This window comes from Tauraco erythrolophus, chromosome 3 (genome assembly GCF_009769465.1).
Source record: "Tauraco erythrolophus isolate bTauEry1 chromosome 3, bTauEry1.pri, whole genome shotgun sequence".
In the NCBI taxonomy this organism is placed as follows: Eukaryota; Metazoa; Chordata; class Aves; order Musophagiformes; family Musophagidae; genus Tauraco; species Tauraco erythrolophus.
This window is the reverse complement of record NC_141467.1, coordinates 70,074,756-70,146,844: the sequence shown is the minus strand read 5'-3', so window position 1 is coordinate 70,146,844 and position 72,089 is coordinate 70,074,756. Positions and strand designations below refer to the sequence as shown.

At 40.5% G+C, this 72,089-nt stretch overlaps 1 protein-coding gene across 1 annotated transcript; it reads right to left on the bottom strand.

The window, feature by feature from the left end:
- Positions 1–19,248: 19,248 nt before the first annotated feature.
- PI15 (peptidase inhibitor 15) lies at positions 19,249–43,701 on the bottom strand. Its single transcript, XM_009989151.2, has 5 exons — positions 43,429–43,701; positions 23,124–23,242; positions 22,711–22,843; positions 22,446–22,561; positions 19,249–19,384 (listed from the first exon to the last, which is right to left on the bottom strand). The coding sequence occupies exons 1-5, from the start codon at positions 43,699–43,701 to the stop codon at positions 19,249–19,251; spliced, it is 777 nt and encodes a 258-aa protein (XP_009987453.1).
- Between the last annotated feature and the right edge of the window lie 28,388 nt (positions 43,702–72,089).

The window sequence follows — 72,089 nt, the reverse complement described above, 5'->3', positions numbered from 1 at the left end:
CCTAGATCCTCCAGTTTCCCTCTACTACAGGTGTGGAAAACAGGGTCCTCTGTGCTGAAATGAATAGAGTAAAGCTCAGTGGTATAAAACTGGTGTAAGATGGTGAAACCCGAAAATGAGAATGCTAAAATTCTCCTACATTCCTTTTAATAGGAGTTGATTTTAGGTGAAGGAAGAAAGCCATCTGCCCAGAAAAGATGTTAGATATCTTAAAGATGAAACTAAGCAACAATGCATGTTGTCCAACATGTATGTTGGAGGAAAGAGAAGCTATGCTTTATCCTTTGCCCTTCTGGGGGACACCTTTCAGTCTAACACCTTCATTTTTACCTTTAGTTTTTGTCTTTATTTGCTCACAGTCAGAAGAGCTATTATACAGTAGAAGTTAGAGCTGGAAAAGAGCCATTAGATCATTAAACCGTATCCTAGTAAAGGCAGGACTGATCTCAACAATATATCACCTTCTTCTGTTCAGTACCGTCTTGTGCTTCATGTGACTGACTTATCTTGTACCTTCACTGCATTTGGAAAAAGTGGTGTGTATTGGAACTACTCTGCTGAACTTTTCTTCTGTAAACTTTGGCTTCTAAGGCCATTTTCTTTTTAAAGAGATAAAATAATCTTCTGTCCCTGACTGGCTATTAGAGGGCTGAATGTCTTTAAAAACAAAAAGTTGAAATAACAGTCCTAATGATAGAGTGATACAGAATGTGGGAGAAAGTTTATTTTGGTATGTAAAAGGGGGCCATAGAATTACAAATTACAGGGATTAAAAATGATTTTACCAAAAACTATCTTTGCCAGCAGATAATCTAAACTAGAGATTTATCTTAACTGTCACACCAGTTAAATCTAATGGGCATGTTTCTATCATCTTTATGTTTATTCTGCCTCCTACCTTTTATGCAATTCCTTTTCCTCACTTTCTCACATTTCTGCCTTCTCTTGGCTTCCAGGCTGTGTCTGCTTCATTCTCATCCTTCTTTGTTAATCAAATCCTGCAGTTGTATCCTTACTTCTTACTCCTCCTAACTCTTGCTGATCTACCAGTTTAATTTTTAATGCAAAATATATCAGCAAGATTTTCTACATGCAAACAGTTCCCAAACTATTTTTTTTTTTTCTTCAAGCTCTAATCCATATATTCAGTCAGATTTATGTCTTTAACATCAACTTCTGGTTCAGGGAGCAAATGAGAGAAATCACAGTAGGATTTTACTTTCCTGTAGAGTCTAAATGCTCAGTTCGGATGTATGCAAATCTTAAACTTCTGAAATATAAGGGAAAGCTACTTGCTGAAGGAAGTGACAGGTGAGTTTTTGAAATATATCTGAGCCTGCACATGTGGAGTCTCAGAACTGATTAAAAAAAAAATATCAATAGAGTCCTTCTAATAGCTGAATTAGTTTCTCTTCTCAAAAAACATGTCTCAAAAAACCATTTTTATCTTACTGAAGGAGAAAAAAACTATTCAGGAAAAAAAGGGATCTGAATGTTATTTGATATAGATTTGTCTATTTAATTTTCAGTGGACCATGTCAAGAATGAGACTGACCAGATGCTAGGATCTGTAATCTCTTTGCTCTTTATCTACGTAAACTATTTATCCAGCTGTATTTAAGCAAGTTTTTTTCTGACACTTTCTTATTGAACATGCATCTTTGCAAAGTATTTCAGCTGCTAATATTGACATCATGTCGTTGACTATGCTCACAGTCAGTGTACCTCCTAATTCAAAGTGACATAGCTGCTACAGACTTGTTCAGCCTGGAGAAGAGAAGGCTCCGGAGTAATCTTATAGCAGCCTTCCAGTACCTAAAGGGAGCCTACAGGAAAGCTGGAGAGGGACTTTTTTAAGGGTGTGTAGCGACAGAACAAGGGGCAATGGATTTAAACTGAAATAGGGGAGATTTCGATTAGATATAAGGAAGAAATTTTTTACAATGAGGGTGGTGAGGCACTGGAACAGGTCGCCCAGAGAAGTTGTGGATGCCCCATCCCTGGAAGTGTTCAAGGACAGGTTGGATGAGGCTTTGAGCAACCTGATGTAGTGGAAGATGTCCCTGCTTGTGACAGGGGAGTTGCAACTAGATGATCTTTAAGGTCCCTTCCAATCCAAACCGTTCTATGATTCTGTGATTCTACCAGCCCGTAATGTGTCTGGAAGGAACAGAGAGTCCAAGACAGAGAACTGAGTCTGAGTCCCATCTCCTAGACCGTGTCTCTGCCTCCCACGGTTCAGACAGAGAAACTGTTTCTTTCTTCGTTACCCTCTTAATAAAATTGCTTCCTGATGGTTTAGACTCTCTGACTTTTTGCACAATATAGTTTTAAAAAACTTTGATTCCGCCTAGTGATTAATTTCAGTGGCCTGCAGTTGGTTTTAATGTTGGAGATAAACTGACACATTTTTCATCTTCACAATGTCAGGAAAAGCCAGGTTGGTGGAGGACTTAGACCTGAATGCTTGTCATTTCTGCAGGAACAATGCCACTGTCATTCCAAGTGGCATCTTGTACAGAAAAATAGGAGATCCAAGTACCAGGAGCAAAAGAGTACTGGGATCTTACTTGTGGACCTTAAACCTAAAGATGCACAAGTATTGAGGTGTTGCTTTGTGAGGTCCTTATTCCACTACCTTTTCTGCAGAAGAGGAGGAGAGTCAGGGTGTTAGAGACTGTGGGAAAGCTACTTTGTGATCACACGGTAGAAGCACTGTAGTCTTGCTCTGGACCTCCTCAGACACCACAAGTGTTTTCTTACTGAAGTTGGGGCCTTCTCCATCCATAGTCCTCCTGATCGGCTCTCAGAGACCCTAGCCATGGTTGAATGGCATGACAGAAACCTGCAGTGCCGTTCCCATGACGCACACAGCTGGGCAGAGCTGAACCAGCTTCCACTGGAGTCACTGGCAACCTTTGCTGTCTGGGCTAGTGCCAGATCAGATCGATGGAGTTGCGCCTGATAGAAAACTTTTTAACTTAAGGGATGAGATAGAACAACACCACCTCTGGTGATTAAATCATCTGCATGAACAGGAGAAAGCTTAGTTGGTGTTATAAATCAAGTGGCAAATAATGAGAAATAGTAAGTTAACTGCAGGAAAACTAAAATCCTCCTGTTGCAATAGTTGCTTTAATAACAACACTGACAGCACTTGCACTTAGATTTTCCGCAGGTAGATTCTTTTCACTCTAAACTCTCTTCATGGACCCACAGCTTTCATAAACCTAAGTGCCAAGAGTAGCAGTGGAACAAGCATCAGTGCTTTCATTGCACAGTTTATGGATAGGTAGAGCCAGACAGGACAATTTTCTTCAGTTTTATCAGACCATGCTTTCATTTGGCATAATTTACAGAAATGGTTCTCCAAGTGTAGCTTGCAGAACACTCGCTTGTGGTCCATGAAGAATTAGCTCATCACATAGCACATATTTCACTGCCTTTCTCCTCTTCTCTAAAAAGACAGCTAAACCTGCATTCAGCGCCTTCCTAGCTCTCCTTCTCAAGGCAAGAGAATGCTCTACTACTTGCAGGAATGTTACAGGTTTCTGAATGCATTGGTTAAAAAAAGTCTATCAGTCCTTCTACTGGCATCTCCTGAAAGCTAACAGCTGGCCCTCCTTAACTATCTGGCAGGCACCTGGTGCACAGCAATAAGAAATTATAATACTTGTGTTCTTTTTTTAAAACATGACAAGGAGGCAATACAAAAACAAATCACAGTAATGCATGATTGTTCCAGCCTTGGTTTGTGCACAGTCAGCATGCTGAGATATTCCAAGCCAAGAGGATTTTTTCCTTGCTTTTAAAGAAAGATTTATTCATAAGGGTGAAGAGGGCAAATTCCCAGCATTTCAGCCCTCAGCTGGCTTTTGTCAGGGGTTTCTAATGCACACACATGTTGAGGCTTGGCTAAGGCGCAGGGGAAAAAAGTTATGAAATAAATTCTATGGATTGATATATACTCTGCAGTAGTGTTAAGATTTGCCAAACTTCTCATGGATGAGGAATGCAAAAGCTTAGGAATATATGCAGATCTGCATATACTTTTACACGCACAGATAAATAGCACAGTCTTTGTTTTGCCAACGTGACTTTACCATTGTATTATCTTACTTTGCCATTAATTCCATTAAGCACAGTTAGTAACCCTTTGAACTACACAGCTGGGATAAAAGTAACAAAATCCGGCCTTCAGAGACCAGAGAGCTCACTTCCCTCCCACCCCCACCTTGTATGTTGAGTAAAACCTATGCTTATCTGATGAGGCATTCCTTCATTTTAAATTTATAAAATGCCCAGGAGAGCATACTCATCATAATATTTAACAAGCATTTGGGTTTATTTCTACATCCTTTTTTGATTTTTTCTGTATGAATGAGTAAGGTGAACACACACTTCCAAGCTAGCTTCTACCTAGCTCTTTTGGAGGTCTGTCCAGCCTATGTAAGGGTTAGAGAGAAAGTGATATCCCTCTTCTCAGGTGAGACGCATATAGTTCCATAGCAGCTGGTGGGTTCTAGTCTGTGTTCATGGGAATGCTGGATTTTATGTTCTGTGTTTAAAAATAAATGCATCATGTTATACATTTTGCATGCCAAAATCACTGTCTACAGCAGCCACAGTCCTGAGAGCAGGGGCTGGGATTTGCAGCTCTTCTAGTTAGGTGTCCAAACCACCACTTTTGTTTTCCCTTGGGCCACTTACATACTTGGCTGTGCAGCAGTGGCTTTTTATTGCTTGCCTACCTGCCTTTTAACAAAGCTCTTCTGCATATGTAAGTAATTTTATTTGGGAGTCTACTGAAGGTGTGAGAGAGGGGTTGAATCCCCTCAGGATGAGGAAGAAACTACCTCTAAGGCTCTTGCTTCAAGTGTGGGTTATCTAACATATAAACAATATGGTAAAAACCAAACATTTATAGAAGCAGCACTTGGTGCCACTATTTTAGCTTCTTCTTCCTGGCCAACAGAAGGAGCAAACACCATGCTCCACAGCTCTCTGAGCTCTCTATTTCTTCCTGGAAAGAAGGCTCCAGCTTTTCATGCCTGGGATGTCTAAGTTTGTGTTTGCTTTCACCATTGAAAGAAGTGAACAGGCTCTGCATCCTCACTAGAATATGCAGACATTGTTGGTAGGAAGAAAGGATTATTTATCACTTTCTTGGATTTAGGAACTCATCTTCTGTGTAAGTAGCTCTTTAAATAAACAAGTGACCTTTTGGGATCTTGCCTTTTTTACCCTGTTGCTCTACCATGTGGTATATGGACTATTATTTTAATACCTCTCACTCTTTGTGAGGAGGAATAAGATTTTCATTAATATAACGGTGAGCAATTTTGAAAATACATATCATAGAAATAACATTTTCAACTACCTGTTGAAACTAATTAAATTTATATTGTTTTGAAAAACATAATTTGTATGACAATAAATAGTAAAATGTGTTGCAGTTTTAAAAACCAGTATTTTCCGATTGTTAAAGATTGTTTTAACATTGACAAGGATACCATTGCCAATGATATATCATAACACTAGAAAAGGTGCAAGGATATATTTTCAAAGTGATAAAAGTTGAAATGTGCTTGGAGAAAATATGTTGAACAAATAAAATATGAGTGTAGGAATTTAGAGTAGAAACTCATTTCTGATACCACCAGTCAGGAGCAAAATGTTTTTAGTACATAAACTGCGTTGTTAACCTTTAGAAAATAAGGACCTTTAATACCCGAATAAGATGGTTTACTTATTTTGTCCTTTTCAGTTTAAAAACTTTTATTGGGTGTGTTTCTTTGGTAAACGCAGCTGTCAGACATAAAAGTCTTTATATTTAAAATGAACTCCATGTTATGCTGTCATTGAACAAAATCTTGAATAAACAGCATGTGCTAAAGTAGAAATTTCCAAAGACTCAAAGTTAAAATTGTATTTTCTACTTGCTTAGTTTCATTCAGCTGGAATTTTTTTTGTTCTGATGGATTTTCTTCTTTTTGTAACTCCTCTCTATATGCTTATATACCTTTCGAACAAGTGGAAAGAGCTTGTAGGTATCTTTAAAGATCTTTCTCTATTTATCTGAGGTAAAGTGATACTACTTAAAAAGATCTGGAAAAGCAGAAGTCCTCAGCTTAACGGAGGAGAAATTCCAGCTCCAATGGAATGAATAAAACTTTGATTGACTTAGAAGGGTTGCTATTTGACTTCATAGCTATATGTCTATATAGCAATACACGTACCTAAATGGCAATATTTAACAGGAGAGTTTCCCAGACAGTACCACTATGTGCGGCTCTGTGAAGCCGTTATTAGCATCCACAGACACTAAGATATCAATCCAGGAGAAGAAAAAGAAGAAGAAATAAAAACAAAGTGATCTCTTGCAAGCAGCAGGGACAAAGTTATGAAATCCGAAGATGATTCAATGACATCTGCATCCACAGAGCATGTGTGACAGGCTGTAAAGATGACGCAAAAGATAGATGAAGTCTGAGGGCAAGTAGATAATCTGGTTGGGAAAGAAGGACATTATCTGCGTCAAAAGCTGTATTGACTACCATAAACCTCTGGCAAACACCAGAAGAAAAAAGTGGTATAAAGACAAAAAGAAATTAAAATACCTTGTATGGAGGAATAAAAATCTGTAAAGAGACAGCAAAGGTGAAAATCTATGTATATACCAAAGATTGCAGGCGTTTTTTGACACAGAAAGATAATAAATGGATATAAATAAAAGGAAAGATAGTAGAAAAGTTAGTTTCGATTTTTCCTGAAACATTCCTCACAAATTTGTCAGAGAAGGTATGAGTAATAGAAGATATGTAGATACAATTCAGATTGAGCTTATTCCCACAAGGGAGTAGATGAATGGCGTGCCTGAGTGCATAAATAATGGGAATTATAGAAACTTTAATAGAACCTGGGTAAAGACCATCTATTTTTTTTATTAAAGCATGTCACTCCATTGGTCTTACGAAGTTCATGTTTTCAAAAGAAGAGAAGCAAAACAAGTGAGGAATTTGACAGTGTTTTCAGGGAGTGGAGGCTCTTCCACTGCTGTGTATCATCCAACCAGACTGTGCCACAATCTGTGTACCCATTACAAGTGCCTTCACCACAAACTAGTCCAAAGGTACTAGATAGGGTCCCAGCAACGAAACAGATGTCTCTTGAATTGCGATAGTTTGAAAGGTATTATGTTCAGACTTTTTTCTGGAGCTTTGTCATACAACCATCAAGGCTACTTTGGTGTGAAGATTTCATGATATGGCTGTGGAAGGAAGTGAACCAGACTCTGGAGATGTAAACATCACAATATCATCATGAGGTCCAGTTGCAGGGCCCAACTGTCAAAGACATCTTCTGTTTCTGAACTATTCTTGGAGCATCCTTTGCCCCAGCTTACTGAGCTATACTGTTCCAAGGCATTACATCTTGGTATACAGTTCTGGGTGTCTACACTGAGGTTAGAATAATGGATCAAATAGATATACTCACTAAAAAACAGTGTGCTTATTTTTGCTTATGGACATACTCAAAATAATCAAACAGATATGTAAAAGAGGAATATTTTCCACTACCGGCAAGGGGAAAAATCCTTCAGGAGATGGCCAACGCCAAATATTTTTCCATGTCTGATATATCAGCAGGATTCTGGCATTGCCCATAGGAAAAAAGACCACATGTCTGTGCACGTTCAACACACCCATAGGGAGACACTGTTTTTTTGCAGACTGCCATCTCAGTTATGTTTGGCACATAAGTTTTTTGCTGGAAAAGAGAAAATGTTGGTGATATACAGCATATTAAACAGACAGTACACTCTCTACTAGGGGAGAGTGAAGAAGAGGATGACTGGAAACTCATGCAGAAATGGAGAGGGCTAGAGATTCTGAGAAAAGCTAAAAGAGTATAAACACCAATTCTGTGTAATGAAACAGCGAACGTAGGGACAAGTTTATATGGCAATATCTGCAGGTAGATCACAGCAAGTATGAAGAATTTATCAACACATCTGATCCAGCAAACAAGGAGGAAATACAAAGACTCTTTGAAAAATGATGCAGAAAAAATGGTGCCAGAATTAAATCCAACTTAAAGCAGCAAGCCAAGGGTCCTACAGTGCCTAAACGGATGCAGGGATATTAAAAGTGAAGACAAAACTGCACTTAGATAATGGAATTACACTTCACCTCCTACATGGATATTAACACATGCCTCTCTGCGCCCTGTTCCGCATTGTAGTACAACAGTATGGTCAAGTGTAGACTCATTGGCACAGCTGCTAATAAAAGTGAATTGCAAAACATTCAGTTACAGAGGAGACTTTGAATGTGATCTGGGTGTAAAAATCTTCCACATTATGCAAGATCCTTGTTGGTTGAAACTACCGTTACCTCACTGTTGCCAATGTCTGCAAAAGACCACAAAATCGCACTCTAAGGCTCTATCTGCAGATGTATAGACTGCAAATTGAGCAAAACCTCAGAGAGTTTTGGGCTTACAGACATACTTTCAACCTTTTTGCGCAAAAATTGCAGTGGACCAAGTCCAGTGCTAGATTTCACAGACAAAATCAAATAAACCTTTCTTGCCTCAGATGAAAAGGGGATTCAAAACGATGGAAGTAGAGCACAGGATGAAATCCTGCAGAAAGTAAAAAAGCTACAAGCACTGCCAAGTTGAGAAAATACATACTCAATCTCTATTATCTGTTAAAGAGAACTCCTTATGTTATTTTCCATTCCATATTTTCCTGATGTTGCTGTAAAGTCCTGTCATATGTGTAAGGAATCCAACTACTACAATGGTCCCCCCGGTCAAAAATAAGGAACTGTGTTGATGACACAAAAAAATAATTGCCTGGATGACTGAGTAATTTTCAGGTTATTGTTTTATTATCAGGAAAGAAAAGAAACAGAAAAAAAAAAAGCAGTTAAAGAATAGCCAATTAATGTCTCTGATGTCAAAGTCACTGAGGACTTGGAGAATTAAAGATTAAGACAAACCCAAAAGCTTGATATAACTGGGCTGTCAGGTCCTGTGTGATTTCATGAGAAGGAAGCTGTCTACCTCTTTCCTAGGTTGCCTATCTGTGGATATATGGGGTTGTCACCCTGTGGACATATACCTTGTTGGCATGGTAGACATTTTCTCAAAAAAATAATGAAAACCGAGTCTCCTAGTTTACAGGAGAGGGTCTCAGGCTGACAATAACCACTGTGCAATAATGGAAAGGCACTCCAAACCATGGTACTACTATAACATGTGGACTTGCTGCCTTCTGACAACAGTTCCTCCTGTCAAAGTCACAGTTTAGAGCACCTCATGCTACTTCTGAACTGTGGACTGCTAGACTGATTTCAGATTCCCACACCTGAGATCATACACCCCAACTACATCCACTCTCCATATCAGAGTGAGTTACATACACATCATCTCCTCCATGTCTTGGTTTGCATAGGTTAAAAATCAAGGTGTGAAGGCCTAATGGAAACCATGACTAGAAAACTAGGAGAGTGAGACAGGGAACAAGTGGGAATCTTCAGTGGTCAGTTCTGTTTCAGTCTCAGATACAGATAAAAGGGCAGAAGAGAGAAAATGAAAAAGAATATAGTGGATTGATGTACTTACCACTATCTTTCCAGAAACTGAAGACCAATTCATAGGTCAAGAGAAGCAAGATGGGAAGAGAGGAAAAGAAACCAAATCAAGGTCCATTCAGAAGTAAGAAATTAGACAAAACCATTGTTCTTTTTGTTGTAGTCCGAACAGTACTGGGCTCAGACTAGGGACGGATGAGCACCAACACTGAATATTGTTGGCCAGCAACTGACACGACATAATCCTATTCCAACTGCCCAGAGACTGCCATCATCTTGGGCTGTATTATTCGTAATTACACATAACTTCAACCACCCTGACATCTGTTGGAGAGACAATACAGCAGGGCACAGGCAGTCCAGGAGGTTCCTGGAATGCGTGGACAACAACTTCCTCCTGCAGATGATAGAGGAGCCAACAAGGAGGGGTGCCATGCTTGACCTTGTGCTCACCAACAGGGAGGGACTGGTGGGCGATGTGAAACTTAAGGACAGCCTTGGCTGCAGTGACCACGACACGGTGGAGTTCAAGATCCATGGGGCAGCAAGGAAACCATTCAGCAAGCTCTGTACCCTAGACTTCAAGAAGGCGGACTTTGACCTCTTCAAGGACCTGATGGGCAAAGTGCCGTGGGAGGCGGCCCTGGAGGGACGAGGGGCCCAGGAAAGTTGGTCCACATTCAAGGAGCACCTCCTCCAAGCTCAGCAGAGGTGCATCCCGATGAAGAACAAGTCGGGCAAAAAGACCAGGAGGCCTGCGTGGATGAGCAAGGAGCTCCTGGACCAACTGAAAATGAAGAGGTTAGCCTATAGAGGGTGGAAGCGGAGACAGATAGCCTGGGAGGAATACAGAGAAGCTGTACGAGTGACCAGGGATCAAGTAAGGAAGGCTAAAGCCCTGAAGGAATTGAATTTGGCAAGGGATATAAAAAGCAACAAGAAATGCTTCTATAGGTATGTAGGGGACAAAAGGAAGTCCAAAGAGAATGTAGGCCCCCTCCGGAAGGATACTGGTGCTCTGGTTACCGGCGACATAGAGAAGGCTGAGGTACTCAATGAATTTTTTGCCTCAGTCTTCACTGGTAAAGCCTCTTGTCTTACCACCCAAGCTGTGGAAAGAACTAGCAGGGACTGTGAGGATGAACCACCGCCCACTGTACTTGAAGAGCAGGTTCGAGAACATCTGAGGAACTTGAAGGTGCACAAGTCCATGGGACCTGATGAGATCCATCCGCGGGTCCTGAAGGAACTGGCGGATGAAGTTGCCAAGCCACTGGCTATTGTATTCGAGAAGTCGTGGCGGTCTGGCGAGGTCCCCGATGACTGGAAGAGAGGGAACATAACCCCCGTATTTAAAAAGGGGAACAAGGAGGACCTGGGCAACTACAGGCCGGTCAGCCTCACCTCTGTGCCTGGCAAGGTCATGGAGCAGATTCTCCTGGGAACCATGCTAAGGCACATGGAGAGCAAGGAGGTGGTGGGTGACAGCCAACATGGCTTCACCAAAGGCAGATCGTGCCTGATCAACTTGGTAGCCTTTTACGATGGGGTGACAGCATCGGTGGACAAGGGTCGACCAACGGATGTCATCTACCTGGACTTGTGCAAAGCTTTTGACACTGTCCCGCACGACATTCTTCTCTCTAAAGTAGAGAGGCATGGGTTTGATGGATGGACCACTCGGTGGATAAGGAATTGGCTCAATGGCCGCACTCAGAGAGTAGTGGTCAACGGCTCGATGTCCAAGTGGAGACCGGTCACGAGTGGCGTCCCTCAGGGGTCCGTGTTGGGCCCGGCCCTCTTCAACATCTTTGTCGGTGACGTGGACAGTGGCATGGAGTGCACCCTCAGCAAGTTCGCCGATGACACCAAGCTGTGTGGTGCCGTCGACACGCTGGAAGGGAGGGATGCCATCCAGAGGGACCTCGACAGGCTGGAGAGGTGGGCCCGTACCAACCTCATGAAGTTTAACCAGGCCAAATGCAAGGTCCTACATCTGGGTCATGGCAATCCCAGGCACAAATACAGACTGGGCGGAGAATGGATTGAGAGCAGCCCTGAGGAGAAGGACTTGGGAGTACTGGTGGACGAGAAGCTCAATATGAGCCGGCAATGTGCTCTTGCGGCCCAGAAGGCCAACCGCGTCCTGGGCTGCATCAAGAGGAGTGTGGTCAGCAGGTCGAGGGAGGTGATTCTCCCCCTCTACTCTGCCCTTGTGAGACCTCACTTGGAGTATTGTGTCCAGTTCTGGAGTCCCCAACATAAGAAGGACATGGACCAGTTGGAGAGGGTCCAGAGGAGGGCCATGAAGATGATAAGAGGGCTGGAGCACCTTTCCTATGAGGACAGGCTGAAAGAGTTGGGGCTGTTCAGCCTGGAGAAGAGGAGGCTCCGGGGTGACCTTATAGCGGTCTTCCAGTACCTCAAGGGGGCCTACAAGAAAGATGGGGAGAGGCTGTTCAGGAGGGCCAGTTGTGATAGGACAAGGGGTAATGGTTTTAAAATAGAGGGAGGTAGGTTCAGGTTGGATATTAGGAAAAAATTTTTTACCATGAGAGTGGTAGAACACTGGAACAGGTTGCCCAGAGAGGTGGTGGATGCTCCATCCCTGGAGACGTTCAAGGCCAGGTTGGACGAGGCCCTGAGCAACCTGATCTAGTTGGAGATGTCCCTGTTCCTTGCAGGGGGGTTGGACTAGATGACCTTTGAAGGTCCCTTCCAGCCCTAACCATTCTATGATTCTATGATTCTATGATAATATTAATCTCAGATTTCAGTGAACTTCTATATCACAAACAACTGTGATGAAAAGCATACAATGTCATTAAAAAAAAAAGAGCATACTAGAGAAAATGCATTGTGGTATTCTGAAAGAATCTGCTCTTCCTTCTATTCTTTCCCATTTTCTGTGAGATTGTGTTCTCCCAAATGAATCTCTAAATTAATGATGTATAAAATAACCTTGCGTCATGCTGAATTGTAAGAAAAGTGGGTTTTGTTGTGTTCAGCTTGTGAGGGATGAATCAAAGAGAACCAAGGATTTTCACAGTTTGAGTAACTTTTGTAATGCCAACTCTTAATATTTTAAAATTGCCTTCTCTTCCTCCCTCTGTTCTCTCTTGTCCTCATGATATAGCTTCCTTTTTTCTTTTAAACACGTATTTCTGGCTTTTTGTTCTCAAATGTAGCTTTTACAGCTTTGGTACCATCAGGGGAGGAAGAAGAATTCCTCAGGTTCTGAAGAATTATTCTTTTTCTGACTGCATCGTGGTTCCCTCCATGGAAGAGAACTTGGCCAAATTGACAATGGAACCTCTCTGATTTTCTGTGGGTATCTCCTTTGGTCACAGTTCAGATTTCTCTTCTTGGCCAGAGAAGTGGTCCCCTAACCACTAATTCTGATTAAGAGTTCAGGCTCTCAGTACCAAAAGATAAGCTCCTCTCCATACAGGTGGATACATAAAGAGAGATTTCAAGTATATAATGAAGCTCAAGTGTAAAGCATGTGCACTTAATTTAAATTCAGTTTAGCTATGTCCTTTACTATGTCCCTGAAAACTTGTCTTCTTCAAGGAACAAATCAACAAAAGAAACAAAAGATGCCTCAAAAGAACATAAAGTGTAAATATTGGTAATTTTATTTATTTATTTAAATGCATAGATGTTACAAAATAGATCAAAATGATGTACATTTCTTTATAGTTTCATAGCATTAGAAGTTGAAACAGGGATATAAATTTATGTCTCAGGTATAACATGTATATAACATCATATGACAATATGAAAGAAATGTTTTATTAAGTTCACTGCAAGACGTGTTACACAACAGGCTTACTTCTCTGAAAAACCAGATACAACCCCATCCACACAATTATCAAAAAAATCTAAACAAGAAATGATGAAAATATATAATGAGAGGGGGGAAGGAACATTTCACTGTATAAACACTGAACCTATTTTTGGCTTGAGTTCAGATAGAAAGCATAGAAATGTCATCATTTTCCAATCCTCAACATCTTCAATCTTCGGAAAAAACTTTCCTTATTGCATATGAAAAAAAGCAACTATAGATAGTCTGCTTCTTAAATGAACCCTGCCTTTAAGCACCGTTTCAATTGTATAAGAGCACCCTACATGAAAGAAAGACCTGTAACTCCACAGAGCTATTAGATTCCAATATTACCATAGACTCTTAAGGAACAAGTTTATTACCTTAGATATTGCATCTAAGATACTTCCTGACTTACATGATGATGCATTGAAGCTGTAGCAAGTTTGCAGCATGATGAACAGCCCAGTGATTTGAATAACGATTGCTATTCTGAGCTAAACATATAACCTGAGGGATATTCACTCTCTTCTCCTGCTGGCCAATAAATCTCTGAGCATAATTTTTATGGATTGTCAGTATAAGGGATTTTTAGAGAATTTACAACCTGATTGCCAAATGATAAGGTGCCAAAAGCTGAAGGGATCATAAAATCTTTTTCCACTCTGAATTTTGTGTTTTGGCAGAAGACAAGGAGATAATGCTGAGTTGCAACTATTTCAGCCTGGTTTTCTCACACTTCACACTCAGGGGAGCTCAGCAGAGTTGGGGTAACTATCAGAAGTTTATGTCTGTTCCATTAACTTGTGTGAATTTAAAAATTCATTGCCTTGTACTATGAGAAAAAGCTCCTTCTTGAAAAGAAAATAACTATATCCTGAGAGAAACTCGATAAATGAAGGTCAAGCAGCAAGAAGGTCTCGAAATTATCATTAGTAATGGCTGTGTCTTATTTCTTTTCTTGAATTAACCAGATGGGCTGATGCCCATCTGTTGAATTAACTAGATGGATTGTCGCTATTTTTTTTGTTGATTTTCAATTTATTTTCTATTGAAAGAAAGCAGTTTGAGAAAGTTCTGGTTATCTCAGGTTACTATTGAAAGAAGTTTAATGTTCTCCTTTTGAATCCATGCGGGAAGGTTTGTGCGCTTTCAGATCAACAGACCAATTTTGATCTGACAACCAGAGCACGCAAATTTTTTATTTCGCACAATTTTAAAAAGCACTATAAAAATGCTGTGTGCTTGAATTCTATGAGATCATTTCATTCCAGATGAGGAAAGCAAAAGTTTTATCTTGAAAACTGAGCAATAACGGGTAAATTTCAACAGCAATTTGGGCCTCTAAAACTCTTATTTTATTAGAGATTGTTAGAATTTAGTATCTGAGTAATGAGGCTTCCCACCCCCTGCTTTTTAATAACTATATCTGATTTAATGCCCCTAAAAATTCTTCTGACATCTGAAGAGCTCTGCTTTACCTCATACTCATAAAACTTTGTGATATGCAAATATCACAAAGCCAATACAATTGTGATTGAGTTCTGTGCTTACAAATCACATAAATTAAGAAATGGTGGAATTTATGCAATGGACCTCATTTCTGAAAGAAAACAGACAAAGTCAGGTGTCTTTAAAATCAAGGCCAAAAACTTTAAAGGAAATAAACTAAATTTGCATGTGCTCATTTTAAAAAAAATCCTGAAACCTTTTGGATTTCTATGAAACCAAACCAATATATTGGCATTCTCAACCACAAGAGGGCATTCATGCTTCCAACCTGATCCTTGAAGATGATACATAAGCAGATAGATCTATCTATCTGTCTATCCATCTATCTATAAACACAGACATGGATATAGATACAGATATATTTCTTTCTGTTAGGTCCTAGCTGTGGTATAGAACAAACTTGCTCTGAGAAGTCTCCTCTTTCAGGGTCCTGTGGTATTTCCCAGTGTTGGTAGGGGATAGCACATGAAGTCTAATTTTGCTGTTTGTAAAACTCTCTTGGAATTTAACTATTTCACTACTGCAAAAGTTATGTTAAACCTCCCATGGTTTTCACTGAAGCCTGATCCAACTCATCTCAGATTCAGAGGGGAATAAACTGATCTCAGAGAAAAGAAACACACAGCTTCCCAAGGATAAGTGTGCAAGGTCAAGCCTAGATTTTCTGAAGTCATTTATTACCTCATGGAGAGGATTTGGGATCACTAAAACCTGCTCAGCATTAATCTGAAGTCATGACTATCAGAGGTTCTTACTCTCTCCATAATTTATTCCACAGGCTCTTCACTGTTGTGATGAGGGGAGGGTGCTGTTTGTTTTGGTTTTGAACAGGAATACATTTTCCAAACTGATGCACATAAAACTCTCATTAGAGCCTGAAACAACCATTAAAAGGAACTTTGAAAGCAAATCTGGCCTGGTGGTAGTAAATGATATACTTAGCTGAAAAAGATCTCACAAACACTGCAGTGTATATGGTAATATTGGAAGTAAACTTCATCTTCCACAAAAATAATGTATAACTTCAGCACCAGAATGTATAGGTTAGCACCAAAAGGTATCAACTGCTACCCATCATCTTAGATGTTTAAATGAGGCAAAAAATCACAAGCAGATATTATAAACAGCTGCACTCAACAATTAATGGTATCAATTACTTCAATTTTTACTCTTATGCCTCTCACAGTATTTTGACCCAAAATCTTTTTAGTCTTATTTCATGAGTGTATACTTTCATCATTTTATTTTTAGAACAGAACAAAAGTCTGAGCTAATTTCTCTGTCTTTAAAGGCACACCACTCTGCCCGGAAGGAATTAGTACAAATCTTCAAGGCTACCAGAATAGCAATGGGGTAGTTCGCTTCAGCATAGCCTTGAACTCAACAACGATTTTCCACAGCGTGTATCAGAGTAGATATACTGCTGAAGACATCTGAAGCACGTTTCAGTACTTTTGTTCTAGCAGAACTTGATGTCAGGTAATCAATCAGGCAGCATGGACACTGGCAATCAAAGAAGAGCTTTACTGGCATTGTCATTACCCAACCCAAGAGAAAGAAGATGATAGATATTGGAAAGATTCAGATAGGTAATACAGAAAGGCCTTGAGTAAACTACTTATTAAATAAATTGGAAGGGCAAATTTTGTGTGGTAATCAAATATCTGATGAGCCGTATTCCTCTCTGTTCAATGAAAAATACTCAGCTAATTGTTGAGTGCTTGTGGCTGGTTTTATCAGGAGCTACTCGTATGAAATAGCTTATATCCAGATCATTTTTTGCTGTTGTTAATTACAGTGTGATTACAATAATTAATCCCTAGCACCATTATGGGATGATGTGAAAAAACCCTGCATACCTGTTTGTTAAAAGCAAAGTTTTTTATATCCACAGAAAACAAAATATTCCACAAAATCAAGGTATTTGTATCAACTTAAAAAGTAACAGATACGATAACATATATACCCGTTATAATAATTTCAGCTGAATTAAAGAATTATAAATTAATTTATAATGCCTAGTCCTGTTTGGAAAGTGTACCGTACAACATACTAGTTGCAAGTTCCAAAGTGCAGTCATTTATTGTTAGACCTACTGTTGTAGGCTCCATGGCTTAACCTGAACTTTTGCTTATGCTCTGCTTCCCATCTTGCATTTAAAATAAAAATACGAAAAATGGCTAGATGCATTGTTTTAACTGTACTATCTTTACCTCTAGAGAAGATTTCTTATGCAGAACAAAAATGCATTTGTCCCATGAACCTTTGTCAAAAACTGGGCTGGCTGAGGGCTAGTGACCCTCCTAGTAGCTTTGTCTCACTGAATTCCTTCAATGTGTACATAGATGATGCAAAGACGTTGTGTTTCATTCCCAAAACAGGACTGGATTCTACTCAGCCAAAGAGTTCGACTGATTAAGCACTGTCCAAGCCTAAGCCCCTCTGAAACCAAAAGGAAATGATTTATGTTGTAACTGTTAGAATAAAAGTTAGTAGTATATTACAAGTGATGTTCTTTTAAAACATGGACACATTTGAAGACAATATACTTGTCTAGTTATTTTCCTGTCAGATACCGAATTGTCACTAACCAGAAACATCCGAAGAGCCACAGATCAGTTGCTGGCTCTCTATGAGGGATCAGATTGTGGGCAGATGGAGAACGGCTGTTGCATTTCATACACTGTAGAGCCCATTCCCCACCCCTAGCTATCTCGTTGGAGAAAAAGAATAACTAACATGAAGAATTCAAACTCTGATGTTTCTTTTTATATCACCAATGTGATATTTCATATTCTGGTGACAGGCTTTCTCAAACATCCTCGAAAGGACTGAATTAGTGACTTAAAGACATCTATACATGTAGCACTGGTGAAATTATTCTCTTGTTCTGCTTGTTCTACTCAGCATTGCTTTTCAAAGTTGATAGATTTCAGAGGTTTCAATGGAGTAGTGCAAGCAGACTAAACATGTATATTTAAAGTGGAGTACATTCTGCCCTATAAAATAAAGCCAAAACTCGAGGCTATTTCAATGACATAGTTGTAGCAGACATTCGATTTCCTCCCTTTTATAACCCGCTTTTCAAGAAAACTACTTGTATAATATTCAAGCTTAAAGTGTAGGTCCTCTTTATAAATGTTGTAGTAAGCACCCATAAGGCATTCAGGTTTTGGCAGAAAAGGTAAGAATAAACAGATTTGGTTTTCATTAATTTATACAGATATTTTCAGGAAATAGTACAATATATTTTAAAGCACACTGCCAATTGCTTTAGAAATTTGAAATTTTTGTCACAAAACTGTATGAAGTTTTAAAGTTGCCTGATGTCTTTTATTTGCAAATCCTCTTAACTACTTTTAAGTCTGGCCTCTCCTCGAAAGTTTCACCTGGCTGAGTTTCAGTCAGGGGGATAATACATATACTGGTAAACTTATAATGTAAAAGACAGTACAGATGCCATGTGTTGATATATGTTGCTGTGTAGTAATATATTTCTCTATCTGCCTGTACAAGAATAAATGTACTGCTGCAAAGCACCATTATACCATTATGACTGTGTTCAGGAACACAGGAAGGTAGACTTAGGCTGTGTTATTATACCAGTATATTTACAGTGATGTAGTTTTCTATCTAGATAAGACTTTAGGCATGTGAGTTAACAGCCACTGCATCTTGGCCAGTGTGGTTCCTTATTCTCCCTAATTTTCCTGTCTGCACACAGGCATCGTTGATGAGAGAAGCAGCCTTGTGCTGAACTCTTGAAATGCCATAAACTAATTGATGTTGCGAATGAGGTAGGTAATATCCTGCAGTTTCTCTTGCACTAATGTTTTCCTCTGCTCAGAGTCCCATTGACATCATAGGTGAAAGCACAGGTGTAAACGGGAGGAACCGTTGGGAGCGTGAGGTCAATTTGTTGCTTTGCACGTTACACTCCATTTTTATGGCACAGTATTAAACAATGACCCTTCTCTTTCTGGAGCTATTATTTTTAAAAGGATGTTGTATTCTATCTTTTAATGTGCTTTTAACAAAACTTAATCTTCAGGAAGCTACACTGCTAAGATGAAAATTAGTTTGCTTTCCGTTAACAAAATGTTAATCTCAAAGGGTTAATGTGAGTCTCAAATCCCAAAGTTTAAAACTAAATTATAGTATATTTTGAAAGCTAATTATACAAAAGCATACAAAATGAAAACATCAGAGTATTATTACGATATCTCTCTCTATATAATATGTGCAAAATTCAATATACTAGCTTTTTATTACTCATCCGTTTTTAAAAAAATAAATGTAAACATCTTATTTAAACCAGTATAAGTAGTTTGATGTTACTCCTGGGAAACAAAGATTGTCAGTACAAGAACCTCCATAGCTTGGAGGACAAGCCAAGCACGGGACTCCTACTTTATATGGTGCTTCCCCAATCCAATTCCCCCTGAAATTAAAAACAGAAAAAGAATGCTTAGTAATCTCAGAGAGGATGAAAAAAAAAAATCATTAAATCATAGCTGTTCTGAGTGAGTAAAGTTAATGTCTTCAGTGATACACTGAAAACGCCATTACTGAAAACGCATATTAATATATTTCTGCAGGTTACTGACAAACATTGATCTACCGATTCCCAAAAACCAGCAGGAGAATGCCCATGTCACCCCAGGCCAGTGGTCCATTCCATATCCTTTAATGTCTATGGTGAAGTCCCAGTCTTCTCGCTTTTGCTACAGTCAAGTGATTTTTAACTCTCTGAGCCTGGGACAGAGTATTTTTTACTGGAGGGCTATATTTATGAGAAATTAGCAACATAAGCATTGGTTCAAGGTTTTCCTTGAGTGCTTTTTTTTGTCTGGCAGTTATCTTAAAAGCTTAGTTTTGGAAGCTGGAAAAACAAACTGAGAGAAATCTTACTCTCAGGTTGCACTGCCCTGGGACCACATTGTGAAGCTCAGAGGTTAAATTCGTGGTTAGAGAAAAAGGAATATGAAAACTATTCGCACCAGTGACCTATTAATAAGAATCGCATTTGGGCATTTGTAGGGATCTCATAGGTGTTAATGGGAGGAGGAGGAAGGCTTCCATCTGGTGAATACAGCTGCATGAAAAAAACTGGGAGGAAAGGGGTACAAGTCTGGAGAGCGATCCTGTGAAAAGAGGTAATTCTGAAAGATCTAGGAACATCTGAAAAATGCATCCAGACTTTTAGGTGTTTATATAAACCTCAGGCTTTAAGAGATTCATGTAACACTCATGATGTAGGCAGAAAGACAGTTAAAATTAGATTTTTATTTAAATGTTATGTCTCACAGAGCAGAGAACTTTCCTCTAGTTTGCATGTGATGTGGTATAGCAGTGAGTAATGCAATTATTTATGAAACATTTTCTCATCCCCCACCTCCCAGCCAATAACTTTGGATCAAAAGCCCTGGTCTGGGTTGTTCCTTGGAAGAAAGTAGGAATCTCTCAAATAATTTGCTCATTCTTACTTCTCTTCCAAATGAGCACAGCAAACTGAGTGCTCAGGAAATATATTTAGTTTGATAATAGATATGGAAATCCAGAAAGAGTTTGCTGAAAGCTGATTTCTGCTTCATTCTCTATGCAGTGCACGGCTGATTCGTGTGAGTCCATTAGATAACCAGGGGCAGGGCCTTTCTAAACTTTGTAATTATCCTCCTGAACTTTTTTTTTTCCTGATTTCATAAGCATAGATATTTTTTCAGCATTATGGCATAGCATCAGTGAAAATTATTTGAGTTCTAAATCCTATATCTTTGCCAAGTTCTGATCATAATAACTTGGGTTGGAGTTGTAACATTCACCTTTCTTCTTTAGAGGAGTTTCTGATGTGCTGGTTAGTCAGAAGGACACAGCCTTTATTGACTGGCAAAGAGATTTTTGCATGTGTGCCCAAGAACATTAAGGCAATGTCCTTAACTCAATTAATTCTTAGGAATATAAAATTAAGCCATGCAAGACCACTCAATATCTTTTTTGTGACTGTGCAAGTAGAAGTGAAAATCCCGATTCCATTATCTATGAATCAAAGGTCTACTCAAACTCTCATCCAGAGAAGAAGCTTGTAACTCCAAGCTTTGGTTTGCTGTTTGAGAGACAGTGGTATTTTTAGATTGAGAAAATAGAAAATGTCATGAATTCATTGTTAACTGATAAACAATGCGTCAGTTTTCAATAATGCTTAATGTATAAAATCATTCTTTTTCTATATATAAACATAAGAGATATATTCTAGGAAGTTTGAAATTTTTAAATTTTTTTTTTTTTTTTAAATTGAGATACATAAAAAATAATATTTGGGTTTCTTTTATAAACTTTGATTTCACCATGTCCGTGTGGTGGAGCTAAAAGTCAGATACAGCTTTTGCTGCCTGATCTTTGTTCCCTCCATTCATTTCTTACCACCCTTTTCTAGTAGATATTAAAGGCAAAAGGACAGAGAAATCTCCTTGATTTCCAAAGGTGGTTTTTTTCAAGTTATTTTTCTTACTAAATCCTATCTTTTTTTAAGTTGCAAAATCTTTAAAAATTCTTTTACTCATGTAACAGTTAGAATAATGACATATTCTTGCATATTTTTTACCACAAATGGACCTGTGCCACTGAGAGTTTATGGAAAACATGTTCAATTAATTATACTTAGATTCCTATACAGAACTATGGCTTTGCCTAATATTATACAGTCAGAGAAACCAGCCATTTACACTGTTCATGCTGCTTTTGAAGCACTGGTCCAAACCAGACCTCAAATTGAAGCTCTCCCAGAGCCACGCTTTATAGATTCATTCTGCACACAGATGCAGATGGGTCTTAGGATGATGTCTAGAAAACACTGGGAGAAAATTCATTTCTTCATTTCAACCTAACACAGATCCCTGCACAGCTACCTGATATAGAGCCATCTATGGGTGTCTATGATCTACTATTTGAAGGACCCTAATATGGAAGGTAAAATGAGATTTGTAGACACTGAGATTAGGTAGATGGACTTTGTAGGAAACCTATGCTATCGTTGTCCTGATGCAGCACGGTCATCAGCAAAGGTATCTTGTGGGCAACAGTATGTGTTCACAGTAAATCAAGGGCCCGATTTACTTTCTTTCAGTATTGCTTACCGGAGGAAGTCTAGCTCACCATCAGTATATATAGCAGAGTGCAGAAACAAGGAATTGAAAGTAAAGTGGAGTCAGCCCAAAGGAGGAAGACAAAATGAATTCTAATAATAATGCTAATAACAATAATAACAGAAAACAAGTTTTGGGCTTTTTTCCATACATATCAAGTTATTTCCTTTTCTTCCTTCTGTACCAAAGTCAGTCATGCATTTTATGTATGTTCCGATGTAAAGTTAGAATGAAGGAGCAGCCAGCAGATAAAGAACAAATAGGGGCCAAGCTGCAGAAAAATGAGTAAGCAGTCCTATGAGAGGACCAAAACATGCATTGAGTAAAAAAAATAAACAATATTAAAAGAAAGCAACTCACTTTGGGGCATAGTTGCATACCAAGTAAACAGCTTGTCGCCAAACAGATCCCCAGACGTTCATATTGTGGCATGTGTGGATTGCGCAGCCTATACGATTGGAAGTGGCCCAAACCATCTGAATAAATATTTATTATTGGTGAAGTCCAAGTTGAAAAGAAATATATATATATATATACATTTATTTGAGAGAGAGCTATAAATACATCACAGAAAAGTCCAGCTTTGGACAGTAGATTTTGAATAGAAGAATGTAATTTATATAACCTGTGTGTAATGGGTGCACACGGGTCCATAACATCGCATGGGGCACCTGGGGTTGCAATCCTGAGGATAAGGGAAAGCATAATCCTTCACCTCATCGTACCATGGCTTTACCAGCTGGAGAATGGATCGATACCTGGATTTGTTTAAAATACAGAAAGAAAAACATGTCATTTTAGATTTAGGTATTTTGGAACTTTCTGCTGCTAATCCCTCTGATGCAAGTCATTTAAACACACATTTCTCCATGCATCATTAGGGACACACTATTAAGAAATAGTACTCTTAAGTCAAATGAACATAGGTGGATATCAATTATTGCCGCAATACTGATGACGCTTGCATCAGTCTAAGATCTGATCTCAAAGTTTGTTCGAAAGGTGACAAAATGACTGTTTTGTAGGGTATCTGCCTACCTTCCAGTTCTTACAGACAGGTTCTGGCCCAAAAATCTCAGTAGGTAGGAAGGTCCATGGTCCCAGATGCATGTAGCAGCCCAGGCCTCTGCAGATTTGGCAAGAGTTTCATCCCAAACCTGACAAAATAAAATACCCTTAGCAGCAGAACAGAAAAACAAACAGCTATCACACAAGAACACAAGAAACAAGTATCTTAAGTCACAAATATACTGTCATAACATGTCAGATCTGTCGCTATGAAGAGAGCTCTTGAATTCAGAAAACTGTGGGGCAGCTCATACAAGATCTAGCAGGATTTGCCCTATCGCTGGACAGAATTCCTGCCCACATATACAGAGGAAGCCAAGTATTCAGATCTCTCTCTTTATTCTGGAAAAAACCGTCACTGAATAGGCATTCCTTAACCATTTTCCCTTCTGTGTTGATGAGATCCATGTGTGGAGAGGAGTGAAACATTGGATGGGATCCAGATGGAAGGTTAAAGTAAAGGTGAGGGAAACAGGGAAGAACAATTCAGCACAGGTATTACACACCCCACAAAACCCCAACACATTTGAAACAGGATCTCAGGAGTATCTATAGCCAGAGAACGTGTGTGGCAGCTTTTCATATTTGAAGTCACAAGGTCAAGAAAAGGGATTCCACCAAGGCAAAGATTATGAAGAGTTTCCAGGTGCAGTATGAGTTTCACCACCTTATTCGGCATGGGAGCTGACATTGCTCACTGCCTGGAATTAAAAGAAAACAGCTCTGTAAGAAAAGACAATTTGACTTCTTAAGTTCTCCTCCAATGAAAGGAACATGACATGTCTCTTTTATATGCTTAGCCTGATGACTTACATGTTTGATTTGTAAGTCTGCTGTTTTCTCCACAGCAAATAGGCTTGCCTCAGCAATAACAAAGATGACAGATGGACCACTTGATGGATAAGGAATTGGCTGGATGGTCGCACTCAAAGAGTTGCAGTCAACGACTTGCTGTCCAAGTGGAGGCCAGTGACGAGTGGTGTTCGTCAGGGGTCAGTACTGGGGCCACTGCTGTTTAACATCTTTGTTGGTGACATGGACAGTGGGATCGAGTGCACCCTCAGCAAGTTTGCAGATGACACCAAGTTGTGCAGTGTTGTGGACATGCTGGAGGGAAGGGATGCCATGCAGAGGGACCTTGACAGGCAGGAGAGGTGGGCCTGTGAGAACCTCATGAAGTTCAACAAGGTCAAGTGCAAGGTCCTGCATGTGGGTCGGGGCAATCCCAAGCACAAGGACAGGCTGGGCGGATTGAGAGCAGCCCTGAGGAAAAGGACTTGGCAGTGCTGGTGGATGAGAAGCTCAACAGGCACTGGCAAAGTGCACTGGCAGCCCAGAAAGTAAATTGTATCCTGGGCTGCATCAAAAGAAGCATGGCCAGGAGGTCAAAGGAGGTGATTCTGCCCCTCTACTCTGCTCTCGTGAGACCCCACCTGGAATACTGCATTCAGCTCTGGAGCCCCCAACACAAGAAGGACATGGAGCTGCTGGAGCGAGTCCAGAGGAGGGCCATGAAGATGATCCGAGGGCTGGAGCACCTCTGCTATGAAGACAGGCTGAGAGAGTTGGGGCTGTTCAGCCTGGAGAAGAAAAGGCTCCAGGGTGATCTTATAGCAGCTTTCCAGTACTTAAAGGGAGCCTACAAGAAAGCTGGAGAGGGACTTTTAAAAAGGGTATGTAGTGATACGATAAGGGGCAATGGATTTAAACCGAAAAAGAGTAGATTTAGATTAGATCTAAGGAAGAAATTCTTCACTCTGTGTGTGGTGAGGTACTGGAACAGGTTGCCCAGAGAAGTTGTGGATACCCCATCCCTGGAAGCATTCAAGGCCAGTTTGGATGAGGCTTTGAACAACCTTATCTAGGGGAAGGCATCTCTGCCCGTGGCAGGGGAGATTGGAAGTAGATGATATTTAAGGTCTCTACCAACCCAACCCATTCCATGATTCTATGATTCTGTATCAGGAATAGAACCTGCTGCAACTACTGCTTCTTTATCTGGAGCTCCAGATCAAGAATTTCTTACCATTATATTACAAGTATGCACAAATCCTAGTATATTTTAATATTTAAGTGACACTCAAGTAGGCTGTAGATTCTGGAATTAAATTAACATTTTTAATACCTCGAGTGGAGTGTTTTGGTGCAGGACACTTTTAGCGAACTGCAGGTAGAAAGGCAAGAACAGAATGTGGTAAAATTGTCTGCCCAGCCCATTGCAGCTTTTTAAACACAAACCCAAGCTCATAAATCTTAAGTGGCTATGAAATAAGGAGTATGCTCTCTGAGGTATGAAATAAGAGGCAAAGTCAGAAATAAACTTATCAAAGGATAAGGTGGCCCCCATCACAAATATTTTCTTCAAGAGCTAATAATATACAAGCTAATAATTCTAACACTGAATTCAGAGTTTTAATTTTGCAAACTTGCAGAGTGAAAAGACTGACCACAGATCATGGACTAGGACACTAATTCATGCCCTGACTCTGTCTAGTAGTTTGTGAAATTTCTCTGAGTGAAAAGGACAAAATTTAGTAAATTTTATGACATTGCTATATCATTGAATCAAGCTTTTGCTAATACGGAGTGGCTGAGGTAACTCCTAGATTAAAGCTAAAGACGTGCAACAGAGATCAATATGAACCCTTAACACAAATGATCTTCCATTCAAGTGGAACCACCTTAGGGAAAGTAAGATGGATGGTGCTTAAAGCAAAGCAGATTTACTTTACACCTGTTCGTAAAGCAAATTGCCAGTAAAAGGACAAAACAGAGAAGTGTTAGTAAGAAGCATACTAAGAAGGAATGGTCTCCAAGCCAGAGAATACTTTGACTTCAGCTCTGAAAAACACAGTGAGTTTCTTAAAGGAGTTAAAGATAAAAGTCTATAACTTGGGAAGAGAAGGGTAAGCTGGAGCAGTAGTGTACAAGAGAGGGGACCCTGGGCTGGTTGAGCATCATCCAAAACCCACGAAATGCTCCAGGGAAGAAAACTGTGCACAGATATTTGTGCTGCATTGTATCTCTGACATTAAGTCAATTAGCTGCATTTGGCCAGCATACAAATAACCCTTTAAAATCTCTGTGGTACATCAGTGGTCCCAAAAAGAGGGTTTAAAGAGGGGGTAACAGTAGATACAAGCATTAAAGTGTGCCTGGGAAGCGTGCCTGAGAGACTGGGGACACAGCTGGTGTTTGGAGCCTGCCCAGGCCCAGGGGAACGGAGTACATGGATCCAGCACATGGGTCCAAACACAGCTGCCTGGTGTGCATCCATAAAGGACAGCTCCGCCAGGACTGTGACACCCCATAAACACCCTCCTTTGCTGGGATTAATCATGGTCCTGGGACGAGTGCTGCCTGCCAGGAGGCTGAACATGAGGTTTGCGTGCTTGCTCCCAAATGACCTGGCTGCGGTCCCACGATAAGCTAAATGGGTACTGTATTTGCACAAACAGCACCGAGCTCCTGATTTCCACTCAGCATATTTTCGTGTACTAAATTGCCTCACAAAATAGCAGGTTAGGTGTTTGAAAGAAATGTGAACACTGGTTAAGGTTTTCACTATTAATGCCCTCTCTAAACTAGGCACAGTCCCTGCCTTGGACAGCGAGGGCATTGCTAATCCACTTCCATTTCTCCACAGCTTCATTTTCTGGTTCTCAGGAATCATCTGCAGCATTTGGTTGGTGAAGTTTCAGCGGTTGTTTTAAACTTAGTTAAAAAATTGTGGGTTTGGCAGGTAAGCGTTACTGTGACATATAGTGTGCTCTCCTTTCCGTTTTCTGTTCACTCTTGACCACTCTCTGGACACATGAAATTTTTGGCAAACATAAAAAAAAGAGACAAAAAGAAAGAAAATAATCACTGAATAGGAAACAAGGGGGGAGTATATGCAGCATCTTTTAATTTCCTTCATTTCTTCATTAGCAAGCTGGTGAAAAGCCTTTGTACAGAGCCCCACTCTGCTATGTAAATCATTTGTATTTCATGGGAGAAGATGCAGTGCTTCAACTTCTTTATTTTATTTTATTTTCCTAGAAATAAAGGTGGTCTCAGTCCTTCTAAGACTAGGTCTAGATCACCTTCACAAAGCTAGGCAAATAATTATTATAGGCTGAAGCAGAAAAATTATTATCTCTTAATGACCTAAAATCTTCTAAACTGTTAAGAGATTGGACCATTAGTTCATCCCTTTCACAAGAAGTCTGATCCTGAGTCCACACCTGCATTAATTTGCATTCCTGGGATAAAAATATCCTCATTTGCTAGGGTGTTAGTAGTTGAGGAAGCAGTCACTTTCCTTCCATCCAGTATAAAGATCCCCCTCAAACTCCAGATCACTGATTTGGTCCAGCATGGAAACCCTCCCCATCCCTCAACAGGGTCTAACTGAGCCACGACAGAGTTAAAGCATCCCACCGCACTTCCACTGGCAACTGCAAGTGAACATCCTTTAGCCAATTTATTTTTCTTTCCTCAGCCAAAGCTTATTTTCCTAGAAAGCTGTCCGATTGTGCTCTCTGCACTGTTCCCTGCAAAACAACACTTCAAAACTACACTTCACTTGAAAATCATCAAGCGGACTGAATACAGAGAGCAGGACACTGCTTATACCATGAGGGGTTTCAACATCAGAGACCACTTTATGAGGCTTTATAAGGCAGCTCGAGGGTGTTCTCTGCACTCACACAGCACATGCTGGTTGCGAGTCAGGAGTGAAATCTTAGCATTAATAAATTCAGTGGGAATTTTGCCAGTGAGGCCAGAATTTCAGCCAAGATGCCTGGGTTTGGTTTTTTTGTTTGTTTCACTCCGTAAACAAATGGTAAAATAAATTGTTATTCCCATAATGTATAATAAGCAACGGAGTGTAAAATGAAATCTCTTTAACATTGAATGAAATTTCTTGAAGCCCAAAAAGTGAACTTCCTTCCCCAAGGGAAGCCATTTAATGTTGTGGGTCACAGTTGCCTCATACCTTCCCTTTCTATAGCTCTTTCTATGGCTGCCTCTCACTTGTTCTTAGATAATTCATAAGTAGAAGGGATGGAAGTGCCCTTTTGTTCTTTGTTGGAACAGCTTTGCTGGAACAGGAGGTCCTGATCACAATTATCCTCTTGGGTACTAAAATGATGCTGAAGCTGAATAAACATGATGAAGAAAAAGAAGAGAAGTAACTACAGTATTAAAAAGATCTGTCCACAACATTTGTTGAACAATTATTGGCTGTTCCCTTCCTACATTGATAGCTACGCTTTGATAGCTATGCTTTAATTTGAGGAATGGTGTGCATAACTATTTTTAACTATAATTTGAACCTAGAAACAAAGTTGTTCTGGTCATTCTCATTACAGTCAGAATTGTACTCCTAATATTAATCATTTAAATGGAGGAGCTTTCTCTTGACACCTTGCTAAACAGATGTCTCAGGAAGCAAATTCTGTTGCAGAACAGGAGATAAAGCTGAAAGCAACAAGGTACTTCAGACAGTAACATCACTATTTTGTCTATAAGTAGAAAACATTGAACAAGCACATGCAAAACCAATTAAATAGACCTCTCTAAATCGGAATCACTGTTCTTACTGCAAACTTTCTAAAGGACTGCTGTATTACTGCAAACATACTGCTACTCTGGATACACTTACCCTGTGGCAATCTTATTTGAAAAGTAAAAATTTTCATATTCCTAGTTTTAAACGCACTACTGCAACATCTATTAGCACAGCCTGAACATGTAAACTTTGCTGAGAACTTCTGTGAAATGATGGATAGACGAAGTCGTGGTTAAATTTCACTGACTAAAACAGAGCAGGGATTCAAAACAGCATTTTCAGGGTCTGGAGCCCATCGTTGAAGGTGGTGGAACATCAGGCCTCAGGATTTTGATGGTATCAAGGAACCGTGTCATTTGGGATCTGTACCTTTGTTAAAGCAGGCAGTGTATATTCTCTATAGGCTTTCAGTATGACTAGGGGAAACAGTTAATGTCAGCCTTTAAAGGACCTTCTCTCATCATGGATCGCCTCTCCGTTTTCCTGCACAAGAGGTTGGAGTCTTTCTAGTCTGACTTCACAATATTTGTACTCTGTAATTATATAAAGGTTAGGAAACTAGATCTTTTTCTTGTGTAAGGTCTGGTTCTGGACCTCTGGACCAGTGAAACTCATGATGTGACTGTTTTTTCCTCAAATTAACCTGTCTCAGTAAGACAGTCCAAACATAGCACCACAAGATTTCTGCCTGGGTTTCAAGGTGACTTTGTGAGATGTTAGTCTGCAGTTTGCAGGGCTCTAGGAAGCAGTCCAGGTGTCTCAGAGCTCAGCTTGGCCATCCAAAGGATGCCAATACCTGGAGAAAAAGCTATGTCAGGTCATTTTCTGAGAGATTTTTCCACAGCTGGAAGAGCTAGAAACATAATACACAACATAGGTGCATTTAATGAATATTAGTTTCATAATATACTGAAATAGGAGGAAAAGCTCAATCATAAAAGTGGCCATGTATGACTATTACTTTAGTTACCTGATGACATGCCTCAGGGTTTCTCACTGCTTTATAGAGAACTTTCTAAACATTTTGTAAAAAGACAGGAGAGAGAAGGTTTCTTTACTCTTGTCAAGGCTTTCCCTCATATTTTGAGTGATGCGAATGAGTTCCTGGATGTTATACATCATCAGTCAAGAAAGGAAAGGATGACTGTCTTGGAACTTCACACAGACCCTTGATGGATGCTTTTCTTAAAAACAGACAATCCCTATCCCTGCAAGTGTAAAAATGTTATATTCCTAAATTGCTTTTATGTATACCAGAAAATGTTAATGACTTGTTTCGCATTTCTGCAGGAGAATATCTCCTTGCTAATTGAAAAATAAGCAGAATTTCACCATTTCATAATTTTGATATTGGAAAAAAAAATCTGGCTGCACCCATTTCTATTATATCTCTTCAACATACTGTCAAAGAAAAAAAGAAAGACAATTCATAATTTTCACTTTCCATGTTGCTGATACCTATCTTCAGATTTACGATCTCATTGATAAATTCTGCAAAATATGCTGTGGCTTTTCTTTTTCCTTCCAATAGAGAGAAACTGCTGACTTATTCCAAAGTCATCAGTAAGATCTGTCAATGCTTTACTGCATCTACTTTTCTTAAGAGTGATGTTACATTGTCTTTTTCTGATGACTCACTACTTCAAAAGTCAAAAAAAAGGACATACAGATAAAATGTTTATTTCAGCTTTCTTACAGGTAGACAAAAAGGACTGATTCAAGCAGTAGAATACCTCCCAAGTAAAACAGATACTTAAACCAGTATGCAATGTGCGGAGAAAGAGGAAGTACTACTCAGAGGGCGATGACCATTAAGCCAAGGATGACTTTCCAGGAGAAAGCTGAAACATTTTAAATTTTTTTCCTGATTTCCTGATTTTCAGAGAAAAAAAATTCCTCTGTTTTCAGATTAATCAGATACTTTTCCTAAAGTTCAGAACGCAGACTTCAGTGACAAAAGGAAATACCTGACTTAGTGTTGTTGTATCTTTATCCATGTCTTATTGTATGAGAGAGATGCACTATTACCAAAGCAAATGGCAGTGAACTCTCCTCTTCTCTGCAAGTACTCTGAAATGGTTACTAGTCGGAACAGGTAGTAAGAATTTGTGATCTAAATACAAAGTGAGCAGAATAAACAACGATACACTGTATTAATGCTTTTCTCATTCTCTGTGGGCATCTGTGTGCAAATTGGATGTTTTTAGAAGCATTCAACTTTACAGCCCTCATTGTCACAAAGAAAATACAGAAAAAATAAAAGGGAGAAGGAGGAGCTCTCCTTCCCTGCAGCTGCCGGCTGACAGATTGCGTAGCTAGGAGAGATGAGCTGAAGAATCCATAAAGACATGTTTTCAACGTGGGAACTTACGGGGTCTGCTAACAATCATTTTAAAGCATTCAAGCAATACGCAACCATGCTTCCATTCTTTTGCCATCATAATGCACAACTGCACAGCCAAAGTTCCAGCTGCACAGCCCAAGTCACAGAAGGCAAAGGCAGGGACTAGGAGAATGAAGAACCACCCACTGTAGGAGAAGATCAGGTTTGAGACCATCTAAAGAACCTGAAGGTGGACAAGTCCATGGGACCGGATTAGGTGCATCCGCGGGTCCTAAGGGAACTGGCAGATGAAGTTGCTAAGCCACTATCCATCATATTTCAGAAGTTGTGGCAATCTGGTGAAGTTCCCAATGACTGGAAAAGGGGAAACATAGCCCCCATCTTTAAAAAGGAAAAAAAGGAAGACCTGGGGAACTACAGGCCAGTCAGTCTCACCTTTGTGCCCAGCAAGATCATGGAGCAGATCCTACTGGCGACTATGCTAAGGTACATAGAAAATAAGGAGGCGATTGGTGACAGCCAATATGGCTTCACTAAGGGCAAATCCTGCCTGACTAATTTGGTGGCCTTCTATGATGAGGTTACAGCATTGATGGATAGGGGAAGAGCAACTGACATCGTCTACCTGGACTTATCCAAAGCATTTAACATTGTCCCACATGACATCCTTGTCTCTAAACTGGAAAGACATGGTTTTGATGGATGGACCACTCGATGAATAAGGAATTGGCTGGATGGTTGCACTCAAAGAGTTGTGGTCAATGGTTCAATGTCCAAGTGGAGGCCAGTGATGAGTGGTGTTCCTCAGGGGTCAGTACTGGGGCCAGTGCTATTTAACATTTTGGTTGGAGACATGGACAGTGGGATCGAGTGCACCCTCAGCAAGTTTGCAGATGACACCAAGATGTGTGGTGTTGCGGACACACTGGAGGAAAGGGATGCCATCCAGAGGGACCTTGACAGGCAGGAGAGGTGGGCCTGTGAGAACCTCATGAAGTTCAACAAGGCCAAGTGCAAGGTCCTGCATGTGGGTCGGGGCAATCCCAAGCCTAAGTACAGGCTGGGCGGAGAATGGACTGAGAGCAACCCTGAGGAAAAGGACTTGGCAGTGCTGGTGGATGAGAAGATCAACATGAGCCAGCAATGTGCGCTGGCAGCCCGGAAAGCCAAATGTGTCCTGGGCTGCATCAAAAGGAGCATGGCCAGGAGGTCGAAGGAGGGGATTCTGCCCCTCTACTCTGCTCTAGTGAGATCCCCCTGGAATACTGCATTCAGCTCTGGAGTCCCCAACACAAGAAGGACATGGAGCTGCTGGAGTGAGTCCAGAGGAGGGCCACAAAGGTGATCCGAGGGCTGGAGCACCTCTGCTATGAAGACAGGCTGAGCGAGTTGGGGCTGTTCAGCCTGGAGAAGAGAAGGCTCCGGGGTGATCTTATTGCAGCCTTCCAGTACTTAAAGGGGGCCTACAAGAAAGTTGGAGAGGGACTTTTTACAAGGGCATGTAGTGATAGGACAAGGGGAAATGGCTTTAATTTGAAAGAGGGCAGATTTAGATCAGATCTAAGGAAGAAATTTTTCACTCTGTGTCTGATGAGGTACTGGAACAGGTTGCCCAAAGAAGTTGTAGATGCCCCATCCCTGGAAGTGTTCCAGGCCAGATTGGATGAGGCTTTGAACAACCTTATCTAGGGGAAGGCATCTCTGCCTGTGGCAGGGGAGGTTGGAACTAGATGATCTTTGAGGTCCCTTCCAACCCTAACCATTTTATGATTCTATGAGTCTATGATAATCCTTAATCTTGCCTTGCTTAGTTTTATTGCCAGTAGTAAGGAAGCTCCCCTCAGTTGCCCATACACATTGCTCTGCATACTAAATCCCAGCAGCAGTCCTCAGTACTTTACTGTTTGGGTTTGTTTGTTGTTTGTTTGTTTGGTTTTTTTAACATGACTTATCAGCTAGGATAATATTCTGCATATTTCTCGGTGGTGAAGCAAGTACTTTAAGCAAAACATACACATCTTGGGCACTCACTACCCTCCCATGAATTCCCTGTGTGTCCATCAGGCAAGAGCTGCTGCCCTTAATGCCATGACCGCCGCGGTGTGACGAGCCCCTCGGCGGGCTGCCATCAACAGTACAGTGGGAGTGACAAGCACCAGGTACAGGTCTGAGCAGAAACCCAGAGCAAAAAGGTGAAGTATGTTGCTTTAGTTACTCTCCCCTTCAACAGCTCCTTTATACGACTGCAGTTACGTGATAAGATTGCAAATGAAATGTTGGGATATGCAATTTGAATACAGTTGCATGGCAACACTGACAAATTTTGTGGTAATAGAAAGTGGCAATTTGTTTACCAGTTTTGACATGTTATTTGTCGTTAACAGATGTTTACTCTGGACTCATACTAGTCTCTTCAGATTGTTATTTGGCACAAACAAACACATACCATAGAAGTCATAGGTGCGGCTCCTACACACCTCAGAAAGGCAGCCAGTAGGACCACCTTTTAGCAGTGATCGGTCCAAAAAAATCAAACTTTCTACCTCTGACTTCTGATTTTATTCTCCATTAGCCCTGTGCTTCTGCTTGTTTGCCCAGCTCAAGATCAGAAGCTCTTATTTCCAGAATGGCAGCAGGTGGGAAAGGAGAAAACCTCAACTCAAGCGATTTCTTCCTGTGAGAAAAATGTTGGGAAGCTGAGGGATGAAATCTGACATATCCAGCCCATCTGTGCAGCTGCACTCCACAGCTGCTAGTGCAAGCCCCAGAGGGGTTTAGCAGATGTGGGCTGCTACCCTCCGACATGCAGATCTCGTCCTCATGGATCGTTCATCCATGCAGCCTTGCACCAGCCGTACGGCTCGCACGTGCCGGGGCCACTTCTCAGATACCTCACAGCAGCATGCAGGGTTCCCTTGGACGACTTCTCTCCTTCTCTTTTGCATAATCAGACCTGTAATGTTTTCAAGTTCGGAGACTTTCAGTAGGACCTCCCACCATGTCCACCATCCCAAGGCTGGCACAAAGCTTAATCAAACAACCCACCAGCCCTTCTGCCTGCACACTTTTTCGGCAGAGTGACTGAAAGAGTCTCGTCTCTTTGCCTTCACTTTTTTTCAATACATACTGTGTGATGAAAACATATGAGCTCATTGGAATTTATAGGCAGATTGGCAAACTTTATATATTTATTTGGGCTCTGAGATCATTTGGACTCTGGGCTGTCTCTCCTAGAATATGAATACTTTTTGCTCTCAGCTGCCACCTGTTAGAAATTTTACTGTGTATACTGTAATTAGTGCCTACCACATGTGCAAGTCCTTTCCCAAATGCATTAGGTACTAATTAGAAAGTTTACACAGAAAATTGCCAAAGTCTACCCTCTAGAGAAAGAAAATCTTGACGGGAATCACAATTCTGTACATCATTCTTTTGCAAATAAATAGAAGGTTAATACATCAAGCTGCTTGTCCAATATTCCACTGCAACTCAAAGTAGTATTGTGCAATGCTTTATAGTCAATTTACTTTCATATAACTGAACCTCTAAACATCTGATTCACACTTCTGAAGGGCTCAGTATTAGAAGGTCTGTCTTACAGTAACCAGTGCATCACCAGACAGATGTCCAAGAAACTTCATTGCCAGAAATTCTTTTCTTAAGAAAATTCAAGTCTATATTTTATACAGAAGTTTATATTCCTGGGTGTCTATTTGGTCCAAATTCAAACTCCTATCATTTGAAGCTTGACCACTGCTAATAGTCAATTTTTTTCTTCTAAAGGCTGTCCACATTTCTTTTCATGTTTGGCACCAGGCTTTTAAACAATAAGAAACAAAGAAAATTGGTAGGCTGTCAGATTTAATAACAATAAGCTTCCTTGATATGCTATTATTTGTTTAGCTTTTGGAAAAGTTAAATATCAGAGCTACATATCTTAAAATATTCAGTGCTTTCTTAACCTACTGCAAGGCACATTTTAGTTGGCAAGAGCTTATCTCAGAAGTGGTAACAAAAAGGACCAAACTTTGTCTAGCTCCGTGTCACCCTGACAATCGGTCATAAGTCTGAAGAAAAAGGTGTCTGACCTCTATCATTTTAAATACGATCAGAGCAAATTGCCTTTTCTTAAAATCACAAAATGTGAATGAAAAAATGTATTTCTTTTGTAGTGTTTTTTTTCCTCTTCTATATGAAAAAAAATCCACTTTTTTTTTACTTTTTTTGTTACTAACCACTGAAGTTTTATGTTAAAACAAAAGTGTTCTTAATTTCTTTAAAAGTTTTCAAAGAAAATACTAATTATTTTCTAAGTAGCTCTAACTAAAAGGTATGGCAGCATGACACAAAAGAAAACACATAGCAGTTTCTTCTTTCTGCAGGATAAAGAAGAACGATAGCTCTCTATTCTCAGAAGAAGAAAGCTCAATTTAAGACTCTCTCTTGGTACAGATTAACAGGTATCACTTTCCAGATAGAGATGTAAAACCAGTTCATTGTCAGTTGAGTTAAAATAGGCCTCAGATCCCATCCCAGGGCACTTGCAGATGCATTCATACGTGGAGATGCCTGTGCTGAAGATAGTATTCTGTATACAAAAAGCAAATAAGTGGTTATCCTGGGGTTTCCATCTTTGCTGTCTTTAGGATACATATTTCCACAGACCTGGAAAGACTATTCTACTTTTTGGATTTTCTTTTCAGGTACGGAAAGAGGATAAAAACATTGAGAGGTTTAAGGTTACTATCATCTCCATTCATGTATGAAACAAAGTACTGTGTACTTTGGATCAAGATTCTTGTGAAAAATGCCCTGTCTGTGTTTTTAGCCAACAAGTTCAAGAGGTGCTACATTTAATAATAAAGGAATGTCTAATTCTGATGGCTTTGGGCAGGCTGCTTTTCTATCTGAGACTTTACTAGGTTGTTTTTTGTTTGCTTAATCTCCTAGAAGGCTTTCTGCTAATGCTAAATTTAAATAATGTAAATATTCTCTCCTAAAACACTAGCAGCATGGATGTTTTAAAATTCTTATGCATAAAACATTGGAAAGGAGCTCTAATACCAAAGCAAGTTTAGCACAGTCATTCTTTATCACAATATTTATTAACAATAGCATTTTTAAGGAAGTTCTTCAGATTTTTCAAGGAGAGCTTTCCAGGAAAGGTCCTTTCTGTTCATTTCTTAAACAGGTCTTCTGTCATAACTGAATATAACTGATGTCACTCTGAATATAACTGGTGGCTTTTGTACTTCATATAGCTAGCTTCCACTTGGATTTGACCCTAGATGAACAGCGGTTTAGTTACTGAGACTGAATGGGGGTTCCTAGCCTTTCGTAGATGAAACTCTGCTAGAAAAATGAGCACCACCCTGCATCTCGCTGATCGCCAACAAGTAGGACAGTGGTGCAGTAGGAAATAGATAAGTGGGCAAACTCACCTGTGAGGCAAAAGAGAGCTAGGTAAATCTATTGCGCCAAAATTGGCAGAAAGTAAGCTCCATCTACTCTTTCTTTCCTTCAGCTTATTGTCAGTTGCCATGTTTTGCCTCCGCTGCAGAAAAAGGCTGAGGATGCTGTAAAATGACTGCTTCTTTTTGAAGCTGTCATGCAGTCAGACACCCCTAACTGTAAGCATGTAAACCACATCCGTTCTTTTTTATTCTAATTTTCTGAGGCAATTGATATTCCAGAATTCTTTAGCCCATGATCTTCCCACACTCCTGGTGCTGGGTTACGGCATCAAGCAGTAGGAACATAGTGCCAAAACAGAAACACACGTGGTAGGAGGGAGAAACTGGAATCAGTTTTTTATTTATATGTATCAGGTATTACACTCCTTTCCCTTTGTTCTCACCTCAGTTGTGAATTCTCAGGACAGAACAAACTAAAAGCCACGGCTAACTGAGATAGGTGGACTACACTGGGGAAGCTCCAAGCTCCTTGATATCTCTCCTCCCAGAAGACTGGGGTGGACTATACTTAGATTTACTTTGGCGTGATGAAAAGCAGATTAAGATCTTCGTACTCTGACTCATCAGCTGATTACTTTCAACCTTCACCATGTATATACGATTTAAGGGAACAGGGCTATTCAACGGAAAAAGTAGGCTGCCAGTAACTTTCAGAGCAAATTCTCCATTGCATTATGGCACTTGCGTCTTGAAACATGCGTAGTTACAATGATGGGCCTAATCTGCTTTGACATTTAAGTGTGCTGTTCACTGATTTAACATAAGAGCTGTAAATGGAGTGCAACTGTAATTTGCTCCAATATGCAGAAGTATTGTAACACATGCACACGGAAATTAAGGAAAAATTATATGCATGCATGCATGCATGCATCTTCATGCCAAGAAAACTGTCAGTAAATATGTAAAGAGTAATGTTTGAAATGAAAAAAAATTAGAGAAATTCTATTGGGCAGCTAAAAAGTGCATATAAAGATTAATTATCTGAGTTTTAGAGTGAAATATTTAGGTTAGACATTTGGAAATAATTTCTACTCCTAAGGTAAAATATTTGCCAAGAGATGTGACTGAAACGGCACCGCTATATGTGTTCAGGAGTAGACAAGATGAAAACCATATGTATTTAATGTAGAAGGAAGTCCTGCAACAGGGCAGGGATAAACTATATGAATTAAGAGATCCTATCCAACTCATTAGACATAAATCTTGAAGGAACTAGCCCTGCAATCCTTACTTACAGACATGGATGATTTCAGTGGGACCATGTAGATGAGCCAGGGCAAACAACTCAAGAACAAAATGTCCTCTAAGATTTAGAATGGTCTGTAAGAAACCACATTGACAACAGCAAAAAATAGATAAACAAGTTGAGAAGCTTATTTATCAGAAATGCTATTGAATTGGAGAGAAAAACCAAATTAACTCACTTTTTCCATGTCTATATAAAAGGCTTTAGGTATTAAATAGGATTTTGGAAAACATGAAGTAGCTTTTATTTCTCATTTTGCCTTACCCATCAGGTATTGCATATTCACAGAGCAGTTTTAAGATCACCTTGACAGCAAGCAAATTTTATCAAGACTTTCAAATTTAAGAATGAATTAATAATGCAGTTATTTACATTTGTGACCACTAAGTGGGCTATTTTTTTTTGCTTCTCTGGCCTGCTCTTGTAAGTTGTCTGCAGATCTTCATGGACAGGAAGCAAAGTCTCCGAATTCACCACCTCAGCAAAGAGTGTCATTCCTGGGCCATGCAGAGTGCACAGATTTCCCCCATGACTCACAGGACTACAGGAGCTTCTTTTGGAACACAATTTTTCTTTTAGAACAACAGTTCATTTCCTTTGTCCATTTTATCACAGTCTTTCATGTGGATTTACTAGAAATGAATAGGCTCAGATTCTCCTTTCCCTTCCAGCTCCTCTGCCACCAGCTAATGAGAAACTATCTTTATGTTGCCATGAAATAACTACTGGATAACCAAACTAATTCATTTCTAGCTATTCTGGTAACTTTTACCATTTTGAGTCCTACAAAGTGACATGTTCAACAAGGGGCAGATTTTCCCAAATATAAAAATACATTTATGCAATCACTGAACAAAAAGGAACTGAAACTATATCAGAACATCTTCTATACATAAGCAGGCTCAAGTTTGTCTAGAGCATTTTTCTGCTCTTAAAATCTTTAGACAGTGTTCCACAAACATTCAGCTTCATGTTTTTAAGCGTGTAATCCTGCTCCATCTATTATACTTCAGACATGCTACTACCAGTCTACTAACAACTGTGTTGATTGGTACTGGGTGCAGGATCCATCCTTGTGGAACCCCACTCTGCAAGCCAGCAGTGAACTACTCCCGCAGCTTGTCTTTCAGTATGGCTCTATAACAAGTTATTCAGATCACCTTAGAGTGCTCTTAACTAGAACAGGTATTCCCACTTTGCCTATGGGAATGCCATGGAGTCCAGGGTTCAACGCCCATTAAGGCCCAGCTATATCAGAGTTACTGCTTCTGCTTGGTACATACAAAACTGTAAAGAGCATGCCTGTATGTAAGCACCTGCTCAACCAAGTGTTGTATGCACACAGTGACATGGGTTACAACAAAGACCATGTGAACTTTTGAAAAACTGGCCTCAAGCGGGGATGATTGTAGAGAAGGTAATTACATTGGATTCTCATAAGAACAGATATTTTGTTAATGAATGTTTGGGAGCCTAGAGACAGATAGTAACAATGCATATTTAATTACATGTTTTATGAGACTCAAATTTCAGCTGATAACATATTGCAAATCTTTACTGGCCTACCAAGTAGCTGAGACGTTCCAGAAAGGCCTCTATAATACAGAATTAGCATTCAGAGAAAGGGATTGGCTTGTTTGCAGACTTCACCTGTATCTGCAGATTTACATACCTTTCACACTAGAGAACTGCAGGCAACTGTACACCTCGCTTCTGAATCATGAATTTCCTGGAACTCTTCTGCTTTCTCCAGAAAAAGTATGCTAAGCCAAGTGGATGATTTTCACCCTTTGCCATGTCAAAAGGCTAGTGTCATCTTTCTTTCTGCAGGTATGGCATCAGCTTTTAGAGCACAAGAAAAGACTGGAAAATGACAGTCTTAGGATGAAGAAGAATGAAAGATACCATAAGAAGACCCAAACTAAAAGAAGAAGTCATGACTTCTATATTATAGGCCTAAAAGTTCTCGTTTCCTTTCTCTTTCACTTTCCTTCACATACACACTGACTCTAGATTTAAACTTGTGGAAAAACTTCCAGTTGAAGGCATCAGCAATACCAGAACTAGAACCAAAAGGAGGATTGCTTTAAAGTCTGATGCATAGGGTGCTAAGGTCTCAAGAGAAAGACTTTCCATGGCATAAGACACACCAGTTTCTTTCACTAGGGACTGACAGTAGAACAATGCTTCCCGTCATTGCTGTTGACTCCCCAGCTGTCCACTTTCACTGGGGACTGCATAAAACAACAGGCTGGAGAAGCACTCAGAACAACCTCTCCCAAAGAGAATTAAAACACTTCCCCCTCTCTGTCACTGCAGTGTTCATCTGAACCTCCTCCGCCTAGCACATGTGCTTTCAAAGTCATTCTTTGAGACCTCTCATCTAAAGTCCTACAGCACACAAACTTTCCAGACAGTAGGGACAGACAGAATAATGCCCGAGGAGTTCAAGGTATCAACAAATGCACTGAACGTGGGAGAAGCAGACGTGTCAAGGAGAAAAGCCCCAAAAAAAGGTATAATGCGGAGAACTGGAATCACAAGAACCAACCCATACAGCTAAACCCTGAGTTCTTACCAGTGGAGGAAAAAAAGCAAATGGAACTGTACAAAAGTGAGAATGTGTTACAGCAATTCATGAGAAGAACAGAGTTCCTAACAGAATTAGGCAAAAAGAACAAAACACAATTTAATATGACTGTGAATAGAGAAAAGATGAGAAAAGATCTTTTTCTTGTGCTTCCAAACTGCTTAGTCTTTCTTTACTTCAACATACTTACAAGAGACTTCCACAATCTATGGCATCTGTAAGTAATTCCAGCTCTTTAACGTGACTTCCTTTTTAGTCATTGTTAGGGGAAATGGGAAAGGCCACTTTCATCACTACCACTGCACTTTTCCATCATATTCAGGAAAGGAATGTACACTCTGTAAGGTTCTTTCAAGCACAGTGCACGTTGTCTGCTGGTAATGACAATGTGTTTGTTGTCTTATTTATGAAGATGAATACTGAGTGACACTACATCTTTTACATGTATCAGCAGCAACCTTATGTCCACATAAGTTACAACAGATGCTGTGCCATCTATACATATATATGTGTATATATATACACATATATACTCTGTGAAACTATACAGATACCAAAGAATAGACTAAGCAAATGCAACTGGGCATTATTGATACAGGGGTCCCCAGTCTTGGTATGGCTTACAGCACCATGTCATCTTCAAGACCTTCCTATCAAAACCTTACTGTAGCCACAGAGGTAAAAAGTTAAATAGAATCATAGAACGGTTTGAGTTGAAGGGGACCTTAAAGAACATCCCCAGTTCCAACCCCCCTGCCATGGGCAAGGACACCTTCCACTACATCAGGTTGCTCAAAGCCTCATCCCACCTGGCCTTGAACACTCCCAGGGATGAGGCATCCACAACTTCTCTGGGGAACCTGTTCTAGTGCCTCACCACCCTCATTGTAAAAAATTTATTCCTTATATCTAATCTAAAGCTACCCTCTTTCAGTTTAAAGCCATAGCCTCTTGTCCTATCACTACTACCTTGTGAAATATCCTTCTCCAGCTTTCTTGTAGGTCCTCTTTAGGTACTTCCTAATTAAATAGCCAACAGGTAAATAAATAGGTAAATAGATGCTGCCATGGCTACAAAGCAGATGGCAGAGCAATCTATGTGTGATGCTGCTCACTGGGCCTTCTTTGCTCTGTGAAGTTACATGAGACACACGCAGACTGACTAAATTCTGAGTTAGTGGCAAAGAGGTTGGCTACCACTGGCGATCTAAGTTCTAAGTTGCACTCTGCATCGTTACCTACATAGCTTGAGGTGCTGAATTCTGAAACATGAAGACACGAAGTACTTTCAGACTGGGAAATGAAACGTAAAGAAAGCCTTAGACCTCGCCCTTGAGACTACAGAAGAGGCTGATGCTGACGGGAACACATAAATCCTATGGCTGGTACTGACAAAAGCAATAGTAAGAAGGGCAAGGAAAAGAATACCATGTAAACTGTGAAGAGCGTGGCTTCAGTCTTGATTTCGTATCAAATCTTGCAGAGTACCTTTGCAGAACAAAACTGCAGCAGAATACCCAACCCATATTGGTAATATCTTGGCAGTTTATGCATATGAGTGCACTAAAATAGATTTAATCAAGCAAGATTGCTTTCTCTTTTGAAGTGTTTTTGGGTTTTGTGTTTTTTTGTTTTTTTTTTTTTTTTTTACTGAACAGTCTAAGAACACTGCACTTACTTACAAAACTCTTGGGAATACGACAGGGTGCTGGCTTCACTTAAGCAAACTGCAGGAGCAGATTTCTAAAACACACAAGCTAAGGAAGGGCATGGTAGGCTGCCATTCCCTCAGACATTACAACAAAGTTTATTTATGCAGAATCAAAGGAAATGTCAGTGGAGAGCACAGCAATGAAAATGATGACTGAACCTGACTTCTGACCTCTCTGTTTTTTCTGTCTCTGACCTTTCCACTTAACCAAACTTCAAACTCAGCCTATGGTATGGCAACAGGCCTTCATCCAGAAACATTTCGAGTGCACTCAGCATTTTGAGGTGCTGCTGGGATGTGTTAAGCGGATTATATGATCAAATCCAGATTTAGGTAACATCTGTGATAGAAAGATGTCCAAACTGTTAGTCATTAGCTGCTAAAAAGGAGGAGTTGTTATTACTATTATCCTTTCTATGTCAAGCTGATGGTGTCTTATTTCTCAAACCTGTTAACTGTCGAGAAACTGTGACTATAAGCAGATATTATGGTGCTGACATAACTTGTCTGTGCTTTCAAAACAGTGAGGATACTTAGAAAGTAAAAGAAATTTGATTGGCCAACCTATGTTTAACATTAGAGGTCCACAGTATGCATGCATTCAAAGTTGGAACACAAAATAGCAAACACGCTGCTTTAGCTAGTAGTAGTGCCAAGTATGAAATCACAGTGAATGAATAACTTCTGTTATACCTGCAAGAACAGATAATTCACATAATAAGTATTTGCCAATAAGGGGAAAAGGTGCCTGCCACAAACATAACGTTTCAAGCACAATGAAATTCTACATACTAGAGAAATATTTAAAAGCAGCATTGTATTTGACAGAAAAATAAAAGTATTAAGTGCATACAAATAATATGCAGTAAGTAAAACACATGTGCATGAGACAGTGTCTCAGATGAACTACTTTGCAAACACAGTTTTACCATATTGTCTCCCAAAGTAGTATTTGTGAAAGAAATTAGAAATGGTCATTGGGTACCTTTTTGCATACATCAAGGCAATGACTTTCAGTGTATTCCACAAAAGCCACGGGGCTACTAATGATTAGCACTTCAAACACACGCAATCACATGTCGTAATCACATACTACTCTTCAGGCCAACAGGCAGTTAACTCACAGCTTCATTTACTGCATCGGGACTACTCATGGAAATGAAAATTCAACAGGGCAAGTAAGAGATTCAGAATTTAGTTTTTGATTGGTTAAGTTAATGTATGGAATGGACATTTCAGTAAGCAATAATAGTTAAAAATTATTTGTCTACTTAACTAAACCCTCATAATTTACGAAAATGAAATCAGTGACTTACAGTTTGCTTTACTCTGAAATAAATGAAGTTCACTTACCATATATTCCATGTTGGAAGCAGGTGGGAAGACTTTGCCTCTGACTTGATTATGATAATCAAGAATGGCAATCATGTCATTCTGTGAAATGTAGCGCTTCCGTCTGGCTTTGGGAATTTTTGCAGAGTCCAGATGAGCTGCCAAAGCTGTCTCAATGTCAGTGAAATTATGGTCTGACAGGAGTAGGTCAGTGGAGTTGGGTAATGTGAACGCACTTGTTTCACAGAGAATGGAAAACAGGAAAGCACAACTGATTGCAGTGATTACTGCCATTTTGGGGCCAAAGGAGAAAGGCCACAGAGGTACTCTGCTTTAAGTCAGGGCAGTAAAAAACAGATCTGTAGAAGACAAGATGTCAAATATGTGATTCTGTACATCTGGGTAGCAAGACAAAGTGAACTGGCAGGCTGCGATCAGAAAAATGATTGTCTGTCAGTTCAATCATAAAAACAATCCAGTCAGACAGAACACGTGCCACTGAGCAATTTCAGTAACCATATTAACTGATAATATGTTCTTACTACACACCAAATGAAGCATCATTGTACCATGAATTACATGATCAGAGCTAGCAGTGTTCCTGAAATAGCAACAGTGCTACCACACCAGATCAGTTCATAAACCACATTGTAAATCTTACAAGGGGAGACTGCAAGAAACCTTACAGAATGTTTTCCACTGAAAATGAAAAGTGCATCCTAGGCTATGCCTATCCTATATGCATGGATTATTTTGACACAAAGTGGCACAGATAAACTAGTAGGCAAAAGACAACACATAAACATGAAAGCAGGACATCTCAGAAACAGCATTCAAATCTTAACTTCAGCAAAACGTGATGAACATTGATAAAACTGCATGCAAAACAGAACTTATTGAGCTGAATGGCTTACCTCTGGATAATACCAAGAAAAAAAAAATAAAGAATACAGTCTATTGTTCTCCCAGTATATATAGCACTCTCCTATATGAGGATATGAACCTTTGTGAAGGAGTGTCTCTTATTACAAACCCCCAAAGAACAAAACTCTGCTGGTTTTGAAGCTCCTGGCCCCAGGAGCTGCTAACAGCTTTTATATGTTACAGTCTGCATGACCCAGAACAGGCAGTTTCTGTAAAGGTCTCTGCCGAGCCAAAACGAGGGGGGAGGAGCTCTCCCAAGCACACAGGCAGCGATTGGGTGGCATCCCTGGAGCGGAGGTGGTTTGGCTATTCGGTCACACCCCCGGTTCCTATAGCACAAAGAGGCAACTTGCAAGACTCTCTCTCTCTCTCTCTTTTTTTTTTCTTTTCCGCTACTTCCTACCCTTTTTTCTCCCTGTTTAGGTTTTTTCCCCCTCGTTTCACGAGCATCACGCTGGCTCGGCAAACGTTATCCCGCGCCGCTCTTCGAGCACCCGAGGAGCAGCGCGAAGCGCAGAGTTTGCAAACCGCTGCTGCCCCAGCCGCAGGAAACAGATCGTATCCCCCGCTCCCGTCCCTGCCCAGCCCGATCCGGCCCCGGCGAGGCGGGGGGCTCCCCCCGAGCCGTGCCTGGCAGCGGGAGGGCAGGCGAGAGGCAGAGCGGGCGAGCAGCCTCCGCTCCATTCATCACCGAGCGCGGCGGATGCGGCTCCTCCCTGCTCAGCGGTCAGACGTCCGCCTCGCTCGCCCTCCGCCTTCCGTCCTCGCCTGCTCGCCCGCAGGGGCACGGGCACGCAGGGCAAAACCCAAGGCAGGTTGTGGCTGGCGGGTGTCGGTCGCCTGAACGCCTGCCGTGAGAAACTGCGGGAGCGGCAGGACCGAAGGCTTTCGCCGGTGCCTGGGAGACATCTGTTTCACATTAACTGATGTATAGCTGGAATTATTTAGGCAGAGGAAGGTCCGGCCGCTCAGGCAGCAGAACTAAGGGCATAACGCTGAGGCCATGAGGAAGGCCAGCAGAGCCAGCGGTCATGTCCTGAGGACAGGGCATGGGGGCAACACGCTGCCAGGCTAATCCCCTGTCAAGGCTTGGCGACCTGGGGCAACGCCTAAAATGCGACCCTTAAAAATGTAATTATGGTATTTTGCGATGTCGCAAAGGAGCGAGGAGAGAGACGTACAAGTGGTTTGATATTACATCAAAACTTACCCGTTGCTCAAAAGTTGCAGTAGCTCTATTAGAGAAGCGATATGGGAATTCAGTATTGAGGAAGTGAAGTCCAGTAGTTGGAGCACGGGGCTGGAAGCCAACGCTCACGCTCTCCTTTTGGCTCTGCTGCTCACTCGCTGGGTGGCCTAACCCAAGCCATTTAATCTTTGTGTGCAATCTCTGCAACGGTATAATAGTCTTTTACAGACATGTTGTAAGGCTCAAATAACTAATGTTTGGTAACGTAGTTTGTGATGAAAGGTGTTAAGTAAGTATAAGGTATCATCACTAGTTATATTACTCTATGTGTACCTAGCCTGTCCAAAACTGCTGCTCACAATGCAGCTGCAGGTCTTCCTTTACATGATTATACAAGAAACTTTAACACATCATTTGTCTTTGCAGGACTAGATGTTGGATGATTTGTTTCATTCAATTTTCTTTCTTCTGAAATGAAGCACGTTTGTTTATCTTAATGAGAGCTCTCCTCCCATTGTTTGAATACAACGGGAAGAATTCTCAGCTCCTTTGAATTGCCGCAGGTCCTTTGATTTCATCTGAGCTGCAATAAGTTATCAAAGGGAAGACATCAGCTTAAGATCTCAGGAAGTTCAGAGGGTAGATTTTACTAGTTAGTCACATTTTGGATTGCTGTAATTATTTCCTCATACTCACCCTGTGGCAGTACTTGGAGGCTATTATGACATAGAACTCTACGCAAAACAGCCAGGATATAAAAGTAAATGTTGTAAAATAGACATAACGTTCACAGCTGTAAAATTGAACTGTACTTCCCTAAGAACAGAATGGCTTATATGATTTCTTTTATTTCCATTGCTTGTGATCTTTGCCTAATTATTTGTTTCCATGTCTAACAGGCTGTTATTGTAACTACTCATCTAAATGTAGAAAAAAAATGTTGTGAGCAATACTAACAAGCACAATAGCAAAAAGTATATTGTGAACATGAAAGGCCTTAGGGCATGAGAGTGCCTTGACTCAAGCCTGTTGTACTGATAATTTCTCAAATAAGAAGCAGTGGCAAATAGTGAAGGAGTAATAGTAACTCAGGCTTGACAACTAAGATACCTTAGACAATCACATGCATGTGTGCATTCAGTTTTCTTCTGACAGAAATGAGTCAATCACCTGACATGTAGTGAAAATTAGCAAGCAAGACCAATGAAGCCACACTAAAGTCTTCATGAAGGTTCACGGCAAGGAGAGGAATGGATAAAATGAGGAAGAATGAAGAAAATAATAATCAAAGATGTCTGCAAGCTCATAAGGAGAAAAATGAGAAGTGGATGGAACCATCTACAATATACACAAAAAGAACTATTTCCCGACTCTTCAGCCCACTCAGAAAAGCCAAAGAGAGAACAATCAGACCAGTGACAAAAGACAATTACAGGCCAGAGAGAGACATTAGTGAGACCATGGAATGAGTCAAAATATCTGTAAACCTAATTAAGAACAGAATGTGCCAGCCGAGACAACCACAACACAGTTACTGGGCAGCCTGGGGAAAAAAAAAAAAAAGGATAATTCTTGTACTTAATGTCGACAAGAGTTACAAATGAAGAAAGTTATACAGTCAAGAATGAGAAAGAATGTAGAAGAAACTAAGAAAGAAAAATAACTCAGTTTATCTTCTGAAAGGCTCTCTCAATTCTAGGAAACGCACTAGATTTTAAGGTTTGACTAGGAAATACTTTTTCACAGAAAGAGTGTTTATACATAGGAACAAAGCAGAAATAGCAATACAATATATTAGCATAAGATCTAGGTTTTCTCTGGGAGATAGACTGTACAGAGGTGTGGTTCAAAGAGAACAGGATATCAGTTTATGAAATACACCATCTTTATCTTCATTGCACAATAAAAGTGATGACTAACAACACTCATGGTTCTTCTGCAGTGTATTCCTTGGATAAAAAAATATAAATTCTCATCTTTTAATCATCCATTACTCAACAAAGAAGCATGAACTTTTATCATTTTGACTGATATTTATTTTAGTAAATGAATTATGACTGTATAGAAGCTGAATTGTTATAATTTTAAATAGTGTATTTACACCAAATTAAGTTTATGCTGATTGCTAACATTAGACAGTTAAGCTTGAAACATTTAGTATAATTTATTTTACTTCTAACTGCTTTAGAAATACCTGCTTGGGATTTCAGATACTTTTGATATTGTAACTTTAATGCCAGACAATTAATTCATATAATTAGAACCCAAAGTGCATATTTTTTCCTGTTCTGTATGTCTAGGCATAGTAAAGATCATAAAGTCTCATATTCAAATTTCTACCTTGTATTTTTGATACTTCATCATTCTGACAGCCATCATACAGAGACAATGAAGCATTGAAAAGCTGAGTAGCATACCTATAGTTACTCAAGAATCATGTAAAGAGCAGTACCTTGACCCGAGCTCTGCCAAGTCCTAGACTACAGATCTACTTCTGCCTCTGGATCATCCTGGGAAAGAAGATAAGTTCCATACTGTATCTCAAGGACAAAAAAAAAAAAAAAAGAAAAAGAGGATAGACTTTTTAGCACAGAGTGAAGCGAGAATAAGACACTAATTCTTCATTCAAGAATGCTTTGACAATATCTGCCTCCTTCTGGCAGCATGGTCACAGAAATGTCATCAACTACAGCAGTGTCATCGATGGTCTGAAATCACAAACCCATCAGGCCCATAGTGGTACTTTTTAGTTTAAGATTATAGCGACTAACTATAAGTGTCCAAAGAACTATCTAAGCTTGTGAAAAAATATCGGCAGCTGAGGAACAGTGGAGCCTAGAAACAATTTCATCTTACCCAGGCAGATTTCTATTGCCCAGACATAGACTTCTAGTTTCATTTAAGATGACTAAACATTTGAGACGTCTGCTTCACAGATACAACATGGGACTTAAGAAGATGTGTGCCTTTTTGAAGTGCAGGTGACCAGATGATGACATCTCAGGTTCATCAGACACCCACCCTGGTTGCTTGAATAACTCTTTCAACATCATTGGCTGTATTAAACCATGTCTTTGTTGGCTACACTGTGGGCTTAAGCACTCGGTTCGTATATAGACACTACTTCTGGTGTCTTCATCTTGAACTGAATCCTATCCAATATATCAACATGTACTAGATCCAAATTCCACCCAGAAATCAAAGCTTTAAACAAACAAGATAGAACAAATACAATATGGACAACCATATTCTCAGTATTAAACATTTTTCCTGAATTTCCAAATTTAGAATTTAATTTCCATCAAGCACAAGCATTAATATTCTCAATATACTGTGGAGCCAGTGGAGGACTGGGTGGAAACAGTATCAAAATTGGCATATGGAAGGCTCATGAAACAATTTGCTCAGGTTTGCCTATTGTTGCTGGAAATATATTAACAGCCTAGAAAAGAATTAGTAGAAAATGAGGAACAATTATTTATAATGAGAGGAAATACTAATGACATGTAGCAAGAACTTTGGTTTGCCAAGAAATTACTGCTGAGTAGAGTGGATACTAAAGAGCTGTGCCAGGCATAATATAACATTTCTTAGAAATGAAGTAATTAGCACACTTTGAGGCATAGATAAAATCAGTATTCTTCTCACTAATACATCAGCAGAAACCACTGGCCACAGAGAAGAGAAGTAGAAGGGTTAAGAATTTACTAAGCTAAATGTGCTTGTCATATTAAGCATACATTTTCCAGAATTTCTTTTGGTTATTGTGTCATGTTTCACTACTCTGGACATCGCTGTGGTGTTCTTTTAGGAATCTTATCATAACCAGCTTAATGAAAACATGAATGCATCGGTGCTTAACTTCTTTGGATAGATAAATTATAAAACAAAAGCTCCCTAACCATTAGTGTAGTGTCTGCAGTGCTTATCTTGTGGACTCATCATGACCAAACTTAAGCGTTTTTCTGTATTCTCTCATAGCTCCTTGATAATGTAGTCCCTTTATCTGATGCTTCAAGCATCTTTATAATTGAAAATGTAGTTGAAAAATGTGGAGTATACTCATACTAAAAAAGGCAACATTTCTCATTGCAAGTGCAGAAGTCCACGTTTCTTTTCTGCTGGACTGAAGCATCCTTTTTAGAACTTTAAAGAATACTGAAGTAAAAAAGAATAATATTTGAGTGGGTGTTCAACATCTGTCAACTGCAAATCAGGTTCTGATTCTAGCATTGTGTCATTTTCAATACTTTTAACATTTCTTTTTTTAATGGAAAGATAGGTAGCAACTTGGCACCAGCTTTGAAGAATGGGTGTGTATACTCTGCAGTATTTTTCCTGGCCTTTAGAGGATTCATCTTCCTTCATATGCAACTTCCGTGAGCAAAAGAACCTTGTAAATCATGTTTGACCTGAATAAGCCCAAATAAACTTTGCTTAAGGAAATTAAATTTAAATCTGAAAAAGTTCCTAAATATTTATTTTGAATGCAATATGGTGTAATGACCAGTTCACTGTATTGGAAGCAGAAAATGTAACATCGATTTCTGGATGAGTTCCTGACCTTCTTTGTGACTCTGGGCAATGTAGCTTCCTGCTTAAAACTTCAGGCAAATGTCTAAATCTGTCTCTAAATGCCTTCCCATCTTTCTTCTGTCTCATCTGTTTGTACTAAACTGATAACCTCTTAAGGCCCGGGATAGAATATAGTATGGTGTGAGTATTGCAATTTTTAAGCATTTTTTTCTTGTGATAGAGATCTGCTTAGATCTCTCTCTTTCTCACCTTCACAACCTTTTTATTTTTATGTTACTGACTTGCTCAGCATTATAAGGAAGACATTCTGACACAAGTTTCCCACAGACCACCATCTAAGGAAATGGAGGAAGAAATAGTTTCTCAAAACATGAAAGATGAAGCGGTGAGTTACTAAATGCCTAATAGCTAATAACCTAAACATTTTGATGCAGTAAAAATTCCCCAGAAATGCAGCAGAAAACTTAGGCATGAATTTCTTTCCATAAGGATGAATAAATCAACTTAAAAATAAAATTTAAAAAAAAAAGATAAGCAGGAGTAGTAAGAAAGTATATATATGGAGTAGTAAAAAAGTATATATATATATACACACACACTGTTAGCCCAGTGGTATGAGGATCATTTATTATTCCAGAAAAGTGAAATTACATAAGGCAGTTATCAGACTGTACTACCGATATTTCAGGAAAACAGAACTTCTAGAGAGAAAGAGCCTTTTAAAAGATAACAGTTTCCTGTGAAAACTCAAATAGAGGATGAAACTTTTCAAACATTTACAACAGATTTAAGACATGTTGAGTTAAACATGTAATTTTGAGGTTTAATGGAATCCCCAATTCAAGACTCAATTATAATAAGAATCAGAGACCCACAATAGAGGATGAGATTGCTAGGAGAATGTGACTTTAATATAAATTATAACTACTAAAATATGTCAAAATGAAGCTAACAGACACAATAGTTTGCACAGTAGTTTCCAGGCTCTTCTTCTAGATCTTCTGACATCTTCTTTTAATATCTTTGGAGGCTTCTAGGAAGTCTTCTAGAAATGATGTGAGTGATGGTGCTGGGAAAGGGTACCTACTGCACACTTCTGCCAAATCTAGCAGTTTCTAAATACTCTGTCAGCTACTTATGGCCAAAAGCTGCATACATCTTTTATCTTCATCTGCCTCCTGATTGGGGAATGCTGAGCAGCCAACTAATGCTAGGAAAAGACCCACATAGCTGTCATGTCCTGACTGCGGCTCCCAGAGGAGAAATCTGTGCAGCTGGGAGAGTGGAGGGAGGCTGGTAACTGAAGACAGTGTGTCACTGGTAACGACCCTAGGGCACTGTCCCCAGCCCTACCTGGAGCTGTGACCTCTGGCACTGCAGACGCCTTGACCCAGGCAGAGCTCTGGAGGCAGGATGTGGTCATACAAGTCCTGGCCCTCGGGCTGATGTGGCGAGAGGCTGTGTCCTCACTTGCAGGAGTCATGTGCCGGTTGAGGAGTCAGGTCACATTAAGGAGATGTGGGACAAAGAGCAGACTACACAGTATCTGGGAAGATGGCAGAGACCCAGCAGAGGAAGAACAGAGAACTCCACAGAAGGAGGGAAGCCCTACTACGTTTGGCTGATTAGAAATGGAGAAGGTTGGCAAAATGATAGACAGGCAAGGACGAGTGCCAAATCATTCAGCTGAGAAGAAACACTTGATACAAGCTGGGCCTACTGAGATACTGGAAGGGAGCAGCTCTGCAGAAATGGACTGAGGTTTTGGTAGACAAAATGAATATGAGCCAGTAGAATGTCCTCACATCAAAGGCTGACATCTTCCTGGGATGTATGAAGAGAAGCAATTATTCACCTTCACTTTGCAGTTTTTAGATAGCATCCAGAATACTGTAGTGCATCCAGTTTCCATACACACATCCCCACTCAATATAAGAAAGACACCAATAAGCTGGAGTGACTTCAGCAGAGGGTCACCAAGATGATCAGGGGCTGGAGCATTTGCCCTGAGAAGAGGCTGAGAGTAGGCCTTGTTCAACCTAGAGGAGAGATTGCTTTGGGAGAGACCTGATAGCAGTCTGGCAGAACCTATGAGGAGGTAACTGAGCAGATGGAGCCAATATCTTCATAGTGGTGCACAGAGGAAGAAAAAGAGAAAATGGATATAAATTGAAAGAAATTCAGTCAGAAGGTATCAAGAAGCTTTTCTGTCATTTGGATAGTCCAGCAGTAGAACAGGTTGCTCAGCGAGTCTGAACAATCCCTGTTCCTGGGGATTTTTAAGACCCAGCTAGACAAAGCCCTAAGCAACCTGGTCTGAGCTCAGAGCTGACCCTGCTTTGAGACTCCTGCCAACTTAAGTTATTCTATGATTGCAGAAAAAAGCCAGATCAATTTCTTGGAAGAAAACAAGACAATGCTGCTGTAGACTGGACTTGTAAAGCATAACCCCACGGGAATATCCAGCATCAAGTCAAAAGTGACAGCTTCAGAAAGACGGTAAGACAAAACCAAAGTAAAGCAGGAAATAACCTTTCAAGAAACAACAAAGACTGCATATAATATGGAAGCAAGTATAACCCTAAACTGTGTCCTGCTTTTGGACAGAGGTTTTATTTTGGAGAAGTCTAAGCTGCAACTGTAAAGAAATATGATTACAAATACTCTAAATATGAAGACAGCATTTTCAATACTGGACAGAACTGAACGAAGCAGCAACCAATTCTGCAACAGTCAAGAATTATCGCAGAGATAGATAACTCTTGAGATTGGAACAGCCATTTGATGAAGCCTTTATTCATTGTAAGTGAAACGCACAGCACCGATCACTGTCATATATGAATTTCTTTTTATAAAAAAAAGGTTGAAAAAAATCCCAAATCCTGGAACACAGGTAAAATTTAGTCATTTGTGAGGAAGACGTTTCCTACTTACTAAATATAAAGGTAAATAAAAATCCTAGAAAGACAAGGCTTAGAATTGTTTCAGAAGATCTGACAGGTTTGTAATAAGAAATTCAGGAAGACAGGGAACAAAAAGTGTGGTTAAATGCAAGTAAAACTGATTAAAGTTGGAAGTGATAAGCCAAAAGGACAGATACCATAGTAGAAATTCTACAAAAAAGTCAACGTTAAACTTTTGTACAAACTCGGAAAAAACTTCACAATGAATCAATATTTGTTTAAGCACATGGCAAAGAAAAGATAGACTGGGAATCAGTGTGTCATGATAGCTTCTTGGAAGATTCTCCGCCTTCAGAATGTATGGTCATAAGGCAGGAACTTCGCTTAAGTGTTCAGTAACTACAAAACTGTTGTGACCCAAATCCTTCCTTCTTCGCCTTCCATGTCCATGGAGCTGCTTTCACTACACTTATACATTGACATCCTTCCGTTTCTGAGCTGACTTGAAGTGCAGTCTTCCTGCAGTGGAACAAACTCACCCTCAGGAAGGGAGAGCAGGGTCCCTGACTCGACTTTACCCTTTAAGAAAAACATTAATTGCTAGAGCTGTTACTGACACTCACCATTAGTGTTTGTTTTGCTAAGAGAAGGTCAAAGATATTGACTTTGTCTGACTTTGAACTTCATCTCAACCCTATGATATATGACACTAGAACCCAGGGGAAAGAAACCTCTATCTACAGAAGGCTTCTTCCCATTTTAGGAAGAACTTGTTAACTCTCTTTGTGCTTAGGTCAAGTTACTCTGATTTCTCTCATGATTTCATGCTTTGGTTCCCAAAACTTTTGAAGAGCCTGCTATGCTATGCTTTCAGTGCTATGTTTTAGTCTGAGTAAAATGATTTGTTCACAATGTGGAATAGTTTAGCTTTGTCCATAGGCAAAGTAGTCAAATGACATTAAAAAACATTCATTTGAACCAGTCTGAATTTAAAACACTACTCCCATTTAGTAGTTGTCAGTAAGAAAACACAGACTACTTATCCAGCTATAATTATATTCTGTGAAACTGCCATCTAAAAGACACTTTTATAGAGGAAAAAGCAACTCCGCAGGTTTTATTTGAGTCCTGTGACTATAGTTTAGCCTGGTGTGCATGCAACAAAGATGGTGAGAAATGTGAACATGTATTTTACAAAGTACACTATACCCTGTGATAAAGAACAGATTCATGAGAATTGGGAATTTTTTCTCATTCTTCCTTCTTTCAAGGAAGGATTAGTAATCAAAAAAGTTTTTGGTTTTTTGTCCACTTCTGAGATGATATTGTCCCTGCTTCAGTCATTCTTGCATAAGGATACGATAGGCACTCATAGGCCTTTCGGATGAGGAAACCCCTTTGTAGATATGTGAAGGATACCTCTCTGCAACTGAGGCTCTATGCATTTTTCCCCTTTTGTTTCATCTGCTTCCCTACAGTTCAACAGTCATTGTGAAGTGAAAAATACAATATTCAGCAAGCTATTAGATTTACATGAGAAGAAACATGATTCTCGTTCTCCTTTTCCTGATTATGATTATATGTTGTCTTCTGTTAAGAAATGCTGTTATAAGCATTTCAAGCAAGTTCAACCCATATTGACATGGAGAGAAAGAGAAAGCCATTAGCAACAGACATACATTTGATGTTGGTTACCTCTGGAATTTTTACCTTACATGAATTTGTTCCTGACTGTTGACATTTTCAGTGCAGAAGCCCCAGCTACTTTGGATCTTGGGTAAATCAACTTCTTTAATTTGTTTCATATTTTCTATATAAACTGAAACATGCCGCCCATAGTCCAAATGTGGTTCACAAAATGTTTTCTTAAACAGTATGTAAAAGCCCTTATTTTCAACAAAGAGGTGAAAAGTACACCATGTAACCAGCAAGCAACGTGTCATGCTGCATTTGAACTGAAAGTCCTTTTATGTTAAAGAACTTTCACATCTGTTTCTATGTTTCTCATTAAATTGATAGAAGAAATGAAGCTCTGTCCTGTGATCAACTTGGAAAACTGCAGTGCACTAGCTCCGTTTTAGGCAAGGCATGTGGGACTCACTGGCTCTTAGAAAGTTTGCCACATCAGGGCAATCCTAGGCACAAGTACAGGCTGGGTGGAGAATGGATTGAGAGCAGCCCTGAGGAAAACGACTTGGAAGTGCTGGTGGATGAGAAGCTCAACACGAGCCGGCAATGTGCACTGGCAGCCCAGAAAGCCAGCCGTATCCTGGGCTGCATCAAAAGGAGCATGGCCAGCAGGTCGAGGGAGGGGATTCTGCTCCTCTCCTCTGCTCTCGTGAGACCCCACCTGGAATACTGCATTCAGCTCTGGGGTCCCCAACACAAGAAGGACATGGAGCTGTTGGAGCAAGTCCAGAGGAGGGCCTCAAAGATGATCTGAGGGCTGGAACACCTCTGCTATGAAGACAGGCTGAGAGAGTTGAGGTTCTTTAGTCTAGAAAAGAGGAGGTTCCAGGTAGCAGCCTTCCAGTACCTAAAGGGGGCCCACAGGAAAGCTGGAGAGGGATGTTTTACAAGGACATGTAGCAATAGGACAAAGGATAATGGCTTTAAACTGCAAAAGGGTAGATTTTTATTAGATCTAAGGAAAAATTCTTCACTCTGAGGGCAGCGAGGCAGTGGAACAGGTTGCCCGGAGAAGTTGTGGATGCCCCATCCTGGGAAACATTCAAGGTCAGGTTGGATGAGGCTTTGGGCAACCTGATCCAGTGGAAGTGTCTCTGCTCGTGGCAGAGGGGTTGGAACTAGATGGTCTTTAAGTCACTTCCAACCCAAACCATTCTATGATTCTATGACTGATGTGAACATTCATTAGGCAAGAAGGATAAACGGCACTTTTTAGTTGTCAGTGAGCCACTGACTGGAAGGACTCTTGGAAAACCGTGCCTTATGAGGCAGACGGGATGGGTAAAAGGCACTTCCTGCTACTGAACAGAAATGATGGCAATAGTTTTATCAAGCTTGATCCTGAATTCAAATCTTGGACTTGGGCTAAGGTGTATTTTTTATTGTTCATTTGTTACAACTAATTTTGTAGCACTTATTCCTTGGGGCTAAAAGATTTGAAGAGAGATGCATTTCAATTATTTTTATCACTTGAATTAAAAATGTTGTAACTGGAAGGGTAACTTTTAATGCTTCATTTTGAGATCACTCCTGTCATCAGTAGTTTTCCCCTAAACACATCTGCCTTCAATTTGGGAAAAACTGGCCAAGACTAAAGGAGACACCTTCAACTCGTGTCAATCTTCTATGTCCTGTTAGATTATTTACACTTTTATGAATACAGGCAATACAATGGCCTCTTTGACCTCAAGCAAAGATCTCTGACAAAGATCTCTGGTAATACAACTAGACAAAATATTTTAAAAAAGGGGAATGGTGGTGTTGAGTTTGTTTTTACAGCAGGTTTGCCAAGTGATGCAAATGCAAATTGGAATTCCACATTCTGTATTAACAAGAGACAGAGCACAGTATTATTCTTTGATGCCTTTCTGAATGTTTTTTTCCAGCTGTATACAACAATGCTGATCTTTTGGTAAGAAAATGTCATTCCTTTCTTGATCAAAGTTCAAATTCATAAAACAGAATCAATTCTGATGTTAAAATCCTCTAATATAGAAAAACAAAGCCATTGTTTTATCAGACGTTTTGATATAGTGCTAATCAGAGTGATTTCTCAAAATTATTTTAAGCACTCGCATAAATGATAAAGTTCAACTAAAGCGGAGGTAGGAACAGCTCATACGAAATCAATTAAGTTCTGCTGATTACACCAGGGTTTCATTTGGCCTCTATGCATGGTTAGTGTGTGTGTTGTGTGTTCTTTTTATTAATTTGCTAATAACTCTTTTATACTGCATAATGACCCTAATCTAGGGTCATTTTACAAGCTATATACAGGAATAGTTTCTCTCAGCACTGAAAAGCTGCCACATTTATTTCAGTCATCCTCCTGTTGGGATTTTTGGCCTCTGAAGTCAGGCACTTCTACTGACTGCGAAACCCTAGGCTTTTAATAGCCAGCACTGCACGTGTTAAACACAATGATGTAAAGAAAGATGGAAGGGCACATCTAGTCTACCTAAGCAAGTCTGAAAATCAAGTAGTTTAATCCATATGTAACAACAGCTTCCATTTTTACCTGGGGCTACTTCTTGAATTTCCTTCATTACAACAGTCATAACCCTTTAATGAGCTACTCTTATGCACTTGTTATGTGTTACAAAACATCTTTTCTCTTCTGAAATAAAAATTAGAACAAGTATTTCCTGAATGCTAGGAAAAAAACCCTGATAATTGCTGATGCAGAAGTTAAAGAATCAATGATGCTGTGACCTGCTGAGAGACACCACTTGCTCATCTTGTACTCATGGAGAAAGCGAAAGCCATAGGCACCATTCGTGATCTCAAAATGTTCTAACGCAGCTCCAAGGCTAGCTGAAATGTTAACTTAATTTGTACCTCTATAAAATAAATGTTATTGGCTGCTCTTCTACTTTCACTCTCAAGAGATATTTAAGACTGAGAAGAAACACTGAAGTTAGGAAGATATGATCTCTCTCAACGTATGTTAAGAACTGCAATCTGTATTTCAACAGATGTTGAGAACAGAAAGAGAACCTCAAATCAGAAAATTTCACCTTAAAAATGTTTTACAACTTTACAAGTTCTTCAAAATGTACAAAAGTGATGGATCACTGTCAATGTCAATACACTAGAGAGAAGACAGAGGCTTTATTTCAAACCCTACATCAGCTGAGAGGGAATTGCAGTAATATATGTTATATCACAAACTGAACAATGTTGTCTTACCCTAATAGTACAAAACAGTTCTGGCTAACAGAAATGAAGGAAATTTTTCAGAGGAACAAGTATAATACATCTTGTTCAGTTTTAAAGAGTCATCTCAATGGATGTGTTCCAAATATTTTAACCCTTCAGGCAAATTATTTTGCCTGCAATTTTGTTTGCAATTGCAGTTAACTGACCATCAAAGGTGTCTACATCAACTGAGCCACACTGAAAATTAGTGAGACTAAAACTCAGAAGTCAGATACCAGTATAAATCATAGCAGCTAGATCTTCCAGAAAGTCAACTGTTGGTCAACAGTTACTTGCAGGTGCAAAGTCTAGACACAAGTAGGAAGATGAGCATCTTATTTGCATTAGACTGCTAAACTCAAATACAAACCTGACAATCCACCACGATTATCTTGAACTGATTCCTCAGCTCTTTATGTCAAAGCCAGCTGTGCCTCTGTCAGCACAAAATACTTTCAGCAAAACACAGCAGAAAAAAAAGAAACAAAACAAAACAAAAAGAACCCAAGAGTTTAAAAATGAGACCATTTCCTGTCAATCAGCAGGGGAAATACAAGACGACTGAATACAAGTATCCAAGTTAGAATACAGCTAAAACATGCAGGAAAATACCCCCACTCTTCTGCGGAGCGCAGTGTGATCTTTAATGACTACACTTCTTAAAGTACTCAGTTCCAAATTTTTCAGGAAAATCTGATCCTCCAAAATTATTCTGGGTCAGCAATTCATTACTAACTTAAAAGAATGAATGCAACTAGCTAAATCACCATTTCATGTTCCATTTAATCTTATTTTGAACTTTTCTTCAGGCCTACACACTTTATCTAGCAGTCAAAAATCACCCTACCAGGAGTTATGTGGCAACCCTGCAGGTTCCTCTAGTTATTTTAAATTCTAGGGTTACAAGCTGCTGAGCAGCCCATTTTAGAGAAAAGGGCCTTATTTCTCAACAAATAGGCACAACACTGGTAGATTGTGCTGTGTCAGCTCAGAGATGGTACATTTAAGGATGTCTGAGGATGAGTGCAATCATGCTGATGGGAATGATTAAGCTCTGACTGCTGTGTTTATAATCACTGTACTGTGCCATCAGTGAATTGTGGTGCCATAAATATAGTGACATAGAAAAGGAGATTTTATGGGTATTTTTCTTAAAACTTTTTCCATTCCAACTCATTATTTGAAATGATGATCACATTCCAAAAAGCATTTCTAGATTTCCAGCATGATTCTTTAAGGCTATAAAAATAAAAATGCTGTGGCATAGGTGCAGAACAGGTTGGACAGTCAACTAGGGAAACCTGTAATAAGAATGCAAAAATAAGTCTTTGCATTTTCTTTCTTTGCAGTTTTAGTGTTCTCTATTAAGAAAATAATCTGTACATATATTATTACTCCAAAATATGTTGTAACATCTTAGCTACCAAGATATGAAAAAAAGGTACAATATTCACAGAATAATCCTCCATTGACAAAAAAGACTAAAAAAGAGAGTGAAAACATGGTGTACCAACCTACATCCAAATAGTGTCTTCCCAGTACAGGCCTCACTTTTTACCAGTCAGGAACTGATCTTGCATCCATCTCCACCGTGTGGAGCAGATCATCAGCCAGGGTAAATTCGTGGTTCTGAAAGAGTTTCCACAAAAAATACTGCTGTCCCTCAGTCATACTCAGAAGACATTATCCTGAAATTGGTTATTATCTCAGTGTAACCAGTGGTAGACAAATTTTTCTCTAAGAACAGAGAAGACCATATGTTAATGATGTTGTCTGGGCTACACTGAAGTCAAAGGATGTCTATTGTTAAATGTGACTGTAGTTTCATTTCAGATACAGTGAGTCTAGATATGGAACAAGGTAAAGAAGACAGGGGCCATTCATTCCCTTGTTGATTCTCAAATTAGCTTAATTTCTCCCTCTCAAAATTTTAAAAGAAACTTAACAGCCTTGACAAAACAGAAACACAATCACTGCAAGTCTTAGATCCCTGTTAGTTGAATCTCTCAGAAGGTCACTTTATATTTGCAAGACTGTTTAATGCAATGGAGTGAGTGCTGGTACACAGACTGGTGTACTTGTTCCTAAAGCAAATGCACACAACTGTCCAGAAATCCTTGCCAGCTTTATATATTGCCAAGAGAGATGCGCTTCAACAGATCATCATTCATGTTAGCAGCTGGACGAATGAAAGCAGTATGACGCATGAAGTGGCTTAAGGAGAACCACCAACCTTTTACTGAGATTAACTGGAAATACCCCTCGTCATTTCATCCTAAAATGTTTCTAAGTAGGTAATTTAAAATAATAGAAGGGTATTAACAAGCTGAAAAAGAGATAAATATCACTTATTTCACAGCAAGTTTTGTGTTGCAAATTATTTCTTCTTTCATGTTTTCATCTTTCTTTGAACCATATGAAACCTGAATCTTTCACCAAGCTTATCGGTTTACCTTACTGGAGTTCAGTGCTGTTGCGCTCACACCTGGGTTAGCATCAGTACGAAACAGGTCTCTTTGCTCTTCTTTTGGCACTTTGCTGTAAGTTCGCCGCTTCAAAAGCTGAAAAATACTTGAGAAGATAGTTCAAACACATTCTGTATTGAGCTTAGCACATGCATTTACTAAAATCTGAAAAAAAATATTATCCCAAACTAGTAGCAGCACTCAGGGCCATATTCAGTTGCAAATTACATCAGCATTAAGTAGAGTAAATAGTTTGAAAACAATGATACTACACGAACATTGCCAAGTGACCACTGGAAGGAGGTTTGGTATGTTCAAACTCCATCCATGAGGAGAAACTGAGTGGCAAAAGTAGTCTGAAGTTAAGATTTCCAAAGCTGGGTACCACTGTGACACAAATGACATTTAATTTGCTGCTGAATGATATCTTACATGACTGTTAACGTTCCTAATTGAAAATTACCTACTAAAACCCCAGGTGTTTTTATGGAAGAAGTGTTTCCCATTGACATCTGGGTATTTTTAACTGGTCTGTCTTTTTGTTTGTTTATTTACTCTAGGTCATCACAAAATTGCCATATCCTACCAAAGTAATGCAAGCTTTGTACAAAAGACACTACTGGATGCCACTGTACTGTGAAAGTTTGCATCTGAAGCAAATTTTGTCAGAATTCTACAACCTGGAGTGTACAGGTAGCAGGCAATAGTAACCAGAGCTGTGAAAAGCCACCTTTGCACGATCGTTAACCTGTCGGATTTGTATCCTTAAACTGAGATTGTATTTGTCAAACAGTTCATGAATCTTCTAAGTGATCTTGAGACCTATTTCTAAGGACTCCTTCCGCAATTCATGTTTTCATTTGAAGTACATTTTCGTCAAAGGTTTGTTCTTTACAGTGATTTTCAGAAAGATGCTCTGACGGTTGTTGCTTTATGAAATTGTAAGGAAAATGCAGACTTTGAGACATTTTTTAAACAACAGCTGAAAGGAGGTTCACAAATCCCTGGGACTCACACTGCTAGTGTTCATTTCTTAATACTTCTCTTTAGAGGAAAATCTATTTACGTGGCACCTAAAGAGAATTATGTTTGAGTAGCAGTCATGTTAAATTTATACAGCCCAGCAGGGACTACTATGGCAAAAATGGTAGCATCCCCAATTTTTAAGGTATAATTTTGCTGCAAAAGGCAGTATGAGACTCCATGCTTATTAAATATCAATGACTTCTGAAGCAAGCATTTTACTTTCCTAAGCAGAATTACTCTCTAACTGGCACTCTAGGTACTTTCTAGAGTCTAGATGGACTCTTCGATTTATACTGATTTTCTTCCAGCATCATCATTGGTAATGAAACTTTTTACGTGAAATCAAGTAATCAGAGGTACTTTTGTATTACTTCAGTTTTGTTGTACGAAAGCAAGGAGTGAATCTTAGATTTTCTTTTAAAAGTGCTTATTATAATGAAATAAAACAGGATACTCAAGATCTCAAATTTGAGAAGGAAAAGGTAGAACCAAATGTGCAGCTCTATCTTCCATATTTTTCTGGCTCTGGAGAAAATAAAATGTAGCAAAATGTTATTTTTGTCAATAAACCAAGTAGAAACGATTCAAAATGCAAACACAGGAATAAGACCTATGACTAAGGCACCATTTTTAAACTGAAAGAAAGACAGTATTTTAATAAAAACTTTATTCTTTTATTGCTATTTTTCATCTCTACTGGATGTAATGTTTTTCTAGGGACTGGTCCAAAAACACGGGACTGAAACCCCCTTGAAAACTAACCTTATCATCACTTTCTTTTATGCACCTCACTGGATTCTTTCAGAACAAGAGACATCTCTCTGACCTTAAAAACATAGGACTCTAAATACTATTTTCCCGTGAGGGAAGGATGAATGAGAAAGAATATCATATATCATATCAACATGGAGTAGTTATATAATCCAATTTCAGTGTTTACTTTATATATATCTATACTAGGAGGTTAGAAGGAAATTCACATAAGGTAACATAGTCTGGTGAGGCTCTTTGCCCTGGCTTCCCTTGTTAGTCAATGCAGAGACTAGCTTTTCAGAAGAGGAATCTAGTTTATCACCAGTGATTTGAGAGGGAACCTTTGTAAAATTCCCCCATCTCCTCAGTCTCCTGGCTCTCCCAGTATATTCAGCAGAAAAGGACAGATTTTTGAAGCTGCAGCTAATGTGCCTTTCATCAGCAGTCACGTTCTCTCCTGCTGATCCCAGGCAAGAGTGAGACTCAGAAACCCGTAAGCTCTCCCTAACCCTATCCTTTGCTTTTCTATTTCCACAAGACCTCTGGGCAAGTGACCTGGAAGCAACTTGCAACACTCTGTGCCCATGTCCCCAGTGGGAGTGACCCAGGAGCTCAGACCCCAGCATGAACCATGGCATATACTCTCGCTCTTTCTGGTCACAACACCAAATGAAGACAATCTGAGAATATTAGTAGAGCTGAATCCTTCTAAGACCTCTTTGCGTTGGCAAATTTCCTAGTCTGACACTTTGCTTTTCTACATTTTTTTTTTTAATTATAGATTAATCCAAAGTAGTCTTTCTCAAGAACAGTTCTTACTGTCCTCTCACTGGAGCACTTATTTCAGCTAGTACTAAAAGATGAGGTGTTTGCATATACAAATATACATATGCAAAGAAAATTTAGCTTCTTTTGTATTTCATAAGTGTACCTAAAGGACCTTTTTGTAGGAGAATGTATGCATAAGTATTTTGGTATATCTCATTACATTAAAGGATTGCTGTTATTTAATATCTCTTTGGTATCGAACATGTTAAATAACATAAAAGTAATTGAACTGAGATGACATACAACACTTGGATTACTAAGTTAGGTCAAGGGAAGCATTGTGAATAAGTATAAGAATTTTATAGCATTTTTGTCCTTTGGATAATGTTGTGGAAAGATTATGTCCATATGAAACACATACATTATTAACATTTTAGTCCTCACTGTTCATAGGTGGGATCATTATTTAAATCCTGAGTCCTAGAAGCATGAAAAATATCTCCTGTACCACAGCCTAGGTTGTAAGAAAGCCTATGACACAGAGCTCAAATGGCAAATTCTACCTTGTCCTTCATTCTTCAGAGCACTTTGGAGAACGGTGCCCAGAGAGCGGTTGGATGTTTTGGCCAGCTGGTGGCAATCTTATAGAATTATAGGCTAAGGAGGGGAAAGAAGGAAGCAAAATGTGCCCAAATGTTTTGCCATTTAAATCACCAACGTTCCTGAAAAATCCCTGCTTTAAAAAGAAAAGAAAAAAAAAAATCAGTTCTGTTGCAAACTACAGACTAGCACAGGCTGGAAAGATAATTTCACCCAAGGTTGTCATCTTCTGCCAAACAAGAAAGGCAACTGAAAATATTTGGAATATGTTTCTGGGTCTTCAAAGGTAGAGTTTGGGTTTTGATCTGTATTTATATGAACTAGAATTGTGGATAAAGAAGATAAAGGAATCACATCTCCAGTCCAAGATTGTCTCAAGGGTTGACTATTTCCAGACATCTAGCTAAGGGATCATGCAACATTTTCTCTCCACTTACAATCACAATTTTCCCCTTTCTCTTCTAAAAAGTTCATTCAATTTTTTTAAAAAAGTGAGGAAAATGAAAGTTGTAATATTTTGAGTTTTATTTGGAAGTTTGGTAATAAGATCAACTCTAGGGTATCTCAGGCTTATGTATGTTTGGTTTGGCTCCATACTGGCAGGGGCACAGGCACTTTCATCATGAACTGCTCCAGAAACATTATTAAAATATTTCCTTAGAGTCCAGGGTAGCTGTCACTGTGCAATGTGACCCACTGAGGGATTTGACAGCAGGTAGAGAATTAACCTAGGACCTGCCATGAGACCTGTCTCTAAGTCAACCTCTACAAAAGCTCCTTGCAGAGCTCTAAGAAATGTCTGACTTCATAAAACAAAGCTAAGAAATGTTCTCCTTTGCTTCGAGGCAGGCCATTTCTTTCTTTTTTCATTCTAGGCCCTTGTACTATCACCAATCACATCAAACTTTGAGCACGTATACGGCCAGAGCACATGTACTACATGTCAGGGTCTTCCAAAATGACTAAAAAGCTATAAATACTTGCATGGTTACACCTTCATTAATTTATTAGTACTCTAATGACCAAGTGTAAGATTTTATAGATTGCCCCTTACAGAAACTCTCTCTTTGGGGGAATTTAACTCTTCTCTACCAGTCCTCAGCACTGTGGGCCAGTCTAAATAAATCTACCAAATCATGTATAACGTTTAGTCCATAACCTATCCCCAATCCAAGCATCATGCTTGCTGCCTGGAATACGGTTTTCTGCATGCTGACTGGCAGCCTCATGACATTACAGTCTGAAGCCAGTGGGGAACTGGTGTGCCCCTCTGTTTAGCGTGGCCCTGTCCGGGGCACATTATCTACCTCCAATTTTACAGAAGAACCACAGGAACAGCTATCCTACCTTCTCTCTAAAATCCCGTACATGTTCCCCATGCTGATTTTCCATCTGGTAGATTGTCATTCTTCTCTTTGAGCACTCAAAGAGTGCTTTTGAAAGAGAAGGTGATCTCTCTTTGGAGTGCAGCTTTAGCAGTTAGCACAATATGGGAGAGATTTAGAAGCTGACATAAAATTTGATCCAGCAACATGCTCTGTGCTCTTAGCTCCCAGTGGCCCTGTTGGATCTTGTTCTTTGAATGGTAGCTCAGGAGCCAAACTCAAAGGAATTTAATATTTAGGTCTCCTAGACACCTTTGAAACTCCTAGTCTTAAAGCCAGACCAGTTACTAAAAATATGTATGGTTGTCGTGGGTTAGGCTGACCCTCCCACACAGCCGGTCACTCCCCCTCCTCCACCCCCAGGAATGAGGGAGAGAATTAAAGGAGAAACGGGAAACCCGTGGGTTGAGATAAGAACAATTTAATACAGATGATTTAATACACAGTGTAGATGCTCACCACCCCCTAAAACTGGGACAGTATCCACCCCTTATTCCATACCATGCACGTCATGCTCAAACCTTACATTTATACTATTCCCTTAGCCATGGGTCATCCCTCCAAAATGTGTCTTCATCTGTTATAGCAGTCTCTCAGGGCAGGAGAGATGACGTGGAATTCGCTCAGTCAGTAGAACGGATGACATGTAGTCTTTGTTGCGTGTGGCGTCTGGAGCTCGTAGTTGGTGTATCCAGCCACCGTCTGCAGGTTGAAGATGTTGATCTTGAAGAAGTTGCAGGGTGTTTGGAATCGGTTCTGATTCTGATGAAGTTCATTCTTCATTAACCTGGATGATTCTTAATATAATGGCATTAGTACAATGTGACAACCATAGCAATGATGGTATGCAGGGACAGGGTTATTCAGCAATTAATATCACACAATTCAATTTTCATTTTATCATCTATTTTCACCCAACATCAAATCCCCTTGAGGTACACATCAGACTTCCCTGTCCTTCTGCATCACCCACCAAGTGCACCCGGGTCCTTGAGCAAAAGCAATCCCACGAATGGGTTTACCTTTACCCGAGGCAGGAATAACCCAAACTGTCTTCCCGAGTATATTCCTCATGTGCACTACAGGGACTTTATCTCCTTCTACAGTTCGTAGAAGTTCTGATTGGGCAGGACCAGCTCGATTGGCAGATCCTCTAGTGTTGACTAACCAGGTGGCTTTTGCTAAATGCATATCCCAATGTTTGAAGGTTCCACCACCCATTGCTTTCAGTGTTTTTTTTAGCAATCCATTATATCATTCAATCTTCCCAGAAGCTGGTGCATGATAAGGGATGTGATATACCCACTCGATGCCATGCTCTTTGGCCCAGGTGTCTATAAGATTGTTACGGAAATGAGTGCCGTTGTCTGACTCAATTCTTTCTGGGGTGCCATGCTGCCACAAGACTTGCTTTTCAAGGCCCAAGATAGTGTTCCGGGTGGTGGCATGGGGCACAGCATAGGTTTCCAGCCATCCAGTGGTTGCTTCCACCATTGTAAGCACGTAACGCTTGCCACTGCGAGTTTGTGGAAGTGTGACATAATCAATTTGCCAAGCCTCTCCATACTGATATTTCAACCAACGCCCTCCATACCAAAGAGGTTTCAACCGCTTGGCTTGCTTGATTGCAGCACATGTTCCACATTCATGGATCACCTCTGCAACAGTGTCCATAGTTAGGTCCACCCCTCGATCTCAAGCCCATTTGTATGTGGCGTCCCGCCCTTGATGGCCTGAGGCATCATGGGCCCAACGAGCTAGAAATTTTTCACCTTTATGTTGCCAGTACAGATCCACCTGAGCCACTTTAATCTTGGCGGCCTGATCCACCTGTTGATTGTTTTCATGTTCTTCTGTGGCCCGACTCTTGGGTACATGGGCATCTACATGACGTACTTTTACAACCAGCTTCTCTACTCGAGCAGCAATGTCTTTCCACAACAGGGCAGCCCAGATGGGTTTACCTCTGCGTTGCCAGTTGCTCTGCTTCCATTGCCGTAGCCATTCCCACAGGGCATTTGCTACCATCCAAGAGTCGGTATAGAGATAGAGCATTGGCCACGTTTCTCGTTCAGCGATGTCTAAAGCCAGTTGGATGGCTTTCATCTCTGCGAACTGACTTGATTCGCCTTCTCCTTTGGTAGCTTCTGCGACCCGTCGAGTAGGACTCCATACAGCAGCTTTCCATTTTCGATGTTTTCCTACAAGGCGACGGGATCCGTCAGTAAACAGAGCGTATTTCTTCTCATTGTCTGATAGTTCATTATAAGGTGGAGCCTCCTCAGCATGTGTCACCTCCTCCTCCTCTGGTGACATTCCAACGTCTTTACCTTCAGTCCAGTTAGTAATCACTTCCAAAATTCCTGGGCGATTGAGGTTTCCTATCCGAGCTCTTTGTATGATCAGTGCAATCCACTTGCTCCGTGTAGCATCAGTTGTGTGGTGTGTAGATGGGACGCTCCCTTTGAACATCCAGCCAAGTACTGGCAATTGGGGTGCCAGAAGCAACTGTGCTTCCGTACCAATCACTTCAGAAGCAGCTCGGACTCCTTCATATGCTGCCGGTATCTCTTTTTCAGTTGGAGTATAGTTGGTTTCAGATCCTTTGTATCCTCGACTCCAAAACCCAAGAGGTTGACCTCGCGTCTCCCCTGGTGCTTTTTGCCAGAGACTCCAGGTAGGACCGTTCTCCCCGGCTGCAGTGTAGAGCACGTTTTTGACATTTTGTCCTGTCCAGACTGGTCCCAGGGCTACCGCATGGACTATTTCTTGTTTAATTTGTTCAAAGGCTTGTTTTTGCTCTGGGCCCCATTCAAAATTATTCTTCTTTCGGGTTATTTGGTAGAGGGGTTTTACAATCTGGCTGTAGTCGGGAATATGCATTCGCCAGAAACCCACAATGCCTAAGAAAGCTTGTGCTTCCTTTTTGTTGGTTGGTGGGGACATAGCTGTTATTTTATTAATCACGTCCATCAGAATCTGACAACGCCCATCTTGCCATTTTACTCCCAAAAACTGAATCTCTTGTGCAGGTCCCTTGACCTTACTCTGTTTTATGGCAAAGCCTGCTTTCAGAAGGATTTGGATTATCTTTTCACCTTTCTCAAAAACTTCTTCTGCTGTGTTGCCCCATACAATGATGTCGTCAATGTATTGCAAATGTTCTGGGGCATCACCCTGTTCCAGTGTGGTCTGGATCAGTCCATGGCAAATAGTGGGGCTGTGTTTCCACCCCTGGGGCAGTCGATTCTGGGTATACTGGATGCCCCTCCAAGTGAAAGCAAACTGTGGCCTGCATTCTGGTGCCAAAGGAATTGAGAAAAATGCATTAGCGATATCAATTGTAGCGTACCACCTGGCTGCCTTTGACTTCAGTTCATACTGAAGTTCCAGCATATCTGGCACGGCAGCACTCAATGGTGGTGTTACTTCACTCAAGCCATGATAGTCTACCGTCAGCCTCCACTTGCCATTGAACTTACGTACAGGCCATATAGGGCTGTTAAAAGGTGAGCCGGTCTTTGTGATGACTCCTTGACTCTCCAGTTGATGAATCAACTTATGGATAGGAATTAGAGAGTCTCGGTTGGTACGATATTGCCGTCGGTGCACTGTTCTAGTAGCAATTGGCACCCGTTGTTCTTCAACCCTCAGTAATCCCACAGCAGAAGGGTCCGTTGAGAGACCAGGCAAAGTAGACAGTTGTCTGCCTTCTTCTGTCTCTACTGCAGCTATGCCAAAAGCCCACCGATACCCTTTTGGGTCTTTGAAATACCCTCTCTTAAGATAATCTATGCCAAGGATGGACGGTGCTTCTGGGCCAGTTACAATAGGGTGTTTTTGCCACTGCTGTCCAGTTAGGCTCACTTCAGCCTCTAACACAGTCAGTTGTTGAGACCCCCCTGTCACTCCAGAAATACAGATGGATTCTGCCCCTCTGAAGTTCGACGGTATCAAGGTGCATTGGGCACCAGTATCCACTAGAGCCTTATACTTTCTGGGGTATGATGTGCCAGGCCACTGAATCCACACAGTCCAGTAAACTCGATTATCCCTCTCCTCCACCTGGCTGGAGGCAGGGCCCCTCTAATGCCTGTTATCATATTCATCGGAGGAATCAGCAGGATTAATGTCAGGGTGGCTAGGAGGATCAGCCCTCCCATTTTGACTAGTGGACTGCTCACTGTAGACTGGGGCAACAGCTGTCCTGGAGGAACTGGAGAAAGTTCTATTTCTGTTGGTTCTTCCTCCCAACTGGCTTACCCTGGCCTCTAAAGTGGAGGTGGGTTTTCCATCCCACCTTCTCATGTCTTCTCCATGATCACAGAGGTAGAACCACAGCTCACTCCGTGATCTGTACCGTCTCTCTTGTCTCTCTCGAGGAGGGTAACGTCTGGTTCTGACAGCTGAAATTCTAGAACGTTCAGGTGGTGGGAAATCTACTTTTTCTCTTAATTCTCGGGCCTCCTCAGACAGCTTTTCCACAGCCGCAACACAGGTTCATATAGAATCATAGAATGGTTAGGGCTGGAAGGGACCTTCAAAGGCCATCTAGTCCAACCCCCCTGCAAGGAACAGGGATATCTCCAACTAGATCAGGTTGCTCAGGGCCTCATCCAACCGGGCCTTGAACGTCTCCAGGGATGGAGCATCCACCACCTCTCTGGGCAACCTGTTCCAGTGTTCTACAACTCTCATGGTAAAAAATTTTTTCCTAATATCCAACCTGAATCTACCTCCCTCTATTTTAAAACCATTACCCCTTGTCCTATCACAACTGGCCCTCCTGAACAGCCTCTCCCCATCTTTCTTGTAGGCCCCCTTGAGGTACTGGAAGACCGCTATAAGGTCACCCCGGAGCCTCCTCTTCTCCAGGCTGAACAGCCCCAAGTCTTTCAGCCTGTCCTCATAGGAAAGGTGCTCCAGCCCTCTTATCATCTTCGTGGCCCTCCTCTGGACCCTCTCCAACTGGTCCATGTCCTTCTTATGTTGGGGACTCCAGAACTGGACGCAATACTCCAAGTGAGGTCTCACGAGGGCAGAGTAGAGGGGGAGAATCACCTCCCTCGACCTGCTGGCCACGCTCCTCTTGATGCAGCCCAGGACACGGTTGGCCTTCTGGGCTGCAAGAGCACATTGCCGGCTCATATTGAGCTTCTCGTCCACCAGTACTCCCACGTCCTTCTCCTCAGGGCTGCTCTCGATCCATAGAAGTATTATCATCATATCGTCGGAGGTAGGTGACCAGATTACCTACGGATAGTGGTGCTTCATCGTCCCCGAAGTCCATTATTGCCAATGAGGTGGAATATGCTTCTGGCACACTCCGTAGAATCTTCTGCCACATTGGTCGTGTGCACCGGACGTCATCTGGATCTTCGAGTCTTGGTCCGCTTCTCGAGTCAAGATAAATCAACTCTCGCACAGCCAGTTCTCTCAGATACTGAATAGCTTTCTCTGTGTTGGTCCACTTGCTTACGTTACATGGCACCTTGTCCTTGTAGGGATACCTTTCCTTTATAGCTGCCAGGAGCCGTCTCCAGAGGCTGCGGACTTGTGTCTGCCTTCCAATAGCTTTATCAATGTCTCCATCCATTGCAAGGGCTCCTAGCTGCCTGGCTTCGTTACCATGTAACTCCAGACTATTGGCTCCCATGTCCCAGCATCTGAGCAACTAAGAGACAATGGGCTCACCTCTAAGACGGCCATAATCTTTTCAAATATCTCGCAGCTTGCTCATTTTTAGAGATCTGGTGGTTATTGTCTCATCTATGATGTCACGTCTCTTCCATTGAGATTTTCTCTGAGGTGAAACAGAACGCTCCCGCTTCATTTTTCGTGATGGCCCTGGTCGCTCTTCATCATCATCATCCTCTCCTCTGCGTTCTGACTTTCGCACACATTTCCTCGATTGCTCTTCCTCCAATCGTTGTGATGGCCCTGGTTGCTCTTCTTTGTCTGGTTGCTCTGATGGCCCTGATTGCTCTTCCTCATTTGATTGTTGTGATGGCCCTGATTGCTCTTCTTCATCTTCTAACTTTTGTATACATTTTCTTTTTCTTACGGGGGCAACTGATACCGTTGTAGTCTGAGTAGCTATAGTGCTTGTCATGGGAGTCGAGATGGCAAGCACAATAAGCCGAGAAATAAATTGATATACACCCCTAAATGGCCGATTGACTTTGAATATATAAATAATTAAACATATGTTCAGGAGACCTTGCAGGACAATCAAATCGGTTAAATTATTCCAATGATGTTCAGCATTATCAAAATCAAGGTAAGCTTTTGTAAATGAAAAGTCACCGGTATAATTGGCGATGATATCCTCCAGGTGACACTCAAAATTAATAAACGAGCTCCACATCACCATCCCCCTCTGCACCGCTGAATACAAAGACTGAGCTTGTCCCAGCAGCGATGATCTTATCAGAGTTACACCGTACAGTATAGCAAAACCCTTAATTACCGATAACATACTTTTCATGCCAGTCCAACACCCAGAGCCAGAAAACTGCATAAACATTCCACCTAACATCATATAGGGTAGATAAGGCAATAAATTATAAATGTCCGGTAACATGTATGCGAGCACAACAAACAGCATTCCAGCCAGCAACATCGTTATCTCAACCCCTTCGAGCCCCACGTTGGGCGTCAATTAAGACTGTCGTAGGTTAGGCTGACCCTCCCCCACACACAGCCGGTCACTCCCCCTCCCCCACCCCCAGGAATGAGGGAGAGAATTAAAGGAGAAACGGGAAACCCGTGGGTTGAGATAAGAACATTTTAATACAGATGATTTAATACACAGTGTAGGTGCTCACCACCCCCTCGTATGCGAAGCCCGTCTCGTCCCGAAGCTGCAATCCCGGACGAACGCGAGGCCCCGAAATAGAGAGGGGCAGAGAGAGAGAGAGAGAGATAGTACTCCGAGAGTGGGAGTACTGGGAGAGAGAGCAAAAGCGCAGCAAGCGCAGAAGAGCAAAAGCGGCGAAAGAGACAAAGCGCAAAAGCCCTTCTGTCCGGCTGACCCTCACTTTTATACTGGGCATGACGCTGCATGATATGGCATACTAATTGGCCAGTTTGGCCCTCAATCTTAAGTTCCACCACAAATCACAAGGGGAATCATGTCCCCCTTGTCCCAACTATGCCCCCCCCTGATCCCGCTGTGCTTCTGCACTCCGGCACACTGAAAAGTCCTTGGAGTTTCACGTCCAACCACAAACATCAACTTGCTATC

Excerpts from the sequence above, each read along its gene's own strand:
- PI15 (XM_009989151.2), bottom strand. The coding sequence starts at position 43,701 with ATGGCAGTAATCACTGCAATCAGTTGTGCTTTCCTGTTTTCCATTCTC. Across the intron at positions 22,562-22,710 it reads TGTGCACCCATTACACACAG|ATGGTTTGGGCCACTTCCAA; the intron begins GTTATATAAATT and ends ATATTTATTCAG. Across the intron at positions 19,385-22,445 it reads GTATGCAACTATGCCCCAAA|GGGGAATTGGATTGGGGAAG; the intron begins GTGAGTTGCTTT and ends TTTTAATTTCAG.